At 43.0% G+C, this 72,089-nt stretch overlaps 2 protein-coding genes across 4 annotated transcripts; one reads left to right on the top strand and one right to left on the bottom strand.

Annotated features, from left to right (window-relative positions):
- Positions 1-41,287: 41,287 nt before the first annotated feature.
- On the bottom strand, positions 41,288-43,883 carry gpx7 (glutathione peroxidase 7). The gene is made up of 3 exons (XM_037470804.2): positions 43,700-43,883; positions 42,053-42,314; positions 41,288-41,778 (listed from the first exon to the last, which is right to left on the bottom strand). The coding sequence occupies exons 1-3, from the start codon at positions 43,832-43,834 to the stop codon at positions 41,615-41,617; spliced, it is 561 nt and encodes a 186-aa protein (XP_037326701.2). The 5' UTR covers positions 43,835-43,883; the 3' UTR covers positions 41,288-41,614.
- Positions 43,884-46,202: 2,319 nt separating this feature from the next.
- On the top strand, positions 46,203-60,015 carry tut4 (terminal uridylyl transferase 4). 3 transcript variants are annotated; one of them, XM_037469845.2, is made up of 30 exons: positions 46,203-46,354; positions 47,602-48,101; positions 48,185-48,327; positions 48,670-48,786; positions 48,906-49,083; positions 49,571-49,659; positions 49,791-49,842; positions 50,101-50,170; positions 51,177-51,303; positions 51,500-51,619; positions 51,900-52,082; positions 52,214-52,388; positions 52,491-53,008; positions 53,698-53,848; positions 54,134-54,220; positions 54,634-54,737; positions 54,850-54,907; positions 55,005-55,108; positions 55,213-55,302; positions 55,983-56,096; positions 56,196-56,273; positions 56,413-56,590; positions 56,766-56,813; positions 56,930-57,012; positions 57,127-57,242; positions 57,595-57,749; positions 57,869-57,966; positions 58,213-58,393; positions 59,265-59,435; positions 59,532-60,015. In XM_037469845.2, exons 2-30 carry the CDS (start codon positions 47,624-47,626, stop codon positions 59,618-59,620), a joined length of 4,155 nt encoding a protein of 1,384 aa, XP_037325742.2. In that variant the 5' UTR covers positions 46,203-46,354; positions 47,602-47,623; the 3' UTR covers positions 59,621-60,015. The 3 variants fall into 3 exon arrangements, with proteins under 3 accessions (XP_037325742.2, XP_037325740.2, XP_037325741.2); XM_037469843.2 differs by having other exon boundaries at positions 58,213-58,780; XM_037469844.2 differs by having other exon boundaries at positions 47,547-48,101; positions 58,213-58,780.
- Positions 60,016-72,089: the final 12,074 nt, after the last annotated feature.

The raw sequence follows: 72,089 nt of genomic DNA, 5'->3' as shown, positions 1-72,089 counted from the left end.
ACTGCTGCTCCCTCAACAACTGCCAGTAAAGTAAGAACTGCTACACCAACAACATCTGCAGGTTCAACAACAATAATAACAGCCAGTTCAACAACTCCAGCAAGAACATTGGCAACAGAAACTGCTTCCCCGACAATAACAACAACAACTGCAGCCACAACAACTACTGCTTCTGCGATGACAAAAGCAGCCCCAACAACTGCTGCAGCAGTAACAACAACAGCAGCGCGAAGAACTACTGCAGAACCGACAACTATTGCTTCTGCGACGACAAAAATAGCCACAACTCAAGCAACAACTGCTTCCACAACGATGACAGCAGCCCCAACAACAGCAGCCCTGACAAATCCAGCCCCAACAACAACAACAGCAGCTCCAACCTCTACTACAGCAGCCACAACAACAGCGCCAACAACACCTGCAGCAGCTACAACAACTGCTACCGTCATAATAACTGCTTCACCGACGATAATTGGAGCGATAACGCCAGCAGCCCCAACAACTACTGCTTCTGCGACCACAACAGCAGCCTTGACCACAACTTCAGCAACACCATCCGCAGCACCAACAACAACTGCTTCCCTAACAACAACAGCAGTGACATTAGCCCCAACGACAACTGCATCCCCAAAAGAAACTGCATCACCAAAAGAATTCACAACTGTAACCTCAACAACAACTGTAGTGCCAACAAGCTCTGAAGCTCCAACTCCCTTGATGAAAACTGATCCCACAACAATTGCCCCCAAAAGAAAAACTACATTGCAAAGAAAATGTTCAGCACAAACAACTACTGCTACACCAACAACATCTGCAGGTTCAACAACAATAATAACAGCCAGTTCAACAACTCCAGCAAGAACATTGGCAACAGAAAATGCTTCCCCGACAATAACAACAACAACTGCAGACACAACAACTACTGCTTCTGCGATGACAAAAGCAGCCCCAACAACTGCTGCAGCAGTAACAACAACAGCAGCGCCAAGAACTACTGCAGAACCGACAACTATTGCTTCTGCGACGACAAAAATAGCCACAACTCAAACAACAACTGCTTCCACAACGATGACAGCAGCCCCAACAACAGCAGCCCTGACAAATCCAGCCCCAACAACAACAACAGCAGCTCCAACCTCTACTACAGCAGCCACAACAACAGCGCCAACAACACCTGCAGCAGCTACAACAACTGCTACCGTCATAATAACTGCTTCACCGACGATAATTGGAGCGATAACGCCAGCAGCCCCAACAACTACTGCTTCTGCGACCACAACAGCAGCCTTGACCACAACTTCAGCAACACCATCCGCAGCACCAACAACAACTGCTTCCCTAACAACAACAGCAGTGACATTAGCCCCAACGACAACTGCATCCCCAAAAGAAACTGCATCACCAAAAGAATTCACAACTGTAACCTCAACAACAACTGTAGTGCCAACAAGCTCTGAAGCTCCAACTCCCTTGATGAAAACTGATCCCACAACAATTGCCCCCAAAAGAAAAACTACATTGCAAAGAAAATGTTCAGCACAAACAACTACTGCTACACCAACAACATCTGCAGGTTCAACAACAATAATAACAGCCAGTTCAACAACTCCAGCAAGAACATTGGCAACAGAAAATGCTTCCCCGACAATAACAACAACAACTGCAGCCACAACAACTACTGCTTCTGCGATGACAAAAGCAGCCCCAACAACTGCTGCAGCAGTAACAACAACAGCAGCGCCAAGAACTACTGCAGAACCGACACCTATTGCTTCTGCGACGACAAAAATAGCCACAACTCAAACAACAACTGCTTCCACAACGACAAAGGCAGCCCTGACAACAACTGCAGCATCAACAACAGCAGCACTGACAACTACTGCTTCTGCAACCACAACAGCAGCTCCGACAAATGCAGCGCCAACAACACCTGCAGCAGCTACAACAACTGCTACCGTCATAACAACTGCTTTACCGACGATAACTGGAGCGATAACGCCAGCAGCCCCAACAACTACTGCTTCTGCGACGACAACAACTTCAGCAACAACTGCTTCCCCAACAACAAAAGCAGTGACAACATTAGCCCCAACAACAACTGCAGCCCCAAAAGAAACTGCAGCACCAAAAGAATTCACAACTGTAACCTCAACAACAACTGTAGTGCCAACAAGCTCTGAAGCTCCAACTCCCTTGATGAAAACTGACCCCACAACAATTGCCCCCAAAACTGCTACTCCCTCAACAACTGCCACTAAATTAAGATCTACATTGCAAAGAAAATGTGCAGTACAAACAACTACTGCTACCCAAATGTCTGCTTCCTCAAATACAACTGCAGCTCTGCCAATAACTTCTGCTAATACAGGAATTGCAGCACTAACACAAACTGCCAGCAAAACAAGAACTAAATTCCAAAGAATATGTGCTGCACAAAAAAAAACTTCTTCCGCAAGTGCCATCATAACGACTAACACAGCCCTTAAAACTCATCCCCAAATATCAACAAAGGCTGCTGGCCAAACAATTTACTTTCCAACATCTGCTCCACTAATGACAACTTTGGGACTTAAACTTTCAGTGCTGACAAAAACTGCTACAACAGCTCCCCTGAAGATGACTAGGACCCGACGAAAGCCCCAACAATATCTGCCGTCAAAACGAGTACAACATTCCAACGATAATGTGCAGCACAAACGACAACAGCAGCCTCATCAACAACTGCTTCCCCGACGACAACAGCAACCCCAACCACAACTGCTTCCCAGACGACAACAGCAGCCCCAACAACAACTACTTCCCCGACAACAGCTGCCCCAACAACTGCAGCCCCAACAAAAACTACTTCCCCGACGACAACAGCAGCCCCAACAACAACTACTTCCCCGACAACAGCTGCCCCAACAACTGCAGCCCCAACAAAAACTACTTCCCCGACAACAACAGCTGCCCCAACAACAACTGCTTCCCCGACGACAACAGCAGCCCCAACAACAACTGCTTCCCCGACGACAACAGCAGCCCCAACAACAACTGCTTTCCCGACGACAAATGCAGCCCAAACGACTGCTGCACCAACTACAACCTCAGCAACAACTGCTTCCCCGACAACAGCAGCCCCAACAACAGCTGTGGCGGCAACAACAACTGCAGCCCCAAGGAGAACAGCAGCCTCAACAAAAGCTGCAACAACAGCTTTACCATCAATAACTGCAGCCTTAACACCTGCAGCAACAACAACCGTTTCACCGAACAGCTTCAGCCCAAACATCAACTGCTGCACCAACTACCACCCTAACTCCAACAGCAACCTTAAAAGCCCCTTCAACAGATGCAGCAGCAACTGCTTCCTCCAAAAACAACAGCAGCACCAACAGCTGTTGCACCAACTACAACTGCTGCCATGATGACAACAGCATCCCCAACAACGGCTGCACCGACAACGGCGGCTCCTGCACGAAACTGGGATAAGGGATTAAGCCAGGATATTTAGGTAACCATGGTAATATATTATTTGCAGCTAGCCTACTCTAGGGCAGGCTAACACCCAGGCTAGGATTAATCTTGGAGTTTCATGCCTTAAATAAGATGCCCCGAAAAAAACGTGTTTAACAGTTATTTCGTTTTCTGAATTTGTTCGGATTCATGTTAATTAACATGCATTACTTGTCACTATTGCGATCATTAGTTTGATTTTAAACCCCACTATTGCATTGTTTAGATCAGTGGTTCCCAACCTTTTTGCCCCACTGACCGTTTATGTCAGACAATATTTTGCAGACCAGTCAAGGAGGATAATAAGCACATTGAAATGAGGGGGTGGTAGTAGTTGCGCCATAAGATAGATAAAATATGTGTGCAGGCATTTTGCAAGTTATTTCTACACCATTTGCTAACTACACTTACCAGCCTGAAAAACATGTTTATATTTTGTCTTGACCTGTTGCCAGGATCTTTTCCTGTCTTGTTTTTTCTGTATGAACATTAATTGTATAAACATAAACATATTTAACAAGACACAGCTTATAGAAATGTGTGCATAGCGCTGTTAAACATATTCTCAGATTTTGAATAAGTGTTGGAATTAGTCTTTAAGGTAATTTTCAAGAGGAACATTAGTTTGCTCTGCTCACTTTTACGGCAAAGTAGGCTAAATAATACATTTGAATTATATAGTGCTTTACATGGTAGGCTACTCAGACAATTTACAGTAAAACCAGAACATTTATCACAAACACAGATACAGCACTGAAACCAACACATCATTAAAAGCAATTGAAACAGTCTACGACTTTCCTAGTAAGTAGATATTTTTTCAGTCTGCAATTGACTGCCAGGCATTTTCTCTCTGTTAAATTGTTGCAATGTGTTGAAGTGGTATTCTTCTTCTTCCTTGCCGTGTTTCAACTGCTTCCAACTTTCAGCTATTAAGACCGTTTAAATATTAAAATGTTCAGCTGTTTCAGGTGAGGGGTGCTATGGCTTTACACGTTTTAGCTCTTATGCTTGAATTTATATATATCAAATCCATAAACCTTTCAACATGGTTTTCCAATGGAGTTCATTTTAAAATCCTCCTTAACTTCTTGAACTTAATTCTTCAGCTACAGACAATTTAAACTTTATAATGTTGACAAAAGTCTAAACAATTTTACTTTAAAAAAAAACAGCCTGTTAATATCTATTTTACGTTTTTCATAATCACTGATTATGTTTCACAAGAAAATGAGTTTCCTGCAGAAAATGCGTTTGAAAATTTCTTTCAAAGAAAATTTGAAAGATATTGCTAAAAATACAGAAGTGCGAAAAGCTGAAATGAATTAGCATGATACAATTAGTCATAGTTTTACGTGTAGTAAAATTAGTGGTAGTTGTCTTAATAGCAGCATAAATACTAGTACTTTTTTATACTAATGTGACCCGGTAATATTATACGCCCACGAGCCAGAATAAACTGGAGCCAGAGACTACTTTAGTGAAAACGGTTTATTAAATAAACGTCTTAAATGAGTCACTTAAAATCTATATCAAACAAAACCAACAAACGTGTAACATTCGGGAGGTCGGTGTAAAAGGTGTTAATCATCAAGTAAATAGTCACAAAATAAAAGAACAACATTTTCAAGAAACCAATCAAATCACAGCAAATGAGATTACTAAAACAAACCACACCATACAACAAACACATGCAAGATGGCTGCTCTATCACTGTGACAAGCCCCACAAGAACATGAATTGTAAAAAGGCCCATGCAATTGGCTTATTAAAAAGCCCACAATATACTAAAAAGAACAGAACATGAGCATAAGCGACAGGTGGAGAAATCCAGCACCAATTTGTAAAGCTCAAACAAGAGGTAACACAGGGCAGTCAAGCTCGTCTGTACCTACAAGAAGAGGCAGCAGCCACACCTGCCCACTTCATAGGACTACCCGCCGATCCACCTCAGATCCAGGATAGGCCGGGGGATGAGCTCTTGCATTTGGCTGCTGGAGGACAGCATTCTGGTTTGGTGAGAATTTCTTGCTTGAAAAGCCCCAAAATGCAGCCCTACAAAAAAGGTGAGGACATAGAACATTATTTAATTGCTCATGCTTGTCGGTGGCCTTAGGATGAGTGGGCTCTTCACCTAGCTTTGTTTCTAACCGGTAAAGCATGGTATGCCTATGTAGCTATGGACATTAATGACACCATGGACTATGCAAAAGTGAAGGGTGCGTTGTTGCAGTAATTTGAAATCAGCCGAGACCATATTGAGTAAGGTTCCTTGCCACTATGCCAGGAGAAGGGGAAACGCCTAAAGAGCTGCAGGTCCGCCTCAAGGATTTGTTCAGCAAATGGATGGCGCCTGAAGGAAAGACAAAGGAACAAATTGGAGACACCATCATCATGAAGCAGTTTCTCAAAAGCCGGAGTCCAGACCCGTGTACCTGGATTAAAGAACGGAAACCGAAGTCCTCCAAATAAGCAGAGGAACTGGCAGAAGTTTTTCTAGCAACCCACCGACCAGCAAAAGAGTACCTTACACCCCCCCCATCGAGTAGGGCAGTTAGTAATGAATTTAAAATATATTTTAAAAAAGATCGGAACGATTGGGATTCAAACCCCGTGGGTCAAAACATCCTAAAGCCAAGGAGGCCACTGCTCTACGCAGTGAGCTATGGAGAGTCACAGGTTTTGCTGTGCGGTACAGGTGTCTTAAAGGCCGTTATCTACCGGACCGAATAGCAATTCTGATTTCGGTGCCTAATTTAGATGCCAGGAACAGTCTTTATAGACATCATCATTATTCAATCCAGCGGCTAGTTGTTTTACAAAACCCATTAACATAAGGGAAGAGAAATGCCATTTGTATTTGATCAATCCCTCTATTAAGGTGCATTGTGCTGCCATAATGAGTACACCTGGTGGATTTAGGTAACTTAGTTAACTTCCTTGCTTAAGAAAAGAATGACCTGTTATCCACTTTGTCATGTCAGGGATTTATATAAGGTGCTTTAGCTTTGTTGCTCCAGAATTGGAGGGTTACCTGTTTGATTATAACCAATTCACTTCTCCAGACAGCACTACAATACTGGGACTAGCCCAAACCATGAAAAACATCCCAAGACCATTATCCCACCTTCAAAATATGTCAATATAATTTTGCCTGCAGTATATAAAATCTTTAGGGACACGTTTAAAAAAAAAGTAAGATATTCTAACATGACCGAAAGCCATTAATATCACAATAATCCAATAGTAACGACATTATTCAAAATCAACATGTTAAGTGACCAGTAACATATTTTATTTATTTGTTAACAACCCCATCAGGTTAGTGTTAACTGGGGTTGGAGAGAAGACCTACAGGGCACCCCTGCTTCTTCTTTTTTTAGTTAGTAAAAAAAGAAACTATAGTCAGCTCCAAATTAAATGAATTATTAATAATAACTTATAACACCAGTAAATTACTGTTAAAGGACAAAAACAATGGGAAACGGGTATTTTACAACAACTTCGAATGCAGCACAAGGCTGGCGAGCCGAATTTCAAGTGAACGCAAGATCTGTTTGTTTTTCAGATTGTTCAGTGAAACACAGACACACTTTTACACCGTTTAGCCGTTTTAACCATGGTTGCTCCATTGACATAATTAAAATATAGATATACTTCAGCTGCTAGCTAACGGTAGGCTAACTTTACCTGCTGTCGAGTGTAGTGTTTACTAGCGTCCCGTGCGGCGCTGTTTCAGTTCCCTCTAACGTCCGTTTTCGGAGCATCAGGGTGAAGCGCAGGCATTTAAGTGGCATCTAATTAAGGCACCGAAATCAGAGTTCTTCTTCTTCTTTACTTCTTCTATGACGGTATTTAGAAAATATATATATATATATTTTTTTTTTTCATTTTACAGTAAAAAAGTAATTGCGAGGAACAGTAAATCAGTCTCACTCATTCATTAATATTTTCATCTTGGGATATAAAAAAATCCTTTGTGTTCAGAGGTAGTATATGCCTCAAAAATCTCTAGCTAAATCTGTGAATTCTGTGGATGTTCTACAAAGTTTCTGACTTCAAACTGTTTTTTTACATGTATGAGGAACTAGAACATGGTTAGTGTGTTTCAAATATATAATAATTAAAAATACAGCACAGATTATTACAAAATACTGTGGAACAATGAATCAGGAGACAATATCACTGCATAAGACACAAAAATACAGTAACCATCGGTTTTACATTATCTCCAATACTGTGATGATAATATTCATCAGGTCACCTAAGAGAAGTAGTCTGATACAATTGGAACCAACAGGCCTTGATCGGGGAGGGGGAGGGGTGTTAGTGAAGGACGAGAGAGAGAATAATGGAGGCAAAGATTAGATGGTTAGATGACTCAGCTAGGACAGACGTCGTTTGTAAAATGTCGCACGTTCAATACATTAAGCATAATCATATTGAAAAAAAAAACATGACAATATTCAAATGTCACTTATTCAAACATTTGGAGAGAAAGTCGTGTAAATTCATGCTATAACTTAGATAACAAAGATCATTTTTGGCAGTAACACAAAGTTATTAAATAAAATAAGTAAATGAAATATTTAATTAAAATTTTAAATGTAAATCAAGAGTACCACAACGCTAAAAGATGGCAGTTGATATAAATATTGCAATAAACTCACCTCTGCCTGTTTCCTCTTCTCAGGATGCCAAATTACTCTTTCTGCAGCCCGAGCAGCCCCATGTAGTTCTGGGAAGTACAAACCACAGAAAACAGGTAGAGGGGCAGTCAAATAATGTGTCACTGTTCATTTAGTTATCGCTGCATAGTGTTCAAAAATAAAGAAACACAGGACGGACAGAAGACGTCTTGGAATGAAAAGTTAAACGGAAAAGTATTTAATGAAAGAAAAGGTGCAAAAAAAGAACATCTTAGCTGAAGAGCCGCTGGTCTCTGCAATTAACAGGCCAAAGGTCAGTCCATTGACTACCACATAGTGCCTGTCTGCTGTCTCCACTAGCAAACTCTAGAACAATGAGTGCCTACAGGTATTCATACAGATCAGTAATGGTGTAAAAGTCAATGTCCACGCCCGCTGGGAGTGGCCTCCTGGTGAGTTCAATGTAGGGTTTCGAAAGTCTCTTAGTCAAAATCAGTTGTGGTGCTATCAAGTATTACATGCATGAATTTCGGTTGATTACATTATATTAAATACAATCATAGCTGTACATTGGTATTATTCTATATTTAACGTTTCAAAATGTGTGCTTTTTTACAATATTCTCATTATTGTATTGATTACATAGTTCCATAATCATGGCAGTATTCTGGTATACACTATTTAAAGAGATATATTTCTAAATAACTATTGATGTCTTCAGTGCAACTATTTAGAGCAACTTTATTGTTAATCAGTAAATTTTCTAAATAGTCGGGTGTGTGTGTGTGTGTGTGTGTGTGTGTAACAAGCTCAGGCTTCTATGTAAGACTATTTTGTGTATAAATGAGGCTTTCTTTGATAACGATTTGGGATTCCAGATTATGCTTGTTTAACTCCATGCCATGAAGTTAGAATTCCCATTTCAACCACATTTAATTGACCCATTGACGTTATAGTAAGATTCACTGGGAAAGTGAATGTGTTATTAACTCTAAATTTTTAAACATTGTGTGGTTTTAACTGTGCTGCTATGCTATGTTACTGCTGTATTTATCAATTAACCTGTTGATATTTTCTTCATTAATCCGAAAATAGTATGATGTGTAGCATGACAGAAAATAGTGAAAGATCAATTGTTTTGTCCAAACACTAAGTCTAATCAGTTTTGTGTCATGTCAAACAAAAACAAGCTCCCAATCCTCCCAATAATCACCCCATACAAACAAAACCAATGCCTTTTTTTTACAAAAGGACCATTATTCAATCTCCTAATTATAAGTTATTCACTTAGTCTTTGTTATCATATTGCTTTATAAATTAATTTACTAAATATATAAACCAAAATCTGTACTCATTAGGCTTTAATATTATTATATAACTATCCAACTTTTTTGTTGAATAAATAGATGTAAATAGGAAATGTGAGAAGATTTCAAAATTGCTAATCATTATTCCCCATGGTAACATTGTTTTTTTCTGAATAATTATTGAAAACTAAGAAATACTACCTAAAAATATGATAAAAAATATGGCTTGCTGCTGATCACCAGTTAAACTCATATGCTTTGTTAATTTTCTCAGGTGAAAGACACTAAGAACACCGGAATGTATGTAACCCACGTTGCAAATACATTACGTGCAAAGGTGTGTGAACGTGTTTCCTCCTATTTAATAACATGGCTCAACTTTGACGACATATTATTGAAGTCAGTGACGTCCATTCAACAATAACAGGTGTGGCATATCAATCAGAAAACAACTACAACAATAGTGGCAACAAAAGCAAAACAGTGCACTCAGAAGACTCAAAATCTCCTTTACAGGTTTTCGGTTCCCTTTCAGTTAAACTAAAATGGAACATTGAAATAAATATATGTCTACATTTTTCTCTCTAAAAATAAATACATCTATCTAGCTCACTGCACAGGCTCTTTACAGATAAACTGACGTTTTTTTTATTATCTTGAGATGAAATTATGAAACATGGCCTGAATGTTTCTTCCTTTGCTGATATGCTATGTGGTGTTTGTATGGTGGGAAGAATGAACCAAAGGAAGCAGGTAGTCAAAATATGTGTTGCTCAGTTCACTCAGAGGAGTTGTTGCTGGATGATTTACTTTATTGTAAGAGATTGTAAATATTTTGAAATAACTATTCAATTAGCTTGTTTTGTCCAAGCAGTAATCCAAAAACTAAATGTATTCAGTTTTGTATCATGTCAAAAGATTTGCTTCTAATACTCACCCTGTACTTGAACAATTAAAATTCAATTTTATAAATTCTTCTTTTATATTATATTGCATTTTAAATTGATTTGCAAAAGACAGAAACTAAGACTAAGGCTTCAAGATTATTAAATGATTATTCAACTTTTTTTATTGAATATATTGATTGACGTTTGGTCTATGAAATCTGAACCAAAAATGCCAATTAGAATTTCCCACGTTAATATTCTTTTTTTCTGAATAATGATTGAAAATCAAACATACTAGGTAAAAATCAGGTAGAAATATTATTTGCTGTTGATCACCACTCATCCTTTGTCATTTTACTAAGGTGTACATACACAAAAAATACTGGTACATGTATTGCTCATGTCAAAAAGAACATTACAAACAAAAGTGGGGCAACGTGTTCATGAATAGAATAATTAATTTTAATGACCCATTGTTAAGGGAAAATATGGAGGCAGTGACGTCCATTCAACTATAGCAGGTGTGGCTTATTAACAGCAACAACACTGTACTGGCGACAAAAGTAGTACGGTGCACTCAGGAGAGGGAAGTTCTCCTCCAGGTGTTTCGGTTTCTGTTGAATTTGCACATAATGCATTACATATATTGTATGGTATATAATATATTTTATTGTGTATATATATTTATGAATATGTATATATATATATATATATATATATATATATATATATATATATATATATATATATACACTCACCGGCCACTTTATTAGGTACACCTGTCCAACTGCTTGTTAACACTTAATTTCTAAGCAGCCAATCACATGGCGGCAACTCAGTGCATTTAGGCATGTAGACATTGTCAAGACAATCTCCTGCAGTTCAAACCGAGCATCAGTATGGGGAAGAAAGGTGATTTGAGTGACTTTGAACGTGGCATGATTGTTGGTGCCAGAAGGGCTGGTCTGAGTATTTCAGAAACTGCTAATCTACTGGGATTTTAACGCGCAACCATCTCTAGGGTTTACAGAGAATGGTCCGAAAAAGAAAAAACATCCAGTGAGCGGCAGTTCTGTGGGCGGAAATGCCTTGTTGATGCCAGAGGTCAGAGGAGAATGGCCAGACTGGTTCGAGCTGATAGAAGGGCAACAGTGACTCAAATAACCACCCGTTACAACCAAGGTGGGCATAAGAGCATCTCTGAACGCACAGTACGTCCAACTTTGAGGCAGATGGGCTACAGCAGCAGAAGACCACACCGGGTGCCACTCCTTTCAGCTAAGAACAGGAAACTGAGGCTACAATTTGCACAAGCTCATCGAAATTGGACAATAGAAGATTGGAAAAACGTTGCCTGGTCTGATGAGTCTCGATTTCTGCTGCGACATTCGGATGGTAGGGTCAGAATTTGGCGTCTACATCTTGAAAGCATGGATCCATCCTGCCTTGTATCAACGGTTCAGGCTGGTGGTGGTGGTGTCATGGTGTGGGGAATATTTTCTTGGCACTCTTTGGGCCCCTTGGTACCAATTGAGGATCGTTGCAACGCCACAGCCTACCTGAGTATTGTTGCTGACCATGTCCATCCCTTTATGACCACAGTGTACCCAACTTCTGATGGCTACTTTCAGCAGGATAATGCGCCATGTCATAAAGCTGGAATCATCTCAGACTGGTTTCTTGAACATGACAATGAGTTCGCTGTACTCAAATGGCCCCCACAATCACCAGATCTCAATCCAATAGAGCATCTTTGGGATGTGGTGGAACGGGAGATTGGCATCATGGATGTGCAGCCGACAAATCTGCGGCAACTGTGTGATGCCATCATGTCAATATGGACCAAACTCCCTGAGGAATGCTTCCAGCACCTTGTTGAATCTATGCCACGAAGAATTGAGGCAGTTCTGAAGGCAAAAGGGGGTCCAACCCGTTACTAGCAGGGGGTACCTAATAAAGTGGCCGGTGAGTGTATATATATATACGTATATATATATTGCAAGAGCCGTTTTTCACTCAACAGAAACGCTCTCTTTTTAATCTATCTAGGTGTTTGCACTGGTTCTTTACAGATAAACTGATGTTCACTAAGTAAAGCATTAAGATGATGTTTCCTCAAATTTTTATTTCTGCTGTTTCTTTGGTTCAGTACACTGTAACTCGTGTACTGCTGTTTCAGCCCCAATAGCTTCTACCTGTGTACGCCAAACATACAGCAATACAGGATAGGGCTGGTGGTGGCGCGCAGGCCCCATGTGGATCTGGGCTGTCGGAGATTCTAGTGAACTTGCAAACCTCCTCAGGTACTCTGTCTACATTTTTTTTATTATCTTGAATATCAATCTCAAAACCTCAATAGTTTTTCCTTTGCTGATATGCTGTGATTCCCCACACACATAATGAGTGTGTGTGGATGGTGCCTACCTAACTGTCTCCCTACAGGTGAGCCTGGGTGGGGCATTGTCCTGATGGCTAATGGAGAGCACCTGGGCCCGGTGTCTCTCCTGAGGTCCATATATGCCAGGCTCCTGCCAGTTGGAGAGGGGGGACTCGAGAGGAGGCAGCCCCGGCCTTCGCTCCGGCAGTATTCTCCATGCGTTTTCAGTTGTGTTGAATTATTCTCTTCATGCATACACGCACCACACCATTTTGTCACACATCCACACTTACAACACTGACTTACTGACTACCCACCTCATAGGATCCTTATGGCTTTTGGATATGTGATTTCAGTTTATTATTGAAGTTCTTTCTGTTAGGGTTATAATTTAATAAACATGTATTCCTTTCATCTTATTAACTGTCTCCTGCTCCTGATGTTTTGGCATAGCTTGAGCCAGCTATGACAAATTGGGGCTCGTCCAGAATCAGTGAGTATCACATTTTCAAGTTTTGAATTTCGGTTAAGCAATGTGATGCTGTTAAAAAGATTCAAATTGTTTGGCGTTGCGTGCGGGTTTCCGTTGCCGTTATTATAACTTAGACTTTTCATTGGTTGAGTTAATTGGATGGATCAATTAAGTTTGATGACACATCGATGTTAAGTTATTGAGTATTTAAATAAGTACGGGAGCTACTCTTTGTCCCAGGTCAGGCAGAGCCACGTTAGTTTTTTTAACTTTTGTGGATAATTTTTTTTTTTTTGATAGTGTTGGGGGAACGCAGTAGTAGCAGTTGTCTCCGGAGCACAGTACGTGGCTGACAGCGTGATGTTTAAAAGTTGCGTTGTCCCCAGCGTATATTCAGTGCATAATTACCCCTGCCGAACCCCATGAAGAGCTAGGGTTGAGTTAGTGAAGATTTGGTTAGGCAGATAGGGGACAGTGGAAATCGCGGACCATTACCACATTGACATTGGGGACAGGAGACGTAAATTACCAACAATAAAGATGATTTTAGTTGCTAATTTGGAAGAATTAAATGTTTTGCCGTCCCTGGAGGAAACGCCGGGAGGTGGGGTGGCTGCTACGGAGCCATTAAGCATACCTATTAAAGGTGTAAAAACACATCCAGGGTTAACATTTGACCAACAGAGCTTATGCTTATTACATTGGAGATGGATAGGGTAAGGTATCAAACTGAAATGGAGCGAGAGAAAGTTGTGCTAGAAAAAGAGAGACTTGAAAATGAAAAACTGAATATTAAGTTGCAGAGAGAGAAATTAGAACTCGTAAAAGTGGGAAAAATGGATCAGAGGTTCTTGGGTGGTGAAGGTGGAGCTTCAAATTCAGAGAACAAGCATTTTGATTTGGTGGGAAATTTGCGCTTGATACCAAAGTTCAATGAGAGAGAGCCGGAAACGTTTTTTTCATTGTTCGAACGATTGGCGGATGCAAGAGGTTGGCCTGATGCTGATCGGACTGTCATGCTGCAATGCGTCCTTACTGGGAAGGCGCAAGAGGCTTATTCTGCGTTATCGGTAACTGATAGTTTAAGTTATACCAAAGTTATACTAAAGCTGCTGTTCTTAAAATGTATGAAATGGTGCCCGAGAGCTACCGTCAGCGTTTTAGAGATAGCAGAAAAGACCTAAAACAAACGTACTTGGAGTTTTCACGGGACTTGGTGCTCAACTTTAACCGTTGGCGAGGCGCTGCAGGTGGAACGACATATGAGACGTTATGTGACTTGGTGCTGTTAGAACAGTTTAAAAACGCTATTCCACATCGCATAGCAACGTTTCTCACTGAACAGCAGGTTAAAACTGTGGGGGAGGCGGCGGCCTTGGCTGATCAATATGCTTTGACTCACCGAGATTGGGTACCGCGAGGTGCGCAAAATACGCACCGGGGGGACACTGCACCCAGCCAATATAGTGCACCCAGCTATAATAATAACGCACCGTTCACCAGTAGGGTTAAAACGGAGGATGAGAAAGGTTGGGCTGCTCGTGACAGGGGAAAAACGTGTCATTTCTGTGGGAAGAAAGGTCATATCAAAACTGATTGTTATGCACTCCAACAGAGAAATAAAACAAACGTGAAATCGGCAGCATTTGTGGCACCTGCTGTGGCTGATGTCGGTTCTGGGGGTCCGTTACAGGTGAGCGATAGTAGTCTTGGTGGGGTAGATGTGGCTTACCGACCATTTGTGGAGAGGGGCTTTGTCTCTCTTGTCGGGTCCGGAGAAAAGGTGCCTGTGAACATCCTGCGAGACACGGCGGCGTTGGGCACATATGTTCTGCAGTCTATTCTGCCGTTTTCATCTAAATCAGCGACGGGGGATGCTATGTTGAGCCGTGGGATGGGCATGTCCATAATCTCTTCTCCTACACACAAAATTGAGCTAAACTGTGGCTTGGTCCATGGTGAGGTGGAGGTGGCATTGCGCAAGGAGTTTCCGAAGGCAGGCATTGATGTACTCCTGGGAAATATGCATGCTGGTGGCCTCGTGTGGGCTAATGTGCCCCCAGCACCACTGGTGAGTCCTTGTCCAGTTGTCGGCAATGGTCCAGATGAGAGCGAGCGGGATTTTCCGCAGGTTTTTGCGGCAGCGGCTGTGACGCGCGCCAGGGCTCGTGAAATTGAGCGTAATGAAGTTGATACAGGTTCAAAATTTTCTTGGTCTGATGTGCCTATTTCTGTGTCGCGGGAAGAGCTGGTTGCAGAGCAGCTCTCCGATCCATCCATCAACAGCCTGTTTGAAGGAATTCTGACAGGTAGTGAGGTGCAGGATAGTGCTAATGGGTACTTTCTTGATAATGGGTTGCTGGTGAGGAAGTGGGTGCCTTGCGGAGATTATGGGGTGGGGGAACCGGTGTTTCAGGTGGTGGTGCCAGCTAAATACAGGGATTTGGTTTTGAACCTTTCACATGACCAGTCAGGGCATTTAGGCGTAAGGAAAACATACTACTGCATTTTGCAATATTTTTTTTGGCCTAGGCTAAGACGGGATGTTGCAGCATATATTAAAACGTGTCACATCTGTCAAATGACGGGTAAACCAAATCAAGCGATTAAGCCTGCCCCATTACACCCCATACTTGCTATCGGACAGCCATTTGAACATATCATAATTGATTGTGTTGGTCCTCTTCCTCCATCGGCGTCTGGTGCTAAGTATCTGCTAACTGTGATGTGCCAGGCGACTAGGTATCCTTCTGCCTATCCGTTGTGTTCCATTACAACTAGAGCTGTGGTTAAAGCTCTGTCACAGTTCATCTCCATATTTGGCATTCCGCGGGTTCTCCAGAGCGACAGGGGTTCAAATTTCACTTCTCACATGTTTGCCCAGATTTTCAAACAACTCCGGGTAAGACATGCTAAGTCCTCGGCGTATCATGCTCAAAGTCAGGGGGCGCTAGAGAGGTTTCACCAGACCTTGAAATCATTGCTGCGGGCATATTGTACAGAGTTGGGAAAAGATTGGGGGGATGGCTTGCCATGGTTAATGCTGGCTGCTCGTGAAGTAGTGCAGGAGAGTACCGGGTTTAGTCCAAATCAGTTGGTCTTTGGTCATTTAGTTCGTGGGCCGCTTGCACTGCTTCATGACAATTTTAAGGCGCCCGACCCTCCCAAAAATCTGATTGACTTTGTCAATGGGTTCAGGCAGAAGTTGTATGTGGCGGGTTCAATGGCTAAAGAGAACCTGGCAAGGGCTCAAGTGAAAATGAAGCGCTCTCATGATCAGCGGGCTGAACGAAGGGACTTCAGTCCGGGTGATCAGGTTCTGGCTCTTTTGCCAATTATCAACTCACCATTTCAAGCAAAGTTTACAGGTCCACATACTGTGGTTGAGAAACTTTCAGATGAAAATTATCTCATTGCAACTCCTAACCGTCGTAAACCTTCTCAGTTATTTCATGTGAACCTGTTAAAGCCATACTATGGTCGTGAGTCTGAGGAAATTCTGCCTGTGTGTTTGGCAGCCAGCATGGGTCCTGTCTCTAAAGTGGTTGGTGAGGGCAAGGACACCACCACATTTGACACATTGGTGTATGGGCGGTTGAAAAACACTGAGACCCTGGGCAGGTTAGATAACCTGTTGTGTCATCTCTCCATGTCGCAACGCATAGAGTTGGTTGATTTGATTGCGGAATTCCCAACCTTATTTAGTGATGCACCTTCGCAAACTCATCTCATAGAGCATGATATTGCATTGACTGATTCAAAACCCATTCGACAGCGTTTTTATCGGGTCTCTGTAGACAAACAGCGGGTTTTGGATGCCGAGTGCCGATATATGTTGGAAAATGGTATTGCGGAGCCGACAATATCTAGCTGGGCTTCGCCATGCATTTTGGTTCCTAAGCCCGATGGGTCGTTTCGTTTCTGTACAGATTTTCGGAAAGTTAACAACGTGACACGACCAGATGCCTTTCCGTTGCCTAGAATGGATGATCGTGACCTGGAGGGCGTGGCCGTTTATTTGGATGATTGTGTAGTTTTCAGTGACACCTGGGAGTGTCACATTGCTCGTGTGCGCGCTCTCTTTCAGCGGTTGGCTGAAGCGCGGTTGACAGTGAATCTGGCAAAATGTGAATTTGCTCGTGCAACAGTCACATACCTTGGCCATGTGGTCGGTCAGGGTGAGGTCCGGCCGGTACAGGCAAAGGTCGCTGCTGTGGAGTCTTACCCTCCTCCTACTACTAAGAGGGAACTTATGCGCTTCTTGGGGTTAATTGGATACTATAGAAGTTTCTGCAAAAACTTTTCGTCTGTTGTCTGTCCTCTTACTGATCTTCTAAAGGACAAGGTCAAGTTTGTCTGGTCCTCCCGCTGTCAGCAAGCGTTCCAAAATGCTAAGATCTTGTTGTGTTCTGCTCCAGTGTTGGCAGCTCCTCGCATGGATCGACAGTTCAAGCTGCAGGTTGATGCGAGTCACTTTGGAGCAGGTGCAGTACTGTTGCAGGCTGACAGTGGAGGGGTGGACAGACCGGTCTGTTTTTTTTTCCAAAAAGTTTAATAAGCATCAGCTTAATTATTCTGTGATTGAGAAGGAAGCATTGGCACTGGTGTGGGCTTTGGGGCATTTTAGTGTGTATGTTGGGTCTGGGGTACCAGTTATAGTTTATACAGATCACAACCCACTTACATTTCTCAATTCACTTAAGTGTCCGAACCAAAGGCTTATTAGGTGGTCTTTGCTTCTGCAGTCCTTTGCTCTGGATATCAGGCACATTAAAGGGAGGGATAATGTGGTGGCAGATGCATTGTCTCGTGCTCCTGTTTAGAGCTCTATCTAATCTCTGATGTTCTTTTGTTTGTTTGTTTGTTTTTTGTAGAGACTGGCGGTGTGGCCCCTGGCCTGTTCTTCTCCTGACAGCCTTATTGCTAGCTGAAACATCAGGATCCAGCTGTCAAGGGGGGAGGAGAGTCCAGGTGGTGCAGGGCTAAGAGTGGTTACACTCTGAGGGTTAAACTTCTAGGAACGTCTAAAAGTATTTTAAGATTTAGTTAAAACTTAGTATAAGGTAATGTTAACATTGTAAATTTGATGGATGTGCACTTAATTGGTTATTTTTTAATTTTATGTTAATAGAAGTGATCACTCCGGTATTTTTGTTAGTATTGAGTGGGGAACTGTGATTCGTAGTGAGACCACGACTTTAAGGGGGGGGGGTGTGATGCCCCACACACATAATGAGTGTGTGTGGATGGTGCCTACCTAACTGTCTCCCTACAGGTGAGCCTGGGTGGGGCATTGTCCTGATGGCTAATGGAGAGCACCTGGGCCCGGTGTCTCTCCTGAGGTCTATATATGCCAGGCTCCTGCCAGTTGGAGAGGGGGGACTCGAGAGGAGGCAGCCCCGGCCTTCGCTCCGGCAGTATTCTCCATGCGTTTTCAGTTGTGTTGAATTATTCTCTTCATGCATACACGCACCACACCATTTTGTCACACTTACAACACTGACTTACTGACTACCCACCTCATAGGATCCTTATGGCTTTTGGATATGTGATTTCAGTTTATTATTGAAGTTCTTTCTGTTAGGGTTATAATTTAATAAACATGTATTCCTTTCATCTTATAAACTGTCTCCTGCTCCTGATGTTTTGGCATAGCTTGAGCCAGCTATGACAATGCTATCTGGTATTTGCAGTGTTGTGCCTGAACTCGTTCATATTTTGGGCGAACGTGAACTGAACGTACTGTATTAATGCCCGATGAACGTCACTGTGAACTTGTTCATTCTGGTGTCTAAGAACGGCCCGTTCTTTCAGGTTAACATCGTTCAAATAGGGTGCCAGATTTCTATAGAAAACCCACCGTAAACGCGCCTTAATAAGTAGCGGAAAAAACACTCAATCTGGCAACACCAGCCACCAGCGTCGCATCGCGCTTGCGTCATCAAAAAAAAGAAATGCATGGAGGCGACAGCTGCGTGTAGCAAAGAGGCGGCGTATAATAATTTAAAAGAGTTTTATGAAGTTACTGACAAGGTCGGTGAGGATGGGAGGAATCTGACCTTTCTTTGCAAACATTTGCACCTTAATGATAACTGTCGTGTTTTTATTCCTTATTTTAAAAACACCATTCAAGCAGCATGTGTTTGAGAATGTACTGTAGGGGTGAACGCTGCAGCTGCTGCTAGTGTGGAGTGAATGGACAGCAACATTAAAGCAACAAAGGGGAAATTCTGTCCCCTCAATGCTAATGTAAACACTGGTTGGATAAGGATTCAAAATTGGATATGAAGATTAAATCTGATGCATAGCTTCAGTGTTAAAACTGATAAAATAATTGCTGTCTGTGGTTCTGGGCTGTGGCAATAATTTGGAAAAATAATAGCTTGCAGCAACATATGGAAAAAAAGAACTGAACTAGTTGGAACTGTGAACTTAGTTCAAATATTTTGAAGTTTGAACTATGAACTGAACTAGTTCATGTAGAAAGTGAACTTTCCCAACACAGGGTATTTGTATAGTGGGGAGAACGAACCAAATGAAGCAGGTAGTCAAAATATGTGTTGCTCAGTGCATTCAGAGGAGTTGTCGCTGGATGATTTACTTTATTCATAGAGATTGTAATTATTTTTCGAAAAACCTATTGATATCTTTGGTTTGGTTAAATCATCGAAATATTTAATGCTACTCTACTGTTCATCTTCAAATTTAACTTTTCGATGGTATTTATGGGCTAATTAGTCTGGTGTGTGCATGTGAGTATAACACGCACAGCCTTCTGAGTAAGACTATTTTTAGAATAATTGCATATAATTAAAACTGGTTTTGGATTCCTGATCTTCATTTCATGCCACATATAATTAACCCATTGATTTAGTTTCTGTCTTTTGTATCATGTCAAAAGATTTGACATGATACAAAAGACAAACTAAAATCAAGGCTTCAAGATTATTAAATGATTATTCAACTTTTTTTTATTGAATATATTGATTGACGTTTGGTCTATGAGATCTGAACCAAAAATGCCAATTATAATTTCCCACGTTAATATTCTTTTTTTCTGAATAATGATTGAAAACTATCAAACGTACTAGGTAAAAATTTGTCAAAAATATTATTTGCTGTTGATCACTACTCATCCTTTGTCAATTTACTAAGGTGTACATACACTACAAATACTGGTACATGTATTGCTCATGTCAAAAAGAACATTACTTACAAGGGTGGGGAAACATGTTCATGAATAGAATAATGAGCGTATACATTTTAATGACCCATTGTTAAGGTAAAATATGGAGCCAGTGACGTCCATTCAACTATAGCAGGTGTGGCTTATTAACAGCAACAACACTGTACTGGCGACAAAAGTAGTACGGTGCACTCAGGAGAGGGAAGTTCTCCTCCAGGTGTTTCGGTTTCTGTTGAATTCATACATCATGCATTACATATATTATCCCTCCTACTACTTTTTGGGTCAATTTGACCCCATTCAATGTTTAACGTCTCAAAATAGATAACATTATTTTTTTTGCTTCAAATGTTATGACATTTCCTAATTCAACAGTGACAACTGGGTAAACACAAAATTAACATGACGATCTGTTTTGAATGTCCCACACACATGTTATACACATTGGTCAATTTGACCCCAGGCCGTTTCAGCTGTATAAAACTAATCAGGTAAGACACAAAATCTGCACCTGTAAACCCAAGCACTTAAACCTGCAGTATATTATTAAATAATCTACAAAGTAACACATTTGAACCAATTTGGGTTTGGTGGGGGGTGCTTTCTCATTCTGCTTTCTCTCTCTCAACTGAAAATGACTTCTAAAGAAAGATTTTCTGTCAATGAAGTTTTATCACAGCTCTGTGATCATGTGACGTAGAGCAGAATGTGTCTGAGATAAAAGATGATGTTGAGGAGGACCCTGATTATGAAGCATCCTCCTCTGATGAGATAAGATTCTCATTGTTGACCCTCCTGTTGTCTCTCAACCAGCAGCAAACACTGTGCTCTTTCACGTTCTGACAGATACACTGTCAGCCAAGTTCATGACATAAAATCAGCATTTGAGCTCTTCATAACACTATCAATCGAAAAGGATTGACTTGAGATGACAAATGTAGAGGGCAGGGGTGTGTACATGGAGACATGGAACACCTGGATGTGACCGACCTACAGGCCTGCATTGGGTTTCTCTATTGCTCTAAGGCGAAGCAACAGCAAGCCTTTAGGCTACTGACACTGGAAATATATAATATAACATATATATTATAAAAATGATCTTTGACATTTTAGTGACATTTTATTCTGATCTTCATATTTCTCCACAGTCGCTTAACAGGTATTTCTGGATGTTTAAGGGGGTGGGTGTCTTTTTTAATTGAATGCGCTATTTATGTTGTCAACAAACTAGCACAAAGTTCCTAATACATAAACCTGCGAAGAAAAAAAAATGATAATCATTTTCACCACTGACAGCTTCTATCTGTGTACACCAAACACACGGCAGTCCAGCACAGGGATGGTGGTGGCGCGCAGGCCCCATGGGGATCTGGGCTGTCGGTGTTTCTATTGAACTTGAACCCCTCCTCAGGCACTCAATCCAAGTACAATCACACGTGCGTGTATCCAACACACTTGATAAACCACAAGACGTATTATTTTGAATGTTTTTAATGTTCTTTTATAAAAATAGACAGAAGCAGTGGCGTCAATACAAACAGCAGGGGAAAGAATGTCACCAGAAGACGTCAACAGCACAGCATTGCTAAAAATAACTGGAAAATCTATAGTCCAACCATAGCTGCAAAGATCACTGCTATAATTTGTAATTGAGGGAAGGCAAATCACAATTGCATCCAGTCGACATGATTAGCGTATATATATATGTCGAAACCCTTTCCTCACACATGTTAAGTAATAGAGACTCTCATTAAAAAAAATGTATATAAAAATAAGAAATCATACTAACTTCATACAGAAATACTCATTACTGATTGTTTGTAAAGTTATGTGTTTGCCCCATCAGGAAGTTTTTTGGGAGCTTATGAACTATGATTAACGGGCTTAAGGCCGTAACATCGACATTCATGAAATATAGCACATTACAGAAATTTAGAAAAATGTACGTTATTAACAACTGAAATTGTATGCTGTTGATATATTGTCAGTGGGGTAATGGACTATCTAAGCTGTATCACTTAACATATCTTACAGAGAAATTATGCAAATGTTAAAATTAGGAGTGATAAATAGGAGGCTAAATCTTAATTTTCCTGATTTAGGTCATTTTTAGCAGCAAAAGTAGGACTGTAGGAAATGCAGAGCCCAGGTTTCCAAACAAAAACAAATGTTAATAAAATGAATGCCTGGACAGAAACAGGCGTTAGGCCGGGTAGTATATTGGGACAAAATAACTCCAAATAACAGACATACCGATAATGAGACAAAGGACACATGTGGTTGAAATACACTGGAAACGTGCAAGTCTTCGGACAGAGGAGTGAACAAGTGAATCTAACTGTCATGCGGCTGGTGCAGATAGAGACAGGACTCAGAGGCAGAGTTCCGAAACAAAGGTGCTCTTTAATAAATCCAAAAAAGGTGGCAAAAAAACGCCAACAGGGACCCGGGACATTCGCCAACAACATAAGACATGCAAACAATTACTCGACAATGGAAACAAGACACACAAGGCTTAGATAGACAAGGGTGGTGCAGGTGATTAGACACAGGTGGAAACAATCATGGACACTGCAGACAATCATCGGGGAAGACCGGAAAAGGCAGGAAGTGAAGTTACCCCAGGGACACAAGAGACATGAGACTACAAAATAAAACAGGAAGAAAACCCACACCCTGACACTAACCCAGGGACATGAGAGGAAGGGAAATAAAATATTAAACAGGAAATAAAGAAATGTGTCATGGTGGATGATGCATATATGGCATTGGACAAACAGACAGTTTATCAAATAAAAAATTGCACAGACAAACATAACAATAATATCCTATGCATGTGTGTGAAGGTGTCAAGTGTATTTGAAAGTGTCAAGTGTGTTTAAATAGATCACCCTCTCTGCAGAGCAAATGACGTGCTGCAGCCTGCTCTTGTCCTTGTCTGTGGCTGCAGTGTACAAGACGGTTATGGATGAGCAGAGCATGATTTTAATGATAGCGGCGTAGAAGTGCCCCACCATTGTCTTTGGCAGACTGAATGTCTTCAGCTAAATAAAAAAAACAATACATTCTGTGTATATTCAATACAATTAATTTGATTTTGTATAGTCCAGAAAATGACAAATTTGTTTTAGAAGCTTTTGCAATGTGTACACGTGAGATCCTCTGTCCCTAAACAGAGGAAAAACTTACTAATGGAGTAGATTAGAAGAAGAACATCTGCCCAAAAGCTCATTCTTCTGTATTGTATGTAAGACTTTTTCCTACCCTTAGTTAAAAGTAAAAGAGTAAAATTAAAGAAAAAAGAATGTATACAACAAAAATCATATGAAGTCAGTGAAGAAGGGCTAGTGAATGAGAAGTGAAATTTTTCTTGAATTTTATTGTCTTCTGCTTTTAGAAAATGATCAAGAACAATGAAGATAGTCATCAAGATGTAAGTATATTACGTGTGAGAAGGTGAACTAACAATGTCATTCCATGTGAGAAGTCTGAAATGTCATTATGTAAAAATGTGAATACACCCATTCAACGGGTGTGGTACAATTATACAACACCTTGGCAGTATAAAAAGGGTAGCAACACTATTACGGTGTTCTTTCACCTTCCAAGAAAAAGTATTCAATAGTACTTACCTGTTCATCATGAAGAAGCTGATCCTTTATCTTTCTCTCATTTGGGCACTCTACAGCACAGGTAATACTAATACATTTTCTAAAGGAAAAATAGATCCACTTTTAAGAAAGAAATTATTCATTTGAAAGGATTTTAGATCTTATTGTCTATGTCAATGGCAATTTATTTAAATTACCCAGAGATAATTCCTACTATGGAAAACAATGGTTAAGAGGGATAAAGATAAGATAATATTTGATTTGATTGATCACTAGAGGGGAAATTTACATCCCGATATAATAGAAGAAGTAGTCTAAGCCGTAAATGAAAATAAATTATTTCGCACAAACAATACAGCAAAATAATAACATAACAATTGCAATATCTGGCTCAAAATTAACAAATAATGGTTGTAAAGTTTACCAATATACCTACCATATGTGCATACAAAGGTGGGTGAACTTGAATAGAATATTGGATGTTGGAAATTTTAATGAGCTATTGTTTAGGTGGGATAGGCAGTGACGTACATTCAACAATAACAGGTGTGGCATATCAACGAGAAAATACCAACAACCTTATACTGGCAAGAGAAGTAGAACAGTGCACTCAGAAGAGGGAAGATCTCCTCCAGGTTTCGGTTTTGGTTGATTAAAAATAACTTCGGCCTTTCTAGATTGTGAGCGTGTATATCTATATTAAAATGTGTGTGTTTATATATGTATATTTAAAACATTCCCTAAAATAAAATTAAAAAGGGCACAGGCAAACATAACAGTAATATCTTATATATATATATATATAGATATGTATATATGATATTACTGTTATGTTAGGGATATATAGATATTGATTAATCAACCGGAGGAAAAATATCCATCACGATACACTAGAAGTAGTCCAAAGAGCCGTAAATGAAAATAAACAATTTAGCATAATTATTCAGCACAAATAAAAACAAAAAAATTAAGTTATCTGTTTCAAAATTAACAAAGAATGGTAGTAAAGTTTACCAATATACCTACTATATGTAGTGTTCTGTGTACAATACGTTTTGAAGCCTTGGTATCTTAACTTTTTGTTAAGTTTAAGTTTAACTTTATTTTCTTACTTCAACAGCATAACTTTGTGACTATAAATGTGCAGGTTAATACAACTCCAAGTGCAGACTGCCGACGGTACACGCTCACCCTCTCATATCACATAGACCTGGGGGGTATTGCACAAAACCAGGATTAGGGATTAAGCCGGGATATTCAGGTTACCCTGAATGAATTTACCTCTGACTCGGTTGCATGAAAGCAGGTTGAATTAAACCCAGAAAAGTAACCATGGTGATTTATTCTTTGCAACTACCCGGCTCCAGACCAGGTTAACGGCCAGGCTAAGATTAATCATGGAGTCTCATGTGTTAAACAAATGAGCCTTTCTTTTTTAAATGCTAAAATCCATTTAGATAAAATATGAGAGCAGGCATCTTGTAACTAATTTCTACACAATTTGCAAACAGTTAAGGCACTTAGCTGCCTGTGAAATGTTTTTATATTTTATATTAGTTTATATATTAGCTACAATGATTTTATAGAAGGGAAAACGTAGTGGAAGATAATGCTGTTTGTCTATGATAAAAATCAAAACAAGTAACAATTTATATTGACATTTAGGATGTGATTATTGAATATTGACTTTTTTCTGTAAAATTGTTCTTCTCCAACAACTGCAGCCCCAACAATAACAGCTGCAACAACCACAATAGCAGCCCCAACAAGAACTGCTGCACCAACAACAACTGCAGCCCTGACAACAACTGCTGCACACACAACAACAGCAGCCCCAACAACTGCTGCGCCAACAACAACGCCAACAGCTGCTGCACAAACTACAACTGCAGCCCCCACAACAACTGCTGCACCAACTACAACTGCAGCCCCAACGTCAACTGCTGCACCAACTACAACTGCAGCCCCAACAACAACTGTTGCACCAACTACAACAGCAGCCCCAAAAACTGCTGCACCAACTACAACTGCAGCCCCAACGACAACTGCTGCACCAACTACAACTGCAGCCCCAACGACAACTGCAGCCCCAACAACAACTGCTGCACCAACTACAACTGCAGCCCCAACGACAACTGCTGCACCAACTACAACTGCAGCCCCAATGACAACTGCTGCACCAACTACAACTGCAGCCCCAACGACAACTGCTGCACCAACTACAACTGCAGCCCCAACGACAACTGCAGCCCCAACAACAACTGCTGCACCAACTACAACTGCAGCCCCAACGACAACTGCTGCACCAACTACAACTGCAGCCCCAATGACAACTGCTGCACCCACTACAACTGCAGCTCCAACAACAACTGCAGCCCCAACAACAACTGCAGCCCCAACGACAACTGCAGCCCCAACGACAACTGCTGCACCAACTACAACTGCAGCCCCAACAACAACTGCTGCACCAACAACAACTGCAGCCCCAACAACAACTGCAGCCCCAACTATAACTGCAGCCCCAACGACAACTGCAGCCCCAACGACAACTGCTGCACCAACTACAACTGCAGCCCCAACAACAACTGCTGCACCAACTACAACAGCAGCCCCAACGACAACTGCTGCACCAACTACAACTGCAGCTCCAACAACAACTGCAGCCCCAACAACAACTGCTGCTCCAACTACAACTGCAGCCCCAACTACAACTGCAGCCCCAACGACAACTGCTGCACCAACAACAACAGCAGCCCCAACGACAACTACAGCCCAAACGACAACTGCTGCACCAACTACAACTGCAGCCCCAACGACAACTGCTGCACCAACAACAACTGCTGCACCAACTACAACAGCAGCCCCAACAACAACTGCTGCACCAACTACAACTGCAGCTCCAACAACAACTGCAGCCCCAACAACAACTGCTGCACCAACAACAACTGCAGCCCCAACAACAACAGCTTCACCAACTACAACTGTAGCCCCAACAACAACTGCTGCACCAACTACAACTGCAGCCCCAACGACAACTGCTGCACCAACTACAACTGCAGCTCCAACAACAACAACAGCCCAAACGACAACTGCTGCACCAACTACAACTGCAGCCCCAACGACAACTGCTGCACCAACGACAACTGCAGCCCCAACGACAACTGCAGCCCCAACGACAACTGCTGCACCAACGACAACTGCAGCCCCAACAACAACTGCTGCACCAACTACAACTGTAGCCCCGACAACAACTGCTTCACCAACTACAACTGTAGCCCCGACAACAACTGCTTCACCAACTACAACTGTAGCCCCGACAACAACTGCTGCACCAACTACAACAGCAGCCCCAATAACAACTGCTGCACCAACTACAACTGCAGCCCCCACAACAACTGCTGCACCAACTACAACAGCAGCCCCAACAACAACTGCTGCACCAACGACAACTGCTGCACCAACAACAACTGCTGCACCAACTACAACAGCAGCCCCAACAACAACTGCTGCACCAACTACAACTGCAGCTCCAACAACAACTGCAGCCCCAACAACAACTGCTGCACCAACAACAACTGCAGCCCCAACAACAACTGCTTCACCAACTACAACTGTAGCCCCAACAACAACTGCTGCACCAACTACAACAGCAGCCCCAACAACAACTGCTGCACCAACAACAACTGCTGCACCAACTACAACAGCAGCCCCAACAACAACTACTGCACCAACTACAACTGCAGCTCCAACAAAAACTGCAGCCCCAACAACAACTGCTGCACCAACTACAACTGCAGCCCCAACAACAACTGCTGCACCAACTACAACTGCAGCCCCAACTACAACTGCAGCCCGAACGACAACTGCTGCACCAACAACAACAGCAGCCCCAACGACAACTGCAGCCCCAACGACAACTATAGCCCAAACGACAACTGCTGCACCAACTCCAACTGCGGCCCCAACGACAACTGCTGCACCAACGACAACTGCAGCCCCAACAACAACTGCTGCACCAACAACAACTGCAGCCCCAACAACAACTGCAGCCCCAACAACAACTGCTTCACCAACTACAACTGTAGCCCCAACAACAACTGCTGCACCAACTACAACAGCAGCCCCAACAACAACTGCTGCACCAACAACAACTGCTGCACCAACTACAACAGCAGCCCCAACGACAACTGCTGCACCAACTACAGCTGCTGCACCAACTACAACTGCTGCACCAACTACAACTGCAGCCCCAACAACAACTGCTGCACCAACTACAACTGCAGCCCCAACAACAACTGCTTCACCAACTACAACTGTAGCCCTAACAACAACTGCTGCACCAACTACAACAGCAGCCCCAACAACAACTGCTGCACCAACTACAACTGCTTCACCAACTACAACTGCAGCCCCAACAACAACTTCAGCCCCAACTACAACAGCAGCCCCAACAACAACTTCAGCCCCAACAACAACTGCTGCACCAACTACAACTGCAGCCCCAACAACAACTGCTGCACCAACTACAACTGCAGCCCCAACAACAACTGCTGCACCAACTACAACTGCAGCCCCAACAACAACTGCAGCCCCATCAACAGCTGCTGCACTAACAACAACTGCTGCACCAACAGCAACTGCAGCCCCAATAACAGCTGCTGCACCAACAACAACTGCAGCCCCAACGACAACTGCAGCCCCAACTACAACTGCAGCCCCAACAACAACTGCTGCACCAACTACAACTGCAGCCCCAACAACAACTGCTGCACCAACAACAACTGCTGCACCAACTACAACTGCAGCTCCAACAACAACTGCTGAACCAACTACAACTGCAGCCCCAACGACAACTGCTGCACCAACGACAACAGCAGCCAAAACGACAACTGCTGCACCGACTACAACTGCAGCCCCAACAACAGCTGCAGCCCCAACTACAACAGCAGCCCCAACAACAACTGCTGCACCAACTACAACTGCTGCACCAACTACAACTGCAGCTCCAACAACAACTGCTGCACCAACTACAACAGCAGCCCCAACAACAACTGCTGCACCAACGACAACTGCAGCCCCAACAACAACTGCAGCCCCAACAACAACTGCAGCCCCAACGACAACTGCTGCACCAACTACAACTGTAGCCCCGACAACAACTGCTTTACCAACTACAACTGTAGCCCCAACAACAACTGCTGCACCAACTACAACAGCAGCCCCAACAACAACTGCTGCACCAACTACAACTGCAGCCTCAACAACAACTGCTTCACCAACTACAACTGTAGCCCTAACAACAACTGCTGCACCAACTACAACAGCAGCCCCAACAACAACTGCTGCACCAACTACAACTGCAGCCCCAACAACAACTGCTGCACCAACTACAACTGCAGCCCCAACAACAACTGCTGCACCAACTACAACTGCAGCTCCAACAACAACTGCTGCAGCAACTACAACTGCAGCCCCAACGACAACTGCTGCACCAACGACAACAGCAGCCCAAACGACAACTGCTGCACCGACTACAACTGCAGCCCCAACAACAGCTGCAGCCCCAACAACAACTTCAGCCCCAACAACAACTGCTGCACCAACTACAACTGCAGCCCCAACAACAACTGCTGCCCCAACAACAACTGCTGCACCAACTACAACTGCAGCCCCAACAACAACTGCAGCCCCAACAACAACTGCAGCCCCATCAACAGCTGCTGCACTAACAACAACTGCTGCACCAACAGCAACTGCAGCCCCAACAACAGCTGCTGCACCAACAACAACTGCAGCCCCAACGACAACTGCAGCCCCGACAACAACTGCAGCCCCAACAACAACTGCTGCACCAACTACAACTGCAGCCCCAACAACAACTGCTGCACCAACTACAACTGCTGCACCAACTACAACAGCAGCCCCAACAACAACTGCTGCACCAACTACAACTGCTGCACCAACTACAACTGCAGCCCCAACAACAACTGCTGCACCAACGACAACAGCAGCCCAAACGACAACTGCTGCACCGACTACAACTGCAGCCCCAACAACAGCTGCAGCCCCAACAACAACTGCAGCCCCAACAACACTTGCTGCACCAACTACAACAGCAGCCCCAACAACAACTGCTGCACCAACTACAACTGTAGCCCCGACAACAACTGCTTTACCAACTACAACTGTAGCCCCGACAACAACTGCTGCACCAACTACAACAGCAGCCCCAACAACAACTGCTGCACCAACTACAACTGCAGCCCCAACAACAACTGCTTCACCAACTACAACTGTAGCCCTAACAACAACTGCTGCACCAACTACAACAGCAGCCCCAACAACAACTGCTGCACCAACTACAACTGCTGCACCAACTACAACTGCAGCCCCAACAACAACTGCTGCACCAACTACAACTGCAGCCCCAACAACAACTGCTGCACCAACTACAACTGCAGCCCCAACAACAACTTCAGCCCCAACTACAACAGCAGCCCCAACAACAACTTCAGCCCCAACAACAACTGCTGCACCAACTACAACTGCAGCCCCAACAACAACTGCTGCACCAACTACAACTGCAGCCCCAACAACAACTGCTGCACCAACTACAACTGCTGCACCAACTACAACTGCAGCTCCAACAACAACTGCTGCACCAACTACAACAGCAGCCCCAACAACAACTGCTGCACCAACGACAACTGCAGCCCCAACAACAACTGCAGCCCCAACAACAACTGCAGCCCCAACGACAACTGCTGCACCAACTACAACTGTAGCCCCGACAACAACTGCTTTACCAACTACAACTGTAGCCCCAACAACAACTGCTGCACCAACTACAACAGCAGCCCCAACAACAACTGCTGCACCAACTACAACTGCAGCCTCAACAACAACTGCTTCACCAACTACAACTGTAGCCCTAACAACAACTGCTGCACCAACTACAACAGCAGCCCCAACAACAACTGCTGCACCAACTACAACTGCAGCCTCAACAACAACTGCTTCACCAACTACAACTGTAGCCCTAACAACAACTGCTGCACCAACTACAACAGCAGCCCCAACAACAACTGCTGCACCAACTACAACTGCTGCACCAACTACAACTGCAGCCCCAACAACAACTGCTGCACCAACTACAACTGCAGCCCCAACAACAACTGCTTCACCAACTACAACTGTAGCCCTAACAACAACTGCTGCACCAACTACAACAGCAGCCCCAACAACAACTGCTGCACCAACTACAACTGCTGCACCAACTACAACTGCAGCCCCAACAACAACTTCAGCCCCAACTACAACAGCAGCCCCAACAACAACTTCAGCCCCAACAACAACTGCTGCACCAACTACCACTGCAGCCCCAACAACAACTGCTGCACCAACTACAACAGCAGCCCCAACAACAACTGCTGCACCAACTACAACTGCAGCCCCAACAACAACTGCAGCCCCAACAACAACTGCAGCCCCATCAACAGCTGCTGCACTAACAACAACTGCTGCACCAACAGCAACTGCAGCCCCAATAACAGCTGCTGCACCGACAACAACTGCAGCCCCAACGACAACTGCAGCCCCGACAACAACTGCAGCCCCAACAACAACTGCTGCACCAACTACAACTGCAGCCCCAACAACAACTGCTGCACCAACTACAACTGCAGCCCCAACAACAACTGCTGCACCAACTACAACTGCAGCTCCAACAACAACTGCTGCAGCAACTACAACTGCAGCCCCAACGACAACTGCTGCACCAACGACAACAGCAGCCCAAACGACAACTGCTGCACCGACTACAACTGCAGCCCCAACAACAGCTGCAGCCCCAACAACAACTTCAGCCCCAACAACAACTGCTGCACCAACTACAACTGCAGCCCCAACAACAACTGCTGCCCCAACAACAACTGCTGCACCAACTACAACTGCAGCCCCAACAACAACTGCAGCCCCAACAACAACTGCAGCCCCATCAACAGCTGCTGCACTAACAACAACTGCTGCACCAACAGCAACTGCAGCCCCAACAACAGCTGCTGCACCAACAACAACTGCAGCCCCAACGACAACTGCAGCCCCGACAACAACTGCAGCCCCAACAACAACTGCTGCACCAACTACAACTGCAGCCCCAACAACAACTGCTGCACCAACTACAACTGCTGCACCAACTACAACAGTTGCCCCAACAACAACTGCTGCACCAACTACAACTGCTGCACCAACTACAACTGCAGCCCCAACAACAACTGCTGCACCAACGACAACAGCAGCCCAAACGACAACTGCTGCACCGACTACAACTGCAGCCCCAACAACAGCTGCAGCCCCAACAACAACTGCAGCCCCAACAACACTTGCTGCACCAACTACAACAGCAGCCCCAACAACAACTGCTGCACCAACTACAACTGTAGCCCCGACAACAACTGCTTTACCAACTACAACTGTAGCCCCGACAACAACTGCTGCACCAACTACAACAGCAGCCCCAACAACAACTGCTGCACCAACTACAACTGCAGCCCCAACAACAACTGCTTCACCAACTACAACTGTAGCCCTAACAACAACTGCTGCACCAACTACAACAGCAGCCCCAACAACAACTGCTGCACCAACTACAACTGCTGCACCAACTACAACTGCAGCCCCAACAACAACTGCTGCACCAACTACAACTGCAGCCCCAACAACAACTGCTGCACCAACTACAACTGCTGCACCAACTACAACTGCAGCCCCAACAACAACTTCAGCCCCAACTACAACAGCAGCCCCAACAACAACTTCAGCCCCAACAACAACTGCTGCACCAACTACAACTGCAGCCCCAACAACAACTGCTGCACCAACTACAACTGCAGCCCCAACAACAACTGCTGCACCAACTACAACTGCAGCCCCAACAACAACTGCTGCACCAACTACAACTGCTGCACCAACTACAACTGCAGCCCCAACAACAACTTCAGCCCCAACTACAACAGCAGCCCCAACAACAACTTCAGCCCCAACAACAACTGCTGCACCAACTACAACTGCAGCCCCAACAACAACTGCTGCACCAACTACAACAGCAGCCCCAACAACAACTGCTGCACCAACTACAACTGCAGCCCCAACAACAACTGCAGCCCCAACAACAACTGCAGCCCCATCAACAGCTGCTGCACTAACAACAACTGCTGCACCAACAGCAACTGCAGCCCCAATAACAGCTGCTGCACATACAACAACTGCAGCCCCAACGACAACTGCAGCCCCGACAACAATTGCAGCCCCAACAACAACTGCTGCACCAACTACAACTGCAGCCCCATTAACTACTGCTGCACCAACTACAACTGCAGCCCCAACAACAACTGCAGCACCAACTACAACTGCTGCACCAACGACAACAGCAGCCCAAACGACAACTGCTGCACCGACTACAACTGCAGCCCCAACAACAGCTGCAGCCCCAACAACACTTGCTGCACCAACTACAACAGCAGCCCCAACAACAACTGCTGGTCCAACTACAACAGTAGCCCCAACAACAACTGCTTCACCAACTACAACTGCAGCCCCAACAACAACTGCAGCCCCAACAACAGCTGCTGCACTAACAACAACTGCTGCACCAACAGCAACTGCAGCCCCAACGACAACTGCAGCCCCGACAACAACTGCAGCCCCAACAACAACTGCTGCACCAACTACAACTGCAGCCCCAACAACAACTGCTGCACCAACTACAACTGCAGCTCCAACAACAACTGCTTCACCAACTACAACTGCAGCTCCAACAACAACTGCTGCACCAACTACAACTGGTGCCCCAACGACAACTGCTGCACCAACGACAACAGCAGCCCAAACGACAACTGCTGCACCGACTACAACTGCAGCCCCAACAACAGCTGCAGCCCCAACAACAACTGCAGCCCCAACAACAATTGCTGCACCAACTACAACAGCAGCCCCAAAAACAACTGCTGGTCCAACTACAACAGTAGCCCCAACAACAACTGCTTCACCAACTACTACTGTAGCCCCGACAACAACTGCTGCACCAACTACAACTGCAGCCCCGACAACAACTGCAGCCCCAACAACAACTGCTGCACCAACTACAACTGCAGCCCCAACAACAACTGCTGCACCAACTACAACTGCAGCCCCAACAACAACTGCTGCATCAACTACAACTGCAGCCCCAACAACAACTGCAGCTCCAACTACAACTGCAGCCCCAACAACAACTGCTGCACCAACTACAACTGCAGCCCCAACAACAACTTCAGCCCCAACTACAACAGCAGCCCCAACAACAACTGCAGCCCCAACAACAACTGCAGCCCCAACTACAACTGCAGCCCCAACAACAACTGCTGCACCAACGACAACTGCAGCCCCAACGACAACTGCTGCACCAACTACAACTGCAGCCCCAACGACAACTGCAGCCCCAACGACAACTGCAGCCCCAACGACAACTGCAGCCCCAACGACGACTGCTGCACCAACTACAACTGTAGCCCCGACAACAGCTGCTTCACCAACTACAACTGTAGCCCCAACGACAACTGCAGCCCCAACGACAACTGCTGCACCAACTACAACTGTAGCCCCGACAACAACTGCTTCACCAACTACAACTGCAGCCCCAACAACAACTGCTGCACCAACTACAACTGCAGCCCCAACAACAACTGCTGCACCAACTACAACTGCAGCCCCAACGACAACTGCTGCACCAACTACAACTGAAGCCCCAACGACAACTGCTACACCAACTTCAACTGCAGCCCCAACGACAACTGCTGCACCAACTACAACTGCAGCCCCAACTACAACTGCAGTCCCAACAACAACTGCTGCACCAACTACAACAGCAGCCCCAACAACTGCTGCACCAACAACAACTGCAGCCCCTATAACAGCTGCTGCGACAACAACAACTGCAGCCCCAACGACAACTGCAGCCCCAACAACAACTGCTGCACCAACTACAACTGTAGCCTCAACAACAACTGCTTCACCAACTACAACTGCAGCCCCAACAACAACTGCTGCACCAACAACAATAACCCCAGCAACAACTGCTGCACCAACTACAAATGCAGCCAAAACAACTGCTGCACCAACTACATCTGCAACCCCAACAACAACTGCTGCATCAACAGCAATAGCCACAGCAACAACTGCTGCATCAACTACAACTGCAGCCCCAACAACTGCTGCACCAACTACAACAGCAGCCCCAACAAAAACTGCTGCATCGCCAACAAGCTCTGTACCTCTGTCACCCTTGATGACAACTGTAGACCCAACAGTGACTGCATCCCGCACAACAACTGTTAAAACAAGAACAACATTCCAACGAATATGTGCAGCACAGACGACTACTGCTACACCAACATTTACAGCTTCAACCATAACTTCAGCCAATCCAATAACTGCTGCTCCTACGATAATTCCAGGCCAGACGACAAATGCCCCTAGAACTACATTTGAAAGAATATGTGCAGCACAGACGACTACTGCTACCCCAACAACATCTGCTGCCTCAAACACAACGATAGCTACTTCAACAACTGCCGCCAAAACAAGAACTAAATTCCAAAAATTATGTGCTGCACAAACAACTACTTACCCAACATCCACAAGTTCCTTACTAACAACACCCACAGGACCAAAAAATTATTCCCAAACCGAAACGACGGCTGCTGCCCCAACAATATCTCCAGTTTCAACAACAACTGCCGCTCCGCCAACAATTGGGGCTCCTACAACAATTGCTGCGCCCAGAACAAATGCTTCTCCTACCAAAACTCGAACCCCAACATCTGCTGCACCAACGACAACAGCAGCCCCAACAACAACTGCTGCACCAACAACAATAGCCCCAGCAACAACTGCTGCACCAACTACAACTGCAGCCACAGCAACTGCTGCACTAACTACATCTGCAACCCCAACAACAACTGCTGCATCAACAACAATAGCCCCAGCAACAACTGCTGCACCAACTACAACCGTAGCCCCAGCAACAACTGCTGCACAAACTACATCTGCAGCCCCAACATTTACTGCTGCACCAACTACAACTGCTGGACCAACAAAAACTGCTGCACCAACTACAACTACAGCAACAACTACAACAGCAGCCCCAATAACAACTGCTGCACCAACTAAAACAGCAAACCTAACAACAACTGCTGCACTGACATCAACAAAAGCCCCAACAACAACTTCTGCACCAACTACAACAGCAGCCCCAACAACAACTGCTACACCAACTACAACACCAGCCCCAACAACAACAACTAACTATACAGTCCCAACATCTGCTGCATTGATGACACCTCCTTCAACATCAACAACTGACACCAAAACAACAACTGCTGCCAGAACTGCTGGCCTGACATCAACAACTGCCCCGATGCCTACAACCTCTGGAACAACAAAACATACAGCCCTGAAAACAACTGATGCCCCTACTACAAATGATGCCTTTACAACAACTGCTCCGCTAGCAACAACTAAGGCCACTTCAATAGCTGTCGCTGCAGTAACCCAATCAGCCACAACTACAAATACCAACAATGCTGGTTTCCGTTTCAGACTGAAGATGACACACCTGCTCCTTGGACTCATTATCTTTGCTGTCTGTTAGAACAAGGGGCTTCAACAAAGCACCTCAATGAAATTATATATGTATTACATTGGTCCTATGTTATGTGACTAGTATCTTGAATATACTCTACTGTATACTGAATATACCGTTAAAACCTATTTAATAAAGCTTCTCTGATATATTAAAACAGTTTATATAGCTCCTTTGGTGTTTAAGGTCAATCATAATGGACTAAAGGCAAACAGTAGCCATTGTACCAAACAAGATTTATCAAAATACTGTATTGAGAAAAGTATCAGTGGGCTAATATCTTGCCCCCAAATATGTTTAGCCTCGGGAAGATCCTCTATACTCCTCACTACTTGGTCTTTAGTTACACACATATCTCCATAGTTCTTTTTTCAAACTCTTGAAAAAGTATCATTGTTAATGTGCCTCTCAGTACAACAGTTAAACTCATATCTCTGAGTGTAGCTAATTACTTTATAGTAAGTAAGTAGGTTTTAGTTATGCTATGAAATGGTATGTAAATATGTGCCAAATAGTGGTTCAGTGAAGTCACTGACATTGAATACATTTTGAATCAAAGAAATAAAGTTATCCATGAATGGTATACAGCTACACATTCAGCTCCCAAAAAAAATCTGATTTTGATTATGGCTATGGTTATGGTTATAGGGCAGATAAAATGTAAGGCTGCACGGAAAGGATCTAAAATCAGACCAGAACAGTTCAGTCCTTTTTTAAAAAGGTCAAAGTGCATTGGCTTATTGGCATGGCGAACAAGTCTAAAGGATAAGTGACGGAGAATAAACAAGCGATTGGGGCCGGGGCAAGGTATGGACACGCAGAGAAAAATTAAAGCCGCAAGTAGCAATGAACGGGCCTTTGCCTCCCCTTGTGTGAGGGGGGAGGGGGGGGTGGGGTCTGTCCTACAGACAGAAACGTGGTCATAATTAAAAAAATATAAAAAGAAAAGGTTTGAAAAAAAAGGGAATCCTGGGTTGGTTTTTACCCCGTAGACAACAACCTTGCTGTACTGGGATGCATCCAGAAAGAGATTAAACAATGTAAGATGTAGTCCATACAATCAAGGCAGAAAACATGAGCTGATCACACATACTGTTAGGGCTCGACCAGCCAGAGAGTTACGCGCCGGGCGGCGGGGACGAGCCGGGGGCGCATCGGAGCACACCTGAGGCCGCTCTGCTCTTCATCGCAGCTGCGGCTCGTTAGCTCATCCTACGGGGGAGTTAAGTATCAGAACTGCCAGTGGCTCGCCGCGAGTTCGCGCTCTGAATTTTCCCAGAGAAGGAGGTCGTTCTTCCCCTGTGCTCCTTTTTGGAGATGGAGAACGCAGAACTTTTCCTGTGATCATAGAGAGTGAGTTTTGTTTCCCTTTTTGATTGAACTATGAGTGCCCACGGACTAAGGGAGTTTTTGGAGTTGCCTTCTTTAGTTTTTCCCCCCCCTGCCAATTTAGGAGGCAGTTCTCATTTTTTTGTTTATATCTCGGATTTGATGTTGTAAAATAAACTACGCCGTATTTCCGGCTGAACTTAAGCTTTGTCTGGTGTCGTGCGCTTGGGATCAGAGACAAACCATAACCGTACGAGGCCCGTCCGGCCTTACACGTCACAGACAGCGACCGAGAAGGAGCCCATGCAGCTGGGACGCACACGCATTAGCCCAGCTGAACGGGAGGCCCGAGTTAATTTCCTCTGGGACAATTCTGGAGTGGAGTGCCTCCTGTCACGCCCAGTGCCTCCAGGCGGATCCAAGCCAGTCACCCCGCCCGACTCCCCGTGTCCCCTCCCCGGACCTTTCCGCTGTCCCTCAGGAGTATCATGATCTGGGAGAGGTTTTTAGCAAGTCCCGGGCTCAGTCTCTCCCTCCACATAGGCCATACGACTGTGCGATCGACCTCCACCCTGGGGCCCCCCTTCCCAGCAGTCGGTTGTACAGCCTGTTCATTCCTGAGCACCCCAGTTCTGCTCCATCCCGACCCAAAGCGACAGTTCATTGTGGAGGTGGACGCCTCGGACATTGAGCTGGGGGAAGTCCTTTCCCAACGGGCGGTGGGGGATCAGAAAGGAACACCCCCCGGACCCGGGGCCTCTGACCGCCTTTTATCGAGCCCATCCCAAGAAGCCTGGCAAGTCGCCGGATAGTGTTAGGGCTCGACCAGCCAGAGAGTTACGTGGCGGTGACGAGTCGGAGGCGACGAGTCGGAGGCGTTCAAAATTAAAATATTAAAGTATTTGAATGGTCATTTTTAAATAAGGTATTATAAAAAGAAAAACAGGACAGTAATCATTAAGGTGCAAATGTTTGCAAAGAAAGGTTAGATTCCTCCTATCCTCACCGACCTTGTCAGTAACTTCATAAAATTAAATTATTATACGCCGCCTCTTTGCTACACGCAGCTGTCGCCTCCGTGCATTTACTTTTTTTTTAGATGACACATGTGGCGGTGCGACAATGGTGTCTGGTGTTGCCAGATTTGGGTTTTTTCCGCTACTTATTAAGGCGCGTTTGCGGTGTTTTCTATAGAAATCTGGCACCCTATTTGAACGATGTTAACCTGAAAGAACGTGCCGTTCTTAGACACCAGAATGAACAAGTTCACAGTGACGTTCATCGGGCATTAATACAGTATGTTCAGTTCACGTTCGCCCAAAATATGAACGAGTTCATGAACTATCGATCAATGAACGCATTCATGCACAACACTGTGTATTATGGCACAGTTTTGCGCTCATCGAACCACACTACATTCTCCCAGTATTTCACTGGCTTTTCCCAATGTTGTGCAGCAAACTTTAAACGAGCTTCAACGTGCTTTTTTCTTGCGTGCTGAGCGTGCATACAGGCCATGGCGGTCACTTACTGTTTTCTTTGAGACAACAGTATTCTAGCCAGAAATAAGAATGTTCCTTGGGAATATAACATTTTACATTTTCAAGAATCCTCTAAAATCAACCAAAATGGATGCCAGGCCACTCCCAGGAAGTTGGACGAAAACTCTTGATTTGAACTTTTGACCACACAGGTGTCAGGATAAATTTTCCTAAATTAGAAATCAATCAGGTTTAAACTCTCAGGGGAGGTGGTTAGTTTGTAAATCAGACAATTGCAGACTATCGCCAAAAACTAGCAAAAATGCAAATATTCATTGATCAACTACAGCGCCCCCTACAACTGCTGTATTAATGTATTCAAATATTCTGAAAAATTCAGGGGATTGTCTGGGATGTCTTCGGAATATATGATAGCAACAGGGTGAACAGGCCCTGTCATTTGGAAGTCTTTTAGAATAGGCCTTGCCACTTAAAGGTTTATTGGTCCATAACTTTGGAACCCAATGAGATATCAAATTTAATATGTTCGGATGGCAGTGAACCGATAATGGGTTGCTGAAAATCTCAGGAGAATCAGACATAGCATCTGCGAGAAGTTTGCAAAAAGGTATTTTTCACAAAATTCAAACCGGCAGAAAATATAAATAGGTGCATTTGCATATCATGATTGAATTTTTGTAGAGCATAAGCATTAGCACCTGTGTGAAATTTCAGGTCAATCAGTGATTGGGGGGGCGGAAAGTAAGCTAATAGGATAATGTGCAAAAGGGAGCGCTAGAAAGCCATTTTTTCAAACCGAGGATATAGGAGAATACTACAAAACAAAAGCAGGATTCTGAAGTAATTCAGAAGGCCTGCAAGGGTTTGGGACAGACTCAACTATGACATGGGCTTGACTCTTGGCGTGAGATGGGTGTGCAGGACAAACTGACATGACACACTGGCACGGCACAAGGGAAGAAGCAGACTATAAGTACACATGAGGGAAGTGTGGGAACATGTGTACACAATAAGGAATCAGGGGAGACAATCAGACTGGTGACACATGAGGAATGGAAAGGAACCTGAAATGAGAGGAGAGTTAATTTCCAAAATAAAACTCAACTTGACATACAGGTGTGACAAGTTCTTCGAAACACAATAGGGCTTCACCTGACTTTCAGTCGGCTCAGGCCCTTATAAAAAAAGAGTTTTGTCTCTTCTTTATCTGCACCCGATACCAAGGGACCAAGGATTTAGTGTCAATGTTATACCTGTTTTACTTGATGAATCATTTCTTCTTTTTTTTTTAGAGGAACAACATTATGATAATAGTAGAGCTATTGTTCAGTGGTAGCATGTAAGTGTGGCAATTCAGCAAAAGCAGGTGTGGGGAAGATTTTCTTTTAATTTTCATACAGATCAAGATCAAAAGTTGAGATATCTTTAACACAAGAATACAAGGCGTGCAGAATGTAAAAAAAAACGAAAGCTACAGGCACCATTATTTCAAAAAGTTGCTAAGTTACTAATTCTGCGACACCGACAGTCCATTCCATTTAGGCCTCCTACTCTTCCTCACAAAAATGTCTATTGCTGAAAGCTGTTAAGCTATGGCCACTTGTGGAACCCTGTGTGATGCGCAATGAGTGCAAGGCAGATTGGCAAAACGATCCGTTCACAGGCTTATTAGTCCTGTGTCAGCAACATTTACCAGATTTTGCGATGTACTGAGAATTTAACACTCAAAGTTGTGAAATCACAGTGATGATCATGTTTGTGTTCTGAAAATAAAACAATATTATAAAAACAGGTACTTTGTTTAGGTTTATTGAACAAAAGCAGACTGAATGAAACATAATCACATAAATCACATAATGCATGCGATATACAGGATAACATTACCTTTGGTTCAAAGGTGCAGCTTCAAATTACATCCATCTGATACAAAACTTGATATTGAAATTGAGAAGAATAGTGGTGTTTCATCAGTTATTTTAGTAAACAGGTAAAACTTGCTTTTGGTATGGGACTTGGTAATGGTTTAGTCTGACCAAGTCTGATTGTACAAGCAAAACACATCTGTTAAATGTATCTCTTCAAATCTAACCCGAACGCCAAAGGGTCGTTTTAATTAGAGGTTAAAGCTCTTCTTTCTTCTTTACGATTATCTGGCCCACCATTTCGGCTATTTTGGGTCTGATTTCTTTGACGGAAACCTTTGGTCCCCATGCATTCACCACTTTCCCATTTACATCAAGGAGATACTTCCAGAAATTCCAGTCAGGCTCATTTCCAGAAGACTCTGCACAGAATGAAGGAAGAAAAGGGAGTTTGTATTTACAGTATAAATCATCTAATGCCATCTTCTTCTGAATGCAATGTCCAAGTTTTGCTATTGCTATGTTATTTGTCATCTATAAGTATCTAACATTTGCCCATTGACGGTGGGATCTTCCAGATGCCACTATGTTAATTTACAAACCTGGTTGTCTTGGGCTCATTTGCTCAATAAAGAAGATGCCTACAAACATAAATGCAAAAACAAAGTCCTGGCAACACCTTAACATCTCACTCACCAACAAGGTACTTGTAGACATTGTTGGCTCCAGTTCCAACAACAGCGATTTTACTGAACATGGGGAAAGAGACGCCGTAAACTCTGCGAACAAAGCTGTCGATCTCCTTGTCACTGCCCGGCTCTTGCTGCCCAAACTGGTTGCAGGGGAAGGCCAGCACATTGAAGTGATACGGCCCAAAGTCCCGCTGGAGCTGCTGCAGGTCTTTGTAGTGCTCTTCAGTGAAGCCACATTCACTGGCTACGTTCACCACCAGGGACACCTAAGGGTAAAGGAGCACACTGTGAAAAAACAATATTAACAGTCATGACGGTCACAAAAACAGCAACTGAAAAACTGTACCTGGTTTAGCATAAATGAACATGGTCTGTGCACATAATCTGTTAGAGTGTGTTTACTTCAGAAAGCACTACGCAGGAAAGGAAGGACACCATTTTGCATAGTGGATCTTCAGCAATGTGTACGTATGAGTATATATATATATATATATGTATTATGTACACAATATTTAAAGCTCTAAATTTAAAAATGAGCAGCTTCAACAAGTCTGAAAAAAACTCTAGACTCTGAACCCTTCAGGGCGTGCTGGTTTGGATGCACACATAACCACAGCTTACGTGGATGTGCATTCTGGCGTACACTTGCACAACACTGCAGAACTTGAGGTTTAGCAAAGCTATGTAGTAATAACATTTAATCAAGTACTTTACTTAAGAATACTTCTTTAACTTGTGTTTTTCCCACTTCGCCACATCAAAATGATATACGTGTCAAAGGTGCAAAACAAGGAGTTTTAATTTCATACATTGAGTTTAGTACACTGAGTTTGATTTTCGTGCAGTATTGTTAGTTAGCATCGAGTATTACTATACTATGTACTGGTAATTTTACTTTGATTAATACATTTTTCAAAAACGGGAGTTTGACGCCCGATGACATTAATGCCCTTGTTGTTTACCTTGTGTGTTAGGTGTAAGTGACACGGTCATGGGTGAACCTGTACAGCTGGTACGGTAACACGGTATGGGAACAGATGAGCATGTTAGTGCAGGTTAGTACATGTTAAAGCCTCAAGCTTCAGTTCAGTCTATTTCTCATCCCTGGATAAGTTACCATGTTCTTTTAGACTACAGACTGACAGTTTGATAATCACATTACCTCGTGGTGACATCTAGTGTCACAATAAAGTAAAGGTGACTATAAAATCCAAAGTAAAAAGTAGTGAATCATTTTACTAATATCTGTTCCAAAAGCCTTGTTATGAGTCTTATTTAATACCCTTGACAAACTCAAATACAATCTGAAGTAGATGTAATGTAAAACGTTATATTGCATCAACTGATAAAGGTGAATCTACTCTACAGTCCGCTTTGAATGAGGACGTTATGAAGTTCATGCAGATGCAGGGGCTCTGCAGGGGCTCCGGCTCCGCAGGCCTCTTGCCACGTAGGCTAGCGGCGCTACACGATGGGACATTAGGGCAGCAGGCTGCGACCGGCCGGGTTAGTAACGTCTACTAACTACTAATGCCCACCCAGAGAAACTAAGAAATAATCAACCGAATGCGAAATTAATTGATGTCGGCCCCGGTTACAGTTACAATCTATTCATCCCCATACTGCATGAATACGGTTACCTCAAACTTACCGAGCCCCGATATTTTTCCAGGGATACTAACTTCCCCCTGATGTTCACAACTTTAAAAGTATAAAAGTCTTTCTCTTTGGTCTCAATGAGGCTGAATAGAGTTAGCAACACGGCCAGTGCAGCTGGGAGCATCATTACAGTCACGCAACAGAGTGGTTCGGGTCGTACGGGATGCGTCCGAAAGTCAAGATACAGGTGGGAAGGGCAACACTTCCCGGAACAGGAATTCATTACAAAATAAAAGCCGCAGTTACGAATTTAAGATTGTGGTTGCATTGAAAAGGGATTCATCGTTGTTTTTGTTGTTGTCAAGGGGATTACCTCATTATAAGTCAAAATGATTGATCTTTTAAACTAAAATATACCACAACATAACTAAAAATTCTGATTTAATAGTAGATGTTTCTATATACATAGTGTTATAGTGTAAGCCTTTTTATTTTCTGGACATATCATTTGGCAGCTTAAAGAAATCTACAAAAGGCATTTAATGCTTACAGGGATTGTTGTGTTCAAAAATTGTTTAGGTAGACTCGAAGACCTGGAGATGAAAAGGTAACAATAAAACAGATTTAATACAACATTGTTGTGATGCAGACAGTTATAATAAATCAGAGACCAGCGTGTTGAGGAAACTACGCTCTATGAAAGCAAAAGAATATAAAGTTTTCCTTTGTCTGTGGCTCACAAGCTTAAGCATTGACAGCAACTGTCGGCAGTTGACTAGCGGTTAATGGCCTGTGGACTGCTGGGGCATGTGTGATCCTCGTTTCGAGAAATATACCATTCTGTAGTTCAAATGCAGTAGCTTCGACAAAAGGAGGTGTTGTTTTGTACAACTTGGTACCTGGTAAGGCCTCCATTTTGAATTACCTCTTCTGAAACTCCCTAGATTCCTAGTGTCTTAATAAAAACTACTTGGAGCCCCTCTCCGCTATGATACGAATACACATTCTCTTGTTGACATCCTTCTAAGCATTTTAATTAAATAACTGCATGCATTTCTACAGTACGTAAACATGTTTAATGGTTTATAATAAATGTATGCATTTCTACAGGATCTATTGAAAGTCATGCAGTGTCATGCTTTTTTTTACAGCATATTCAAAAGAGAAGAGCTGTAAAGGGGGGGGAAGTTGTTGGCTCTCACTCTCAGCCTATTTGTCAAATAAAGGCATGCGCAATATGGCCTACTTATTTCTGTTGCAAAACTGACCAAAAATAGAAATCACAATCAATCTAAACTCTCTGAAAATGAATTGAAGCCCTTCTCCTCTGGGCTCTGGCTCTGGGTTTGATAATTGCATTCACTATCTGACAAAACTATGTAATACAAAAATACATACAAATCATACAAATCCTGGTGACAGTGCTCATTCATCTTTTGTTGTATACCAGTATAGTATCCTTTATTATTATTCTTACTTCTGGTCCGGCAGCTCGCTCTGTTGGTAGTGGTACATGTACTTAAAATAATAATGCTCAATTTTCAACCGATTTTTAAACGGTTTGATTTGTTATAAACGTCAGAGATGTATTTATGGCACTGCATACTTATGAATACTGTTCTGTTTAATGTAATTTTCGTATGAAAACCCATGGTTATAATTATAATTGTTTATATTTAAGTATGCAATGTCATAAATACTTCTCTGTGCAGGGTGGGGATTTCAACATTCAGCATTTCTTGATGTATATTTGTAAAGGGAAATCTTGCACCCATTTTAGAACATTATTCTATTTTTTAGAACATAACTATAATTATTCATAGTATGTATGCAGTGTCATAACAACACCTCTGACGTTCACAGCGAGAACTGACTTGCATTCCCGCGAGAATAGACTCGGGAGACGGACTGGGGAGAACGGAGAACTGTCATTTCCGCAATCGGAAAAACGGCTGACTTTATGACGTCACCACGTCAGCTGGTCTTGCTAATACGTTTTAATATAGTTCTTGACTGTTAAGTATTTTACAATTATCAATTTTGTTTCATTTTTATTTAAAATTAGAAATGGTATATAGAATATTGAGCACTAAATATATAATCAGTCATAAAATAATTATGCAAAATATCTCAATTGATCGGATCAGAGTTGTTATACAGTCGAACATCTTTTTAAAGCAGATGAAGAGGAGCAGCTGTAGTTTGTGGTGCTGCTGAAGTTTATTGGATTACACTGACAGGTGTATATCTAGTTTGTTGTCATATTGGATAGAAGAAACACAAAACGTTACTGAGGTAAACAGTAATTAACGTCATACCATGATTTTGTGTTTTTTCCTGCAATACTTTCAGTTGTTTAGTGAACATTTTATAGTCATGTTCTATGTACCATGTTATTGCAGGCTACTTTTGCGTGGTAAAGTCGATATTTTGATTAAGGAAAGAAAGACATATGTATACACAATGGGGGTACGACTCTGTTTTTGCCAAGTAAGGTCAGTAAAGCGTTACGACTAGTCTTGAACGCAGCACACTTCACGCCCCTCTTCATCATCACTGACACTCCCACAATGCAGCGGGGCAGTGCATTAACATGGCGTCAATGGTTGCTGTTTTAACCAGGGCCGTGGAACTTGTAACATATTGTGTAGAACAACACTATGGTTACAGCTAAACAATAAGCCGAGATCAACCTTAGAAGTCGGAAGTAAGTTCGTATGCGCTCTTCTCTGTTGTTGTGGTCGAAGTCATGTTTTTCTGTTTTTAATGACTTGCTGCTGAATGCCAACTGGGTGCCAGTGTTATTTATTTGCCGTTAGCTAGCTCGGGCGGACGACCGTGGGGCACAGCAGCTAGCGTTAGTTAGCCGACAAGGACCGCTAACAGGGAAGTCAACCACTATCTTTCCCATAACACAGGTGACACATATTCGTTTTACTGGCTTGCGTCTATTTGAGTCGAGAGTAGGTGCCATCTCGCTGTGGTTCTGTCTTTAAAGTGGAGCCAACACTGTCCCAGTGCCGTGTCGAAGTGCGCTGCCCCGGCAGTTTCGTTTTCTGCTGAACTCGCGGCAACGACGCCTGCAACAAAAGTCAGCTCCACAGGTCACGCACGCGATGCGGAACTGCGACCCGACAACACGTTAAACCCACGGGAAGCGTGTGTGTGGCGATACGGAATCACTCTTTATTGATGACACAATAATGGATCGTTGGATCGATAGTTTGTAGCAATCTTAAGTCATTAGAAACTGCATTTATTCAACACATTTGTTGGTTAATTAAAAAGTAAACTATCCCCCCCGAAAGCAACGAAGTAGTTTCTGACGAAATCGAGTAAACGATCAAAAACTTCACAATTGTACTTTAGGACCATACTTGAGTAAATGTTGTTGAATAATTAATGTAGTTGTTAATCATATATAAGAATTCAGAAATGCGCTCACAATATTCTAAATTAATAAAGAGAAATATTCTTGTGTGTGTCAATTGATCAAGGAAATTACCCTCCGTGCTTTTTCTGAATTCACAATATCTTTTGGACTGATCTTGAAGATCTTGAAAACCTAAAGGAATGAATTTCCTTAAATGTCAATTCACACAAGTCCAGTGTATGTAGAAAGCCATGTTACAACATTCAGATCTTTTGCCCTTTTAGTTGACCATAGTATTTGTGCTGTAAAACGGTGTCAATTTCTTCCTTTCTTCTTGTGATTTTTGAATGATTTAGATTCCTTTTTGTAGATTTGTACAAGTACAAAAAAAGAGTCGCGCCATGTAAGTTAAATGCAAAGGACGTTTGATTGTTTGACTTCATTTTAACTGGTGAAACAAGAGATGTAGCAGGCTATCACAATGCATTGTGACGCTTTAGTTATATTGATTTCTCTTATTACCTAGATTTTAGGTGGCCAGCCTCCCTGATCATCCTCATTTGTGTTGTTGACTCTGCCAGGGACAACAACAGGAGAACAGGGATGGATGAATCCAAAAGTCCAGTCAAATCTTTCAAGCAGTCTCAACCCAGAGGACCCAAAGCTTTGTCCAGTGAGAAGTCAAATAAAGAGGCTCCTGCGCAGAGAGATGGTACCAAGTCTGCAACCCGCAGCACAGACAACCTCAATGCTGCGAAGGATGACCACAATAGTCGGGGGAGCTGCGAGCCAAGCAAGACTTTTGCAGACATCCCCCAGGACAAGAGAAGAGGGCGGCCCTCCAGGGTCACTAGACTAACTGGAAGAACAAGTTCTGGGGAGAGGGGGAAAGGAAAGGTGGCAAGCTCACAACAGAAGCCGGTGGCACAGGATCCCGACACCAGGGTGTCTATTTCTGCAGACGGCAGCTCCTCAGCAAACAGAGAGACCAGCTCTCCTGTAGTGCCCGGGACACCTGAGAGAGGCCCCACAGAGCTCCATTGTAGCCCCGTTGTTGTTCAGACTAAGGAAAAGTCATATGGTGAGTTTGCAGTTTTTTCTCAGCAAAATGTATTTATCTCCAAGTATATCTCTGGTAAACGGCTCTGTGGTTGTTGCTCGTAGGGGTGAAGCGGGCCGCATTGATGCAGCAGTCTGTTGAAGAGGTGAGGCCCATGGGGAAGGATGGCACGCTGACGGAGCAACAGTTGGGCCTCCGGCAGGCAGAGGAGCGCCTGTACAGAGACTACATCCACCGACTGCTGAAAGTAAGACAACAATCCGTTCATGCCGCCGTGTAAAGAAATATGTGGCTCAGCTCATCCCAGCCGCTGCATTATGGATTCAGTCGGCATGCATTTGCAATAGATGCTTGATACATTGATAAATACTAAACACAGTTAGATAAATGGAAATCCAGCCCATAGTGTCATCCCCAACCTTTTTTTTACTGTGCTTGTGATGTGTTTTTTTTTCATCAACAGGTAGTACGACCAGGGGGAATTTTTATTTTTGATTACAATCGCGTGGGCTCAAATTTTCCAACAAAAAAAAACTGCGAGACAACATGCATAAACTGATTGCTTTTGCTTCTCTTCCTGTTTTTACAGCACTCCCCTGACTACCCAAACTATCAATATTTATGCAAGCTCTGTTCTGTACACATTGAGAACATTCAAGGAGCACACAAACACATCAAGGAGAAGAGACACAAGAAGAACATTATGGTATGCGAACGTTTGAGTTTGTTTCGCCACTTATACAGGACTCGCTTGAGCCATCTGAGTAGGTGTAAATTGAGGAATTCGGTTCAAGTATTTAAGTTACCGTGGGTCTGGTGTTTCAGGAGAAACAGGAGGAGAACGAGCTGCGTGCACTGCCGCCCGCCTCCTCCGCCCAGTTGAAGGCTGTGGACGAGGCCGTCCAGGACACTGCGAGGCAGCACGGCATCTCAGAGGAGGACTTTGAGGTTCGGAAAGCCGTGGTCATCAAGATGGAAGAGATCATAAAGAGGCACCTCTCAGGTTGTATGCCGGGATGTCACTTAGCCTGGTCTATTGTTTCTGCAGCAAGTCGCGTTAAAGAAAAAGGAACCGCTTTGAGAAAACAATTTTTAACTATAACAATTGAACTTTTGGAAAAAAAACTGTTCAGACACAAAATTGTTATTCCTAACAAGATATTTTTGATTGTCATAAAAAAATGGATATTTGCATAGGGTGGATTATATATATTGAGGATTACCATTGTATACTCCTTTTCCACTGGGATATGAAGTTTACTGTGAAACATTCTTGCTCATTTATATTTGGGATGAGCTATAGAAAAGAAAGTGGAGAAATTTGCCTTACTTTGCTAAAGGAAAACCTCGTTCTTCAATTCTTTCACTGTATTTTATAGAACCCTCGCTTATTTTCATTCCCAATTTATAATTTTTTATTTCATTATTTATTAATCCCTCATAGCGTGACATCTACTGCAATTTACAATATCCTTTCTATGGGTTTCCAGATTGTGCTCTCCGTCTCTATGGTTCATGTCTTACCCGATTTGCCTTTAAGACGAGTGATATCAACATTGATGTCACCCACCCCCCCTCAGTAAGTTGATCTTTCTATGCAACAGAAATGTGATATATAATTTTTAATGAAAATATAAAGAGGACATTATAAATCAGCAGTGACATCTGGTCTTAAAGTTGACAATTCTCTCATTCCTTGATTCCTTTCAGATGACACAACCTGAGGTCTTGATACAAGTGCTGGAAATTCTTAAAAAAAGCTGTACGTTTTTCTCCGTATATGTTAAATTTGAACATTTGTTAAATTATATTTTGGACTGGACAATGTGGCTCTAAAAAATACATCTCAGATTTGTGCACATCACATACGATGCTACATTTATTTTTAAATCAAATTTTTTAAACCACTCCTACAAAAGACAGTTATTATTGACATAACCAGCCTTAAAAGTCCTGCAATAAATTTGAGTTTGCAACTCTTCCAACTGTGACTTAAGACTTTTTTTTCTCTCTTCTATAGCTGAATTCTCTGAGGTTGAGTCAGATTTTCATGCCAAAGTTCCTGCAGTGTTCTGTCGGGATGTTAGCAAGTAAGTGTCATCAAATGCATTTATGCAGGTTTTTGTTGTCTACATAAATATCTTATTAATTGTTGTCTACTTCTCCGTCTATATTTAGTAAAGATTAAGTTGACTAGTAACAGTTTACATATAATTGTACACCTGTAGACGTCTGTATAATCTATGTTTTTTTTCTTCTAAATCGGTATAATTATTTAATTCAATAAATACTTAATTTAATTAATGTTCTCATATCTTTCGCTTTTTGTTTTTTAACTTAACATTAATATCTACACGAAATACATATTTATATAATTGCGACATAGTGCCTTTTTAGATGTCATTTCACTCAGTTATGTTAGATAATGTAATTTCAGTGTACATGTTCGGTCGTAGTCAGAGACCACAAGACCTGTTGATTACACCAGAGAGCAATTCACAGCACGAGAAACAAAGACACTTAGTCGACATCAAGTTTTACTTGCTGCGAGAGGAGCCCGGTCAAGAATCTCTGAGTACTAGACTCTTCACACACAGCCAACTCCCACCGGACTCTTCCTTCAGCCTCCTTTTATTTAGCAAGCAGGTCACATAAGCATGATAATTCAGTATCGGTCACATTTGTGTGTGTGTGGGCGGGTTTATGAAGTTGTGTTTCTCTTCTTGTCAGAAAGATACAGCAGTGCTAGTTTCAGGGGCAATTCACATGTCAACTGGCGATACCAGTATCAAAGTAGGACAGTTACACAATGATTATGAAGTTAAACATAATAAACCATAACAGTATAACCTCACATTATTTCAGTGTATATTCTCTCCCACTTACCTGTGACGCTTCCAGCACTGTTTTATAGTCTGGCACCACGTTGATGCCTTCAAAAAACATTTTCTCTTGCATACCTGTTTCTTTCATATGAACCCTGTTTATATTTGTCCCTCAAAGAACTGTGGCTTCAGGTAGACAGATGTCTTATTCGATGTCCATTTACGAATTTGATCCAACTTTTTATCATGTTCTTCCCTCGCTTCTGTGCAGCGGCTTGATGTGTAAAGTGAGTGCAGGTAACGACGTTGCTTGTCTCACCACCAATCATCTGGCAGCCTTGTCTAGACTGGAACCCAGATTAATCCCCCTGGTGATGGCCTTCCGATACTGGGCGAGGGTAAGGCTGTGACCTACACTCTTTCTGCCTGGAACGATACATACTGCCTGATGGGTTCGGTTGTGTTTATTTGGAGGCATTTCCCTTTACATTTCACTAAAAACTGAACCCCCCCCCCCCTCATTATTATGTCCTATTGTAAAATAGGAAATGGATTAGGGCTAAAAAGTGGACTCTTGTATGTTTATCTCCACAGCTGTGTCACATTGACTGCCAGGCTGAGGGGGGCATCCCCTCGTACTCCTTAGCCCTCATGGTCATCTTCTTCCTGCAGCAGAGGAAGGAGCCGGTACTCCCCGTCTACCTGGGCCGCTGGGTATGTGTTGGCTCTTTTAGATCTTACTCCAGCTTTCTACTCTGAGAAGAAAATATAATTTATTTGCTTATGCCGTCCTGCCTACCTCGTAATTATCGGATTTAAAATAAATAATAAACAAAACCGATAAACAAAACGTATATATTGACTCTTTTTAAAATGTATTCCAACTTCCTTCTACAATGCAACTTTTTAAAGTAGTTTAAGTTCTCTCGGAAACACTCTGCTGCCACGTCAAATAGTAACATCAAAATCTCATATTTTTCTTCTTCGTTCTCAGATTGAAGGCTTCGATGTGAAGCGTGTGGACGAGTACCACTTAACTGGAATATCACTAGACATCTTTGTTCGTTGGGAGCGCAGACTCGTAAGCTCCACAGACAACCGGAACGAAGCCAGGGGAGAAGGCAGAGCCAAGCCGGAGCAGAAAAAAATCCCTGACACTCATTACTCCGAAGGCATTGTGAGTCTCCCTGCAGCACACAGTCCTGTCGTACGAGAGTACTTTAGACTCTCTCCGGCTTTCAAATCATACCTTTATGGTGGGCGCTGTGGGTATTCTTTCTAGCATTACTCTGTTATTGTCCCTGAAAGACTCGCCTAACTTTGGACCTGTGCAGAGATGTGTCGCCGGGCCAGCTGTGGTTGGAGCTCTTGCGTTTCTACACCCTAGAGTTTGCACTGGAAGAACACATCATCAGCATCCGCCTGAAGGAGCTCCTCTCTAGAGAAGGGAAGAACTGGCCTCGGCGCAGGCTCGCTATTGAGGGTGAGAGACTCTTATGATCTTAAAAAGGGGAGAAAAACAATAACATGATCTGACTGTTCTGTTTAAAATGTCAGAAATTTACTGTCTATGAATTCTATTTAGATCCTTTTGCCTTGAAGAGGAATGTCGCGCGGAGCCTCAACAGCCAAATGGTATTTGAGTACATCCACGAGCGCCTACGTTCGGCTTACAAATACTTTGCGTGCCCTCAGAGAAGAAGCAGCAGCTCTGTGGCGTGCCAGAGACAGGCAGACAACCGGGGTAAAACATTGGAAGAGCTTGAGGAGGAGGAAGTAGAAGAGGCTGGTAAAGGCCGTCCCTCTTGGGGGGGATTGCGCAAAATTAAGGAGGATGAGAAACCTGACAGTGATGATGATGAAGATGGATCCGACCCGTCCAGTAAAAGTACTGAGCAGACTTTGGATGCAAGCCTCATGGACATGGTTCTCCATGCGAGGGTCAAACCAGTCCTCCGCCCCAACGGCCTGCCAGACAGTGACAAGGAGGAAGAGGAGAAGGATGAAGAAGCGGAGGGAAGCAGTGTTTCAGCTGCTGACGGACTTGTTGCGTCAGAAGATCTTCACTATGTGTTTGATAAGATGATCTTTACTAATGGGAAGGTAACTATCATCTTAGCCCTCCTAAATTATCAATGGAGTATGATTTGATATAGCATCTCGACTGTCTGTGGTCAGGTTATTTTGGAAACAAATAAGACATAAATCGTATATTTGAACTATTCCCAAATGTATAGCTGCAGTTTAGGAGCAGCTTCATCCTGTCAGCATTGATTGGTTCATGTCACTTAGGTGAGATGTTTACATTTAGGGAGGGTGTTGTTTGGAATATTGTAGTCTATTGTATGGTCTATTTATATTAGTTTCAGGGGTCTGTTTCAAGTACGAGGTTCAGCAAACTCTCAGTCAAACCCTAAACTCTGAGTTAATTTACCTTGAGATGGGAAACTCTGAGTTTTGGGTTTCAGAACAGCTGTTGGTTCAAAGAACTCTTGAGTAGGTTGTTCGAGTTAAGTAGTTAAGCGTGTGCACCACCACAGTATACAGGTTTAGTTACCTCCCTTTCAAAAACAGACAACCCAGAGTTTCCCTAATCTCAGGGTTAACAACTTCTTGAGTTTCCACTAAACCCGCTTCTTGAAACGGACCCCAGGTTGTCAAAAGCGTAACGGAACCAGTAAAACGTACAACATGAGGCATTGCCCCACCCAAATGTTTGGTGAAATTGCTGTTCTGTGAGTGTGTGCCCCACTTTCTATTGTTAATTTATCACCTTCAATTTGTCTTTCCAGCCCCCAACCGTTGTGTGTAGCATCTGCAAGCGAGATGGTCACCTGAAGGACGAGTGCCCTGAAGACTTCAAGAAGATCGAGCTGAAGCCTCTGCCTCCCATGAACGACCGCTTCAGAGATATCCTCGATGGGCTCTGCAAATTGTGCTTCTGTATGTAGTCAATTCTGCATTTTCTTTCTGTGTGAGCGTGCGCTGTTTAACGCTGCCTACGTAGAATAAGGACATACAGCTAAAACAAAGATGTCAAATCTGCCTGCTTTAAATACATACACAGCAATTATATATAAACACAAGTACAGTGTTTTATTTTACAGCAGTGTTTCCCCTTCCATTAATAGTGCTTTTAATTATTTTAATTTCGGATTTTAATATGCAGATTATTTTATTAGATCAAATGATTAAATGTGTCCATGCTTTTCTTTTTTTTGTTTCTAGATGAATTGTCACCTACACCCACAGAGCAGCAGAAGAGGGAGCAGATCCTTTGCAGCTTAGAACGATTCATCAGGAAGGAGTACAATGGTGAGCAGCACCAAGCGTGAACTACTCTCAACAACCAACTTCAAAATTTGACACGACTTTAATAGTTTGTAATGACTGCTGTTTTTATATATATATATATTTGATTAGAAAGCCCTGCTGCTTTTTCCTTTTTTCTTGTTTTAATCTGTTGCTGTTACTGCAAACGTAACGCTCTGTTCAGTACTCGTGTCACGTTGAAAGGCCTTTGAGCTGTAAAAAGACATAACGTCTTCCCTGAATGTTATTGGAATTCTGGAGTCTCAATAACAGATTCACGGCAAGAGTTTTGTTAAGTCAGTCACTGTGAATAAAACAGTATTTCTATTTGAACAGACTTCCTTTTTCTTGTTTTTGGAAGTTCTATTTTACATCAGAATACAAATTATTTTCTCTTCCTCTGCCTGAATCCACAGAAAAAGCTCAACTCTGCTTGTTTGGATCCTCAAAGAATGGGTTTGGCTTTCGTGACAGTGACCTTGACATCTGCATGACTCTGGAGGGCCATGAGACTGCTGAGGTATGCGGAAGAAACACACAGACAACTAATGTAGCTCTCGATTCCTGATTGGGAGAAGAGGTGTGACCTGTATACTCCACCGATATATTATGTTTTGATCTTTTATCAACAGAGGCTGAACTGCAAAGAGATCATTGAAGCCCTCGCAAAAGTGCTAAAGAAGCATACAGGTGAATTAACATGTTCTAATTATTTCTTTAGAAGTAGTTCTGTGTGTCAAGGACTGAATCTGACCGGTTGTGATCTTCAATTTTCCCAATATTCCAGGTTTGAGGAACATCTTGCCCATCACAACAGCTAAAGTGCCTATTGTGAAGTTTGAACACAGACAGAGTGGTTTGGAGGGAGATATTAGCCTTTATAATACTCTGGTGAGTAAACCAGAACCTTTGTTCACCCTTATGTAAGGTGCTCAGACATGACCCTATTTATTTAAAGTGCTGTATGAACTAACTTTGACGGGTTATCTGTTTAGGCTCAACACAACACCAGGATGCTGGCTACATATGCAGCCTTGGATCCACGTGTGCAATTCCTGGGATACACAATGAAGGTCTTTGCCAAGGTATGTCTGCATTTGGGTTGGGTCACTCCAGCTATTTGCAAATCCATTGTGTAATGACTTCGAACTTTGTGTACTTTGTTTGACTGCACCATCAACCCTGGAGTTTGTCAGCTCCTACAAATACCTTGGCTTCTCATCTCTCTCATTTAATATACACATCCAAATCCTTCTGTCAAATAAAAAGCTCATTGTAACTGCGAGCCCACGTGGATAGTAAATTTACAGTGCTTACATAAACATATCAATAGGCCTTTTCATTTTTATTGTAAAAAATGACATCTATATTTCATGTGAATTCTTCTGCTCAACATAAGCAACATGTATATTTTAATTACAAAATACCCGGTAGCCAACTGAATAGCTTTTTCCATGTGTCTGTTGGTTCATGTGTTAAAGCCTCAACATTTGTCATTATTCAGTATAATATAATGCTTGAAAGGTTTGATCTAATGTTTAGGGTAACAGGCATTTCAATTATATGATTCATGTCTATTTAGTTTTGAATTGAACTGTTCCTGTAGCTCAACACCCGGGACACCGTGACCTCTGACCAGCCGTCAGTGATTCTTCAAATTGGCAGCAAAGCAATGCTTTTCACCCTGGTGTTACGTAAAGAGGAGTTTTTGCAAAACATGTTTTCTGTTGCTTCCTTTTACCTAAGCGGTCTCTTTGTGCTGCAGCGCTGCGACATTGGGGATGCGTCCAGAGGAAGCCTCTCATCTTATGCCTACATCTTGATGGTGCTTTACTTTCTGCAGCAGAGGCAGCCACCAGTCATTCCAGTCTTACAGGAGGTACCAGTCACTCCCTCATGGAAAATTAACAGAATTTGAAACCTAAAGGGTTTAGCCTTGACTAAAATATGATGAATGGCTTTTTTTTTTTTTTTATAGATCTTTGATGGGAATGTTGTCCCCCAGCGGATGGTAGATGGCTGGAATGCTTTCTTTTGTGATGACCTTGAGGATCTGGTAAGTTAAAAATATATTCTCTCTTCAGGATGACCTTTTTCAGATGATATTGCTTTAAATGCAATTATTCTTCACAAATCCTCTGCTCTTTCAGCATTAAATCTAAATAGATCTAAGTGTGTTTCTATTGTGTACACAGCGTCGACATCTCTCAAAGCTGCAGCCAAACCTGGAGTCCGTGGGGGAGCTGTGGTTGGGGCTCTTGCGCTTTTACACTGAAGAGTTTGACTTCAAAGAGCACGTCATCAGCATCCGCCAAAGGAAACGCCTCACCACCTTCGAGAAGCAGTGGACTAGTAAATGCATCGCTATTGAAGGTGCTTGCATGGATCTGTGGCTCTGTGAAGATCTAATTCTTAACAGGACAGACAGTTTTCTTTTAAAACCATTATTATACAGATGTTATTGTCAAGACCCGTCCGAATTCAACCATGGTTATCTGGCATGCGCTGGATCTTCTTTTTCCACTCACTCACCTGTTCTTCTTCTCAGATCCCTTTGATTTGAATCATAATCTTGGCGCTGGAGTTTCCCGCAAAAGTAAGTGCCTTAGCCCACCTCTGTATTTTTTGTGTCAAATGTGTCTTTTTTTCTCATTACAGATGTTCTGATCTCTGGCAATTGACGTTGTCAAAATGCTCTTTCTGCTTTCATAGTGACAAACTTCATCATGAAGGCCTTTATAAACGGAAGAAAGTTGTTTGGGACTCCATTCTGCCCTTTACAGGGAACCGAAGTGGTACGTTACTCGCCAACCAACCATTGAAAAAGCCCAACAACTTGACTCCGATCAGCTTTGCGTTCTGAGGGACCTGCCTAACCTATCTGCCATTTTATTTGCGCTGTCCTGCAGGACTACTTCTTTGACTCAAAGGTGTTGACAGATGGGGAGTTGGCGCCCAATGACCGGTGCTGCAGAATCTGCGGGAAGATTGGACACTACATGAAGGACTGTCCAAAACGACGCAGGTTGTCCTCCCATTCCTCAATTAAATGTTTATATTGCACCATTAGAATTCCAATAAAAACTAAAAGAAACCAATGAGAAATGATACCTATAACATGGTTCTATTTTGTGTTATCTTGCAATGTAAAATTCTCTTTCCTTTTTAAAGAATGAGTATAATTTCCTGGGATACAGTAATTATGAATTTCTACCAGACTAGAAGGCTCCTATACTGCAATATAATAGAACAATTGAACATTTGGATTATGTTGATACACTTTAAAAAAAATCAATTTTATTAGAGCCTGCACCGTTGTTATTTTTTTTTGTGTGTGTGTATCTTGTTGTCGTGCCCTGAACTTTGTCATCTGCCAGGATGAAGAAGAAGGAAAACGACAAAGACGAGGACACAAAAGAGGAGGAGCGTGAGCTGAAGGACAGGCGTTGTTTTCAGTGTGGGGACATGGGACATGTAAGAAGAGACTGTCCCGAGTATCGTCACCTCAAGCAGAGGGCCACCGGCGCACCAGGTATGAACACTGTTTGGACACTCTCAAGGCGACCCCATGAAGTATTGAGTGGGGGCTTTTCTTAACAAAGCTCAACTCTGCTGACATGGGGGGAAATGAACACTTCCTATTCTTCCCAGCTCCTCACATGGTACGGACTGTATTGAGCTCCCAGTCCATCCCAATTCCCCAGACAGCTGCAGACGGTCCAGGAAGGACCAGGCAGCCCTCTGAATGTGTGAGTACAACCGTGAGACATTGCACATATAGGATATCACGTATGTGTGGAGATTTCTGCCTCCATACTTTTACAAAGAAAGAGAGAGGATTTTTTTGGGACTCATAGAATTGAATAATAATACTGGTTCACAATGATTTCTTGACATGTGGGCAATTCAAATGTTACTGTTCATAACACATCATTTGGAAATCAAATTTTCCCTCTAGTTGTTTTCTGTAATTCTTTCTTTCTTCCTGTCAATAGTCCGATAGTCGGCAGACTCCGCCCTACTCTCCGCAGTCCACAACTGCTCTTCCGAGTTCCTCAAAGATCTCCAGTTCCCCTCAGCCCTCCCACATTAAGACCAGTCCTGCCGGAGCCGCAAAGCAGCCTGTTCAGACCCACGTCCCCCTGTCTCTCTTCAGCTTCCCCGCCACCCATCCAGGCCAGTACCACCCAGCAGCGGCGCTCAGCGCACTGGGGCTGCTTCCCTCCCACCAGCACCAGTCGCGTCAGTCCCAGGGGCCGCCTCATCACCCGGTGCACGTCCCTTCCACGGCCTGGCCCATTCACGGACCAGTCCTCACCACGTCTTCTCCAAACGGCCCCTCCCCGCCTGGCCTGAAGTTCGCCCTGCGTTCGGCGACGGGAAACGGGAGTCCTACAGGTACAGGGGGCAATCCCAGCCCCATGAACCTGAACGACCCCAGCATCATCTTCGCCCAGCCGGCGGGGAGACAGCTGGGCATCGGGCCTGGACGGGAAGGACACTGGCACAACCACTTGGCACAGACTGGGTCACTCATGGGCAATGGCACTGTGGTCAAGTCAGGTATTCACTGGGTTTAACTTTGGTGGCACCGTCTATGTGTCGTTCTGTCTTTTTGTCTTCCTGTGTCATTTTCTTTAAATACAGATGTAGTTCTTATATGTACAATTTTAATTATACTTATCTGACTTTGGCCCCAGCATACAATATAAATTGTAGCAGTAGTTATTTTCCTTTTTCCAGTAAAACTCACGGAATACCTCAAAAGCAATCTGATGTTGTTTTATATTCTATATTTAACAGCTTCCGCTTTATATCCATTATGCCGACTATAGTGAAACACATTACCCTTGTTTGCAGATGTAAGAGCAATGGGAGGTAGGCCACATTAACCAGATTAATCAGTCACCTCCATCATTTCCAATGCTGTGAGAAGCCATTCGTTAAGATGTTGAAAACGGCTCATAGTTTCACTGGTGAAGGAGCACGGTTTGGTTTATACAAACTGGGAAATTACTGAACTTGTCATTGAATTTTGTCTCCACAGAGTCAAGCCACCCAGCCCAGTTTGGAGGCGTAACCCAGGGCTCGCGGTTATGGGATCACAATAAAACCCCACAGTACGCCCTGCCTCCATCGTGGCCTTACCGAATGCCCCAGAACTTTATCCAGCAGGGCAACAGCGGCTACCCGCCTGGAAAACCATTTGTGGCCCAAGGTCCGACATTTATTTCATTTCCACTGGCAAGAATAGAGGATGTAACATTCTCCTTTTTTACAATCTTTTTTCTTTCTTCTCTTTTTCTTCCACCAGGGCCTGCTGTGCAGCCCAATCCAAACTTCCCGCTGCTCCCCCACGTCCGACATCCAGTGAATTTGAATTTCGTTCAACAGAAGAAGTGAACTTCCATTTCCTTATAATTCATATCCTGGTCAGTAACATAGCAAAGCAAAATTCTGTACTCTTTGCATCATTTGATCACAAGATTTTTTAAAGACTTTTATCTCTTTTGTACAGTTTTTATTTTTTGTCTCATTACATTGATTTGTGATACAAATGTAAAATATTTTAATACCCCCATTTTTGAGGGGGTCCAAAAAAGTGTTTTTATTTCATGTGTAAAGTATGGAGGAAAAATGCAAACCTTTATTTTTATTAGCTGTATTCATACTTTGCTTGCCACAAGAAGTCTTTGAATAGAAGTTTGTTTTAAAAACAGTCTAACATGCCCCCTTAAGTATGTAGTCCCAAAATAGCAAGAAAAAAGGGAAAAATAAAGGAAAGAAAGTAAACTGTACAGTGTCGTCCGTGTTCATCTCTTCAGCGTCATGCTTGCTGAATAACTTCCAGATCTTTAGTGTACACAGGACGGTTATGTTTTAACGTGTCTTATTTTTTTGATGGCTCCCATTGTGATGAACAGGAACCCTCTCGGAGTGGGACATTACATAAGTGTCTATGAGCAGTTAATCATGTGAGTTTTTTCACTCCAATTAAAGAAATAAAGGTCTCAACCTGTACAGCTCCGACACTCATCCACACTTACTGCCATTTACCGGCCTCCTATTTTGCATGGATGTGGATGTCGATGCTTTCTGGCGAAGCAGGAAGATGATGTCCTAGCTTTTATTGGTTGATTGGAATCCCTGAACAAATCCGATTTGAACAGTGATTTAGAAGTCTGGAATCCCATCATCATTTTTAATCAATTGAATGTACCTGATCGCTCCCTGGATTGGGACTGAATTGGGAATTAGATTGTCTGACACAGTACTTGAATCGGTAATTATAACTATAAAGGTGTGAATTCAAGTGAGACTTGTGTGCCTGTGGCTCATAAACGATCCATGAGTTAAAGCGTCCTTGAGTGAAAAAGTCCCTTTGAATGAAATGTTCGCAAAGGGAACATCTTCAGTTTACTGTCATGTAGCGGCTACGGAGCCTTATTTGGACAAACCATGAGGTTTACGTAGTTGAGCTGAGTTCTATCTGCTAGTGATGTTGTCTGACATACTTCCACTTGCTGTAAGACCTCCAAAGGATCAGATTCTGCATATGAGGTAGGATTTATTGGCTTATCTAATTTGTTATTTATGAGAATTTGAATGTAATAAAGTTGTCTTGAAAGCGTTATTTGTAAGGTTGCATTTCACAGGAGGACCTGACTTTTATCTCTGATAGGTCAGCTGCTCTGTGATCACAGCTGTGGAGTCTTTGAGGGATGTAGGATCTAAATTGATCACCAGAGGGCGCTGGTGCGCTGTCAGGAACCCGAACAAAAGCACTAATACCAGCTGTCACACAATATTTAAGTCTGTTCTTAAAATGGAATTCCCACTATTTTTTAATAAATCTATAATTTAATGATATTTCTATTCCAAAAACTCAATATGAAATAATTACTGTTTTGCTAAGTCCTCATTAACCATTAACGGCTAATGGTGTCATTTTACTTCAGATGGCAATTAATTGTAATTGGTCACGTTAGCTAGCATGTGTCCCTCAGAAGATGTAGAGAGGCAGTCAAATCCTCTAACGCGCTCTACTGCTCATTCTTTACACTGACATGTAGTTCAGGCATTTCACATTTACATTTGTGTTACAATGTCTACAATTATTTCGTTTTTTTAAACCGTACCGCTATTAGTGGAGAAAGTATTTTGAGTATTTTACAAACGAAATTGCTCTCCTTTTAAAGTATTTTGTTACAAAGTACTTTATCGACCCTGTCAAAAACGAATGCTCATAAAGCAACTGAAATACGTTTTTTAAAGTAGAAGTTTGAGAAAACTAAATGCTTGGAAAATGCCTGTTGGAAAAGGATTTGTTGGACAACTGAACCAATTTTTTGCAGGTAACTGCAGACAACTGTAAAGTATCAATTGTAGTATAGTACAAGTTGAAGACTCATGTTGATAAAAAGCAGGGCATTTGGTTCTGTGTATGTGGTTTTAGTTTGTTTAAAACTGCATGCATCATTTCAAGTCCAATGTTGGTATTATATGATGTGAATTATATATTGAATTAATTGGCATTTTCACAAATAAGTGAATGAGTCAAAAGTTAGCAACATGACATTGATTTTGTGAGCCTGAGGGAATGAGGTGAAGTTGGATCCACAGCTTTTGTGTTCAATCATCACTCTTAGAGATTATACTCCAAGGAAAGCTTCCTCAAATGTGGTTTAGTATTTTAGTTTAGAGGCAGAACAATGGAGAGTGAGTGACTCATGTTGTATGCAAACGGGATGCTTTGATCTGTAGAGAATAACTCCACAGGGTTACATTCGGTATTTATTGCTGCTTTGTGGTCTCAAGACTTTAATGTCTGTCTTTAATGTCTAACACAGACCTTGTAATGCTGCTTCAATAATCAAAGTAACATGAAGAGTAGTCCTTATTCTAGAGTGAATGCAGCATCACACTACTCTCATCCTGTCATATATTCAATATTACAGCAGGTGCACCAACTTGGGTTATTAGCACTTTGCGGGTTGGAGTCTTTTCCACAAGGTGCTTGTGATGCACCTGCTGCAGTGCACCAGGGGAAGACAGGACGAGAGCGACGAGGAGCCGCCTGCAGCTAAGAGGCCGAGGTGGTCTGACGACTCCACGACTCCACTAACTCCACGGTGAGTTTCCTGGCTGATGATCCTTCTGGACTCCTCACAGTCCCCAGTGCAGCATGTTCACATGTACAATTCCTCACTACCACACAGGAACCACTAGCTGAAACTGTTCCCTTGACTGAGACGAGGAAGGTAAGTACAATGTGTCAGGTAGGAGACAGAGAAGTCATCTGACCTTACTTACTTTCATCCTTTGCACTGTCACTCAATCCATCTCCTCCTACTCACAAAGCTGACAATCACGTTGATTACATCTTCACTAGAAACTGCTCTACTAACCTCACTGTAACTCCACTTCACATCTCTGATCACTTCTTCATCTCACACTCTCTTCCGCTCTCCCCAACTAACGGCCCCACCCCATCAACCGACTCTGTACCCGTTCGCCGCAACCTTCGCCCACTCTCTCCCTCCTTTCTGGCCTCCTCGGTTCTATCGTCTAGGACTCTTTCTCACTCTTGCATCCGAACGTTGCCGCAGAGACTCTCCTGACAACTCTGTCCTCCTCTCTCGACTCACTCTGTCCTCTCAATACTCGACTGGGCTGGCAGAACCGGTGCCTGCCGTGAGAGCCGCTCTGCGAGCACCGGAAAGGAAATGGCGTAAATGCAAACAACCTGACGACCTGCATGCGTTTCAGTCTCTTCTCCATTCTTTTTCTGCCTCTATCTCTGCTAACAAAAGCGCTTTCTGCCAATCCAGAATTGAATCCTCATTTTCTAACCCCAAAAAACTCTTTTCTATCTTCACCAACCTCCTCGAACCCCCCAGTCCTCCTTTCCTCTCCCCCCCTTCTTCCGGGAGACTTTTTCCAACCAACCTCCTTCCATCCCACCGACTTCACCTCTATCGCCCTCGCTTCCCTCTTTCACCCCCCCCCCCCCTGTCTCCTAACGAAGTTCTTACCATAGTAACCTCTGCCCGTCCCACCGCCTGCCCCCCCGACCCCATTCCATCCCACATTCTACAATCTATTGCTCCTCACCTTCTTCCTTTCCTCACCTGTCTCATTATTATTAACTTAATCCTCTGTTATCTGGCTGTTATTTCTCAGTCTTACTAACAATGACATTTTGTTCTCTCCATCTAACTGCCTGTGATCAGTGGATGAAAAGTGTTTGTTTGAGCCATTGTTGTATTTTTACATTAAATTCAAATGACTATTTTAAAGTTTATCAATCATTTCTTTTCATTTTACTACTCCCTCTACCACCTTGAGCTCCTTCTGTACGAAAATGGCTAGTACGGGCTTCTTAACACATTATGATTAAGTAAAGATGATTATAAGCGAAGGACCCTCATTCCTGTCTTGTCTTTGGAATCACAGGGCGGGACTCTTCCTTGGTCTTTGTCCTCCATGGAGCTTCTGAGAGTGGACGACAACCAGAGCGCACAAAGCCACAACCGATGAGGTGTGGGGAGGCTCCAGCACCACAGCAGTGGCAACGATCAGGTGTGTAAAATGCTTCTCTGTGACGTCACATACTCTACCCTCACTGACGTTGGGTTAACATGAATATTCTTCAGTAGTTTGTTGAAGGCCACATTTGTTTAAAAACAAACTACCATCAATTAGAAACTGGACTTTTCCTGGTTTATGTCACGCGGCAAAACAAAGCAAGCAAGGGGTCACTGCAGTGTTGCCGAACACCAGTTACCATCCAGAAGGTGTATACTATAGCGCCCCCCTCTGCTTTAGCAAGATCATGGCGATCCAATAGTTCAAAGTCATACATCATATTTCCCAAACCATGAACATGTGTTTTCTACTGTGTTTACACTCACTATGTGTGCAGGTATTTTCAAATTAAAGTTTAAAGGTTCTGCTTCTTTCCTAAGAATGAACATTTTCAGAGACTTTACATTTCAACATCAACTTCATTCATCTCACAGTTACTGGTTATTCTTTCCAACTTTTATTTTGTGTGCTGTTAGCTGAGCTGAGAGTGAGTTAGTTCACGATGTCACTATGTTCAAGGCTGTAGAGAGGTTACAGAAATCTGATCTTGAACCTTAAAAATGTAAAACAACTTTTATCTCATTTTTATTTATTAATTATTGGGATTTTGTTATAAATTATAAAAAATGTTGCTTCAAAATAATACAATCAAAAATACACTGCAAGTAATATTGATTCTGTGACAAATAGGAATAATATTTACCAACAGTTGTCAGTTAACAAAACCGCAGGATAACCAAACAAAATCCCCAATTGACTAAACATGGACTAAATTCATACTTAAAGGGCCAACCCCCAACAAATGGACTCTCGAGTCCACAATCTCGAGTCCACAGACACTTGAATCCGAATGCACATCTTAACTTAAAATCTTCTTCTACTCAAGGAACCGCTGGACTTGCTTGGTGTCTATGACCTTGACAACAAGTCTAGGGATTGAATTAGCTTCAGATGTGATTTTCCGGGCCATGATACAAGTGATAAGATCAGGATTCCCTGGAGAACGAGACGGACAGATGAGGAGGCAAAGAAGTAGGAGATGCATCCAGCACACAGCTTTGATAAAGCGATGAAGCCGGTACAGAAGGAACTTCACAAAAGGAGGTTCTCTTTGATTTGCTACCATAATCCTATACTTACAGATATTCCAGTTTCCATTTCCAGTTCCCTTTTCCATCACCAACTGGATCTTGTGCTTTGGGTCTGAACCAGTTTCCCGAGGTTGAGAGCCTCCTGTTCGTTCTTCTCTGTCCCTCCCCTCTGACACCCTGCAGCACTCTGCAGAGGACTTGGAGTTACTTCAGCAAACACAAACACACTTGTAATTCATGACGGTGTTTTGTATTTGAATTGGCTCACTTTGTAAAAAATGTGTGAAAAGTCCGAGGAAAGAAGTGACCAAGAAGTAAAGGTTTTCTGAGGGACCAGGGCACCTCGTTCATGTCACGTACACTGAGAGAACTTTACGGGTTACTGGACGTTAAGTCCTTGTATTACATCCTTCTTCCAACTCCAAACTCCTGGCTAAGTGGCAAGGGCCCTTTGAGGTCACACGGCAGGTGGGGAATGTCAACTATAAGATGGTGCGGTCTGACAGGGGCGGAGCTACGCAAATATACCACCTATGTCTCCTGAAAGCCTGGAGAGAGGCGGAGTCTGTTTCTCTGGTGTCCACGGTATCAGAAAGAGAGGACCTGGGGCCGGAGGGCCCATCTCTCCGAGGGCCAGAGGACAGATATTTCTCGGTTGCAAGAGCAGTTTGCTGACGAAATCAAAACTACTCTGGGGGGTGACGGTAAGGTCACGACCTTACAGGATGCCCGAACACATAAGAAAAGTGGTTCGGAGGGGAATTGGCAGCCATGTTGGAGATGGGGGTAATAGAAGAGTCCAACAGGGCCTGGTGTAGCCCCATCGTTCTTGTGGTCGGTACGGTTCTGTGTGGACTATCGCAGGGTGAATGACGTGTCACGATTGCCTACCCAATGCCTCGGGTCGACGAACTCCTGGGCCGGCTGGGCACTGCACGTTTCTTTACGACTCTGGATTTGGTCGTCAGAGTCTAAGTAAAAAAAACTGCTTCCTCCACTCCGTATGGGTTAAACCAATTTACCACGCTTCCCTTCGGCTTGTTCAGTGCCCCGGCCACGTTCCAACGTCTCATGGACGCTGACCTTGAAAGATGCGTCAGATCCGGTCCAGTGGTCGGAGCAGTAACAGCGGGCTTTTAACTTCAAGGTGGTTCATAGGCCGGGGAGGGGGGCGGATGGTCGTGGCAGACTTTCTCTCCCCCCCTTTTAGTTGTATATACGTAGTTATTCTCAAGGGATGAATTCATGCAAACGTATCGAGTTGTTGAGATATCTCAATCTGGATAAAAGTGGAGCACGGACAGACAAATCGACATTACCTGCTACAGTGCAATGCTGCGGAGCCAAGCTAGAATTAAAATAAAATGTTTGTACTTGACAGCAACCTTATTTCAGTTCATTTCAATTTGAATGTAAAATCCTCAAAGTCACTAATAATCACCTAAATGACTAGTCGGCTCATTTATGATTAAAGTGGACTCAGATTTGTATTGGGTCCCTTTGAAAAATGTTTTTACAGGTTCAGGTGTTCTCAAGATACTCAAAAAGCCAAGTTGTTCCCTCTGAAGTAAAATCAATTAAAGTACCTGTAACTGTAGTACTTTTTTTGGCCCCCAAAGGGCAAAGGATGTTGATAAGGAAAGCTTACTTAATTGGAGCACTTAAGTAATATACATACTGTTATTACTTTCCCTTCCGTCCAACTGTCCAACGCTTTGCCTTACATGCCTCTCGCCAGCAATTAACAAGGGAATTAACTGGTAGAAGTTAACTTTAATTATGCAAAATCATTAATTGGAAATATTATTCTAATTAAATTCCCAGAAGCGATAAGGAAACAGCGCAGGCCTGAGCGGAGATAGAGGGCCTAATTGCATTAATTACTCTATACCTGGAGGTGAAATCTGAGTCAATAAATCCCGCTGCCCTCTAATCTTTTCATAGAATAAAGCTGCAGGTGGACCGCTGAGTCTGGCACAGGGCCAGACAAAGCTGGAGCAACAACCTTTCCGTTTGATTTCCAAGAACCAACTTATTAAACGGTCTTAATAACTGTGAAAATGGCCGCTCATTCTTCTCGTCATCGTCAGTCCTTCTGCGTCACAGACCGCTTTAAATGTCCTGCTGCGGCTGAAGTGTGAAAGTCAAGTCTAGATCTTAGTGATCAAGCAAGCGGCAGCAAAACATCTTGTGGTTCTGTGAAATTCACTCGCAATGCTGTTTGTATCCACATTGAAGCAACAAGAATTTCAATGAACATTGCCTTTTTTATTATTTTCATACCAATTCCTTGTTAAGCCAACATTAATTTTTGAAACACAGTACTCAGACCCTGGGGGAATTTTTTTCCAGGCCGTAAAGAAATAACTCTGCGAGACTCAAGTAAAACAAGATCAAGATAAACAGCTGCACACATTGAGCAGCAGGACATTCTGAAGCTGATTTTAAAAAGGTTTTCGGTCTGTCCCTGCTGTGTATCTCACAGCTCCGACTGACTCATGCACTTGGCCGAGATGATCTTTCTGCACACAAGCTTTAATTGATTAGCAGCCTAATTAAAGAGCAGCAATTGGGGCCGAGGCCGGAAGAGAAGGTGACAGAATCACGGCGCTCTCCTCTCCCCCCCCCGAGTAATTCTTTTACTGAGGCCCTAAATCAGGTTTGCCTCGGGCTGATAATGGATGTCCGAGCTATCTAAACATGCACCAAAAACCCAACTCAATCCCCGTCTGGGATAAAGCAGACAAATTACACAAGGAGGAAAGTACAGAAAAAAAAACAGCCCGCAGGTCCTAAAGGGTTTAATCAAGTTTGAGATGTGCCCCTTAAGAAACTGTACCGCCATGTTCGTCTACAATGAAATTGAATAAAAGGACAAAATTCCAGCTACAATTTGAAGTGATATATTGATCATTTAATCGGTAATCTCTGTCTCGTTAACCTTCGCCTGCGTGAAAATCATGTGTTAGGTTAAACAACGGGTCCGATCATGGCAGGCGCTACATCTCTCTGACGGGCTGTGTGGACCGACGCATTGATCAAAGCGCCACGTCAAGGATCTCCAACAGTCCTGCTGCGCTGCGAGCCATCCATCACCAGTCCCTCCTCTGGCTCAGATGGCAGTGTCATTTAGCATTTTTATAAATGTCCTCTGCTACGACGTAACTGCACAGGAAATATTGGACACTATAATGTCCTTCAACACCCCAATGGTCTTAGAAAAAAAAAAAAAACCCTGCAAGGCTTACTATACTCCAGAAATCACATTTTTTGGATGGATGAAAAATGCTTCTTGCTTTTTATAGGCCATTGCATATCCCAGTGGGGGAGGAAATGTACAATAGAATGGTCCGGTTGGCCCATAATGGCAAGTTGGGTTTCAGAGGTGTCAAGAACCGACACTTCTTTCCCTCGACGCAGTTAGTCTAAAAACCTCAAAGAATCAAAAATGTTGTATCCTTGTGTTCTGTATGAAATTGTATTTATTAAGTTAGTTGCATGCTATCCTTGCATGTTTGCCCTCGAAAATTAAGTTTGTAAGTAAAAATATCTAAACTGAGAAAAAAGTATTTTATTGTTGCTCATGAACCTAAACCTTTTGGCTCTAAAACCTTTGCTCTCGAAAACAAACCCTTGCATTGAATTTGGACGTAGTGGGCAGGGCACACGCTGCTAAATGAGCCAGCAGTTTATTTTGATAGGTTCAACTTGGCATTTGAAATGTAGCTTCACTTTCATTTGCTTTCGTGTTGTCATGAATCCTCTAACATTACATGCATGCAGAGAGTGGGCCTTCATGTCAACGCAGCAGCCCTGCATGTTCTTCTTTAAAAATAAGACTCCACGGCACTGACAACATACTTCATATTTAACATACAGTGTAAATATATGTAAATATATCCCTGAAGTAGTAAAATATTTAGGTCAAATTGAAATAAAAATGATTATAAACCAGCTCAGTGAAATAAATAATGAATTCCAATGCATGTCTCAGTACAGGATAATAAATCTAGTTTTTGTTCTTGGCAGACAGCGGCATGGTCATGCCTCTCTATTACGAAGGTGTCAACCGTGATGGGAGGGTTCTGCTCCGCCCTTCAGGGAGCTCGAGCAGCAGCAACACTCCACTCACACTGTTCCCTGTGTTAAAAATGCAAATTGCTTTTTCCTGACCCCTCTGCCCTGGACAGGCGGGGCCTGTAGCTTTCAAAGTGACCTGCCTTTTTCTTCAAAAGGCCGCACGCTACGAGGCAGCAGGCGCTGACAGGGCAAGACAGCTTAGCAGATAATATCGTCCCTGGCAACAGAGTGGCAGGCAATTCGGACAAAAGCGCCAATATAAAGTCCCTCAATGCGCATCACTCCTGCAATTCAGGGATTCAATATCATTTTTCTGCGAGGGATGTTTCGCTCTGGTATTATACCTGCTGCGTCACTGCTTTGACTTATTAGGTCCCTTAAAAGAAGGAGATAATCCATACAATAATGCAAATGTACACTGTGTTCCTTGTCACGCTGAGTAAAACTTCTCTTTTTAAGCTGCCATGAAGAGCTGCTTCTCTTCCCACAGTCCAGAGTCTGCGGCTTTGTTTGATTGGCGACTCTAAATTGCCCGTGAATGTGACCGTGAATGGCTGTCTGTGTGTGTCATGTGATTAACAAGCGACCTGTGCAGGGTGGGCTACGCCTCTTGCCCAATGCCATATTGGCTCCAGCTCCCTCCAAGACGTGAGGGTAAGTGGGTGTAGTTAATGGATGGGAGGTTCAGAGTGTCTTTTATAGATTTATAATCAAAGGCATATTTACAGGTTGGACTAAATATCCTTCAACGGACAGAACATTAAAGCATGTCATCTTAGAATGTATTATTAGTTATTTAAAATGTCATGTTTTATGCAGATTATGTTCTAAATGATTTTACCTGCAGAGCCTTTAAATATTTCGGTAGATCCGCTAATTGTTGATGCTCCATTCCCATCTTAATATTAGGAAAGGGTTAAATGCACCATAAATTCCTCAGTATTAAAAGCTTTTCAGGCATTCAGTAATAACATGTGGGATGAAGTAATTCCTCCACCACTCACTTAACTAATAAAGCCACTGTCCTCAGATGGATACAGCACAGCTTACACAAATAAATATTAAACTAGCACAAAATATAAGTGGGCTGAGCCCAGAGGAAGGCTGCTGTTCACTGCAGAATAACTCAAATCTGCTTTCAACAATAGACAATCATCAAGCAGAGGGCTTTTCTGCGCCTCTCCCGCTGCCCCTTATCTGTCTGCCGTAGAATACCCATGAGGTGTTGGGCGGGTGCCTCTCCAGAGACCATTTCTATAATCCGGCCTCAGATGTTGCAAAGAACGCTTTTAAAAAAGAGTAATGACGGCAGGGAAACCCGTATTGAAATTAAATCACACATGTCACAGTCCTGATAGGTTGTTGTCATTTTGGTCTCCTGCCCCCATGTATTGCTAATTGATTCTTTTCATCACTGTCCCTAATGCTCGCAGAGAATAATTTTTTAAAAGAAAACCTTCACGTAGTCTAGTCAACTACTAGAATGATCATCTATATTTTACCTTCCAAGTACTTGGTTTGGATCAAAATGTTAGGCAGGAAAACTGGTACAATGACTGTCCTGTTTATTCTGCATCTCAACAGCAAAGTTCAGGGAGAAACATTGTGTATTGGATAGGTGTGTGATCTTAAACACAAGAATAAAGGCCAGTCAGTGACATTTAAGTCAAAGAAACCTTTGTTCAAACACAGCTTTGAGATTTTTGGACCAAAGCAAGGCTTCACGTTGGGGGCAGTCCAGGGCAGTGGTGCAAAGCCAAAAGAATCAACAGGCTTGAGTTTAAAATCAAAAAGGATTTTTTTAAACTAAAAGAAGCAAGTACAGTTACAAAGGGAAATATGCTATGCGTAGTGTAATGTTTTGTGAAATAAATAATCTCCTTCCCCCTGATTCTATTCTGTCTGAGTGTGGATTTCCAAAGTTTCTGCCTGTGCTCCGCTCAGCTCGGCCTTTTTGGATTTGGCGCAGTGTGTCCATTATTTTACAGCCTTATGCAAACGGCTGCGCGGACATCAGTATTTCAACCTAGTTCGGTCACCGCTTCAGTTTGTCCACGCAAAGGCAGTTTATTACTTTTGTCTCGGGCTCCATTTTGTGACCGAACCTGAAATCCTTCACAAATGTAATCACAATGCATGCTACGTGCTGACGTTGGTAGTGGGTAAGCCTTTGTGCTTCCGGGTTAGCTCGGCTAGCTGTGGGTCTTCCTCATTCCTTTTCCTCATGAGTTAACCTCTGGACCTCGCTGTCAGGTGATTTGTCGGTGTTAATAATGCTTCTTTTTCATAAGCCATTGCTTGTTTTTTGTCTGGGGTTGTTTACATTTTTTTTAAATGGGGGTTAAAGGTGCTACATTGGCTCATCTGTTTGACAAACATCAAATGATCTGCATTGCCCCTTTAATGTCAGCTTAAGGTTATGCAACTTAGAGAAGTTGAGGAAGCATCAGCATGGGGGATAAATCGAATCCCGGGTGTCGTTTATTACCTCACCTTCAACAGTCGACTCATCGCTCATAAAAAGAGTATTAAACCTGGCGTCTTCATGTGTTATTGTGGAAGACAACACCTTCGTCCCTTTTGTTTAGCTGTGGGACCTCTCTGGTCTTTGGTTTATCAATTGATTAGCTCCATCTGGTCACTGAGCTTTAGGGAAAAAAGCCTCCAGAGGAGATCATTTATCGGCTGTGAGGACAGTAGTGAGGCGACAGGACAACAAACGGTGGCCTGTGTGTACTCGGAGTGTGTAGCACAGACTGCAGGTTTGTCGGCCGCACCGCTCAAAGGAAAAAGGTTAATAAGGTCCCCTCCTCTTTACCCACGAGACAGACCCGTCACTTTTCCTGCGAGGGAGCCTGGAACAGGTCTCTGCCACATGCAGCGCGGGAATATTTTAGAATATTAATTGAACACTTAGTATGCTGTTGTCATATGGATTTTTATTAGTATTCCATCAACTCAATGAGGTGTGAAAGGGCCAGATGCTGTTTCCTCATCTATCCCCTATATATTCCTGTCTTTTGTCAGTAATCAGTGCAGTGAGTGTCAGTCTACTCATCACTTCATTCATCGGATGTCATGTATTTATTAATTGGACCAGTGAATATAAAAAT

This window comes from Pungitius pungitius, chromosome 7 (genome assembly GCF_949316345.1).
Source record: "Pungitius pungitius chromosome 7, fPunPun2.1, whole genome shotgun sequence".
NCBI lineage: Eukaryota > Metazoa > Chordata > Actinopteri > Perciformes > Gasterosteidae > Pungitius > Pungitius pungitius.
The sequence above is the reverse complement of the archived record's forward strand: the minus strand, read 5'-3'. Positions and strand labels throughout refer to the sequence as shown.

What these genes read in the sequence shown, in the direction of transcription:
- tut4 (XM_037469843.2), top strand. Translation starts at nt 47,624, where the DNA reads ATGGATGAATCCAAAAGTCCAGTCAAATCTTTCAAGCAGTCTCAACCC. An exon ending in CTCATTACTCCGAAGGCATT is followed by an intron (nt 52,083 to 52,213) that starts GTGAGTCTCCCT and finishes TGTCCCTGAAAG; the next exon opens with ACTCGCCTAACTTTGGACCT. An exon ending in GTGATGACCTTGAGGATCTG is followed by an intron (nt 56,274 to 56,412) that starts GTAAGTTAAAAA and finishes TTGTGTACACAG; the next exon opens with CGTCGACATCTCTCAAAGCT.
- gpx7 (XM_037470804.2), bottom strand. Translation starts at nt 43,834, where the DNA reads ATGATGCTCCCAGCTGCACTGGCCGTGTTGCTAACTCTATTCAGCCTC. An exon ending in TGGAAAAATATCGGGGCTCG is followed by an intron (nt 42,315 to 43,699) that starts GTAAGTTTGAGG and finishes CTTTACCCTTAG; the next exon opens with GTGTCCCTGGTGGTGAACGT. An exon ending in TGTCTACAAGTACCTTGTTG is followed by an intron (nt 41,779 to 42,052) that starts GTGAGTGAGATG and finishes CATTCTGTGCAG; the next exon opens with AGTCTTCTGGAAATGAGCCT.